The 72,089-nt window shown below is 40.6% G+C and overlaps 1 protein-coding gene across 3 annotated transcripts; it reads left to right on the top strand.

Annotated features, from left to right (window-relative positions):
* Positions 1-30,168: 30,168 nt before the first annotated feature.
* Positions 30,169-69,078, top strand: SYBU (syntabulin). Of its 3 annotated transcripts, none has more exons than XM_062503516.1 (7): positions 30,169-30,195; positions 30,379-30,562; positions 43,706-43,903; positions 62,960-63,059; positions 65,533-65,736; positions 66,714-66,863; positions 67,980-69,078. In XM_062503516.1, the coding sequence occupies exons 1-7, from the start codon at positions 30,169-30,171 to the stop codon at positions 69,076-69,078; spliced, it is 1,962 nt and encodes a 653-aa protein (XP_062359500.1). The 3 variants fall into 3 exon arrangements, with proteins under 3 accessions (XP_062359500.1, XP_062359491.1, XP_062359483.1); XM_062503507.1 differs by having other exon boundaries at positions 30,376-30,562; XM_062503499.1 differs by having other exon boundaries at positions 30,373-30,562.
* The last annotated feature ends 3,011 nt before the right edge of the window (positions 69,079-72,089 follow it).

Raw genomic sequence — 72,089 nt, 5'->3', positions numbered from 1 at the left:
TGGTCACCAGATACCCAGCGAGTCATTCCATCACTCTTTCTCCTCAGCAGGATGCAGGGAGAAGAAAGGATGAAAAGCTCATAAATTGAGCTAAGGATAGGGAGACCATTCACAAATTGCCATCATGGGCAAAAGAGACATGACTTCAGAGAAATTAATTTTATTTGTTGTCAGTTAACAACTGTAGGAAAGTGAGAAATAAAAACAAAATTAAAAACACCTTTCCCTCCACCGTCCCTTCTTCCCAGGCTCAGCTTCCCTCCTGACTCTATTACTTTCTCTGCCCCAAGTAAACCAGGAAGACGGGGCATGCAGGTTGGATTGAGTTCACAACTCAAAACTTTGTCTCTGCTGCTCCTTCCTCTCCATGTTTTTCCACTGCTCCAGCATGCAGTGCATCCTACAGGATACAGTCCTCCAGAAACTTCTCCAGTGTTGATCCTTCCCACAGAGAACAGTCCTTTGGGAACAAACTGCTCCAGTGTGGGCCCTCCACCAGAAAAACCTTTTCCTGCATGGATGCTCTCCCACAGGCCATAGATCCTGCGAGGAATCTGCTCCACTGTAGGGTTTCCATGTGCCACAGCTGCCCTCAGGGCACATCCCCCTCCTCTCGTGCGGGGTCCTCCACGAGCTGCAGGGGGACAAGGTGCAGAACCACAGTCTTTTCCAAGGGCTGCAAGGCAATCTGTGTTCCAACGCCTGGGGCTCCTTCCCCTCCTTCTTCCCTGATCTTGTTGTTTGCAGGACTGCTTTTCTCACTTCTGTCTCGAAACAGCTGTGCAGCACTTTTTAACCTTTCTTAAACTCATTATCACAGAGGCACTACCAGCAAAGCTTAAAGGACTCAGCTCTTCCAGTGGCTGTTTTGGAGCTTTCTGGAACTGGCTCTGTCTGACATAGGGGAAGCTTTTGGTATCTTCTCACAGAAGCCACCCCTTCAGCCCCCCTGCTCCCAAAGCCTTGGCACATAAACATACATACCACTGCTAATAACATCTGGCTTAGGGATTTATTTTCAAATGCCTTATTCACTGAATTCTCAGGCAAAATTGCTGCCTATTTGTCCTGGTTATAATCCAGCACAGGGCTTTGAATAGTAGCAGATTTTCTCTTACAAGAAAAAACTACCTTTATTATTATTATTATAATTATTATTATTCCTTTAAGTCATCATAAGATGTTTGCTTCAGTGAGCTCTGTGATCTGTGCACATTTTGTATTTTATAAAAATAGGCTGCCCTCTTTTTCCCATTGCTGCATGGAGGCTCTCTGAAGATGAGACTGGCATAATAAGGTCAGCACTGCTGGGTAGTGTAACAAACTTGTCAGTAAATGTTAGTATCAAAAACAGTATCTCAGAAACCTTTTCTTTCTTCTTCTCACTTCTTAAGACATGCAGTTTCATGTGTCACCACTTGGTATTTTCAGCAAAAAAAGTACACACAGATTAAAAAAGAAATATAATTAAAACATTTCATTTAAAGCCAGGAAAAGATTCAGAATCTAGTCATTAGAAGAAACAAATATAGGCAGCTCTACATATTTAATTTCCTGTGCATATTAGCAATAACGTATTTTAGGGCAAATTTCTGACATATTTATGACCATTACATCTAGGAACTATGGGTTAAATCATTGACCATATGTAAATCCTCTTTTTGATGCTTCATTGGAATATTCACCATTACAGAAAAATACTATGCAAATCAGATTACATTTTCCTGCCTTAGGGATTCCAATCCTTCTGCCCATTGGCCATGCCAACATTCTCTATATAGCCATAGTAGGAAATCCCAGAAAAAAGTAATAAAAATAGTAAAATAATGAAAACCTTACAGCACACAGAGACAGAAAAGAGATTAATTTGCAGGGGAAAGAAACTATTAAGGTGCCAATAAAAGGACAAAATCTGGAACAAATATGGAGATGAACTAGTCACACTTCCATATATTCTAAGTATAAGCATCATATTCAAAATTATAAGCAAAGAGAAATATTTGGTTCCGGCTGTGGGGTTTTGCATCATGTTCAGCCCTTGGTGCTTGCAAACTTGAGTCTCAGGCATGTGTTATGTGAAATGTGGTGCCTGCATACAAATTTACTGCACTAACCATGGAACAGAATGTATTAAATTCTTTGTGGTATGTCAGCTCAACTGTCCGTGGTAACACTGAGCTCACGTTGTCTGCACCCCAGAGGTTGTGGTGAGCATGACAGTAAGTCAGGGCTATAAAGCATTGATAAGAGGTGCTCCATAGTATACATTCACACTACTAGTTATCTGGGTACTGTTTGGCTTGGAGAAAAGTGGAGAAATCTGGTGCATGCATAGAGCAGGATCAGTCTGCTGGCAAGGAGCCACACAGATGTACCCACCAATAACTGGGTTCCAAACCACTGGAGGTTTTTAAAATATTGTTTAAAAATACCTCTTCCCCGTTGATATTTTCAGGTAATTTAATTTGAACCCATTTCTGCTTTCCTCTTTGATGAAAAAACAACAGACTTCTCCAAGTGATCACAGAGGTGGTTGTGGGTAATGTACTGTCTTTCACTGAGCAGCTGGAAAATTTACAGCTGAGCTTCCTGAGTGGAGAGTGAAAAGAAGGAATCTAAAAGCATGTAATATCACCTAATTCTTTATTCAATAAGTGCAGTATTTATTCCACAGTCCCTTCAACAAGTAGATTTATGGCTTTTACATTTGTGGCAGCTTAGCATTCTGACACAAAATTTGCCTTTGTTTATTCAGTCTCGTCTAGCAGTACAGGATTGCTCTGTAATCTCTGTATTTCCAGATGGTTTAGGGAAAAAGCAAGGTTCTGTTTGGAGTCAGCACAGAAATATTCCTGAGGCAAGAGGTTGCATAGCAATAGGAATAGTGCATGCCCAATACTGAATCGTCATCCCTGCTGTTCTGTTACTATGGAGATGGCATGGCTGCTCCACAGCTTACTCTGCTGTCTCCACAGCTGCAACAGGAGCTTTGGTGGGGTGCATGGGCACTGCTCCTCATGCCTGCTCTGTCCTTCACAAACACTACAGGACAAACAGATTATTGTTCAGTTTGTGCTTAGATCACGCTTGTTAAACCACCACATTACTGCTGTGTTTAAGAATATCTGTGTCACTGCATCCTAGGACCGTGCGAAGCTCAGGGGGAAAAAAAACACATTCTTTAAACACATGCACCTCTAAAAATAATACTGTGAATTATCTCATCTCTGCCCAAAAGCCTACAGACAGGATATCTTATCCGCCCATTTTTTGAGAACTGCATATACACATGGAATTTAACATTGGAGTGTGAAAACATTATAATTAATATACAAGCAAATGTACATTTATTGAGTATTTTATATTCTAGGGCTATAGTGGGGAAGAAAGGGAGGGGAGTCAAGGAGCTGATGGCTCCAGGTATGGAAAAAACACATATGGCAAGGAGCCATCTCTCTTGTTGTGCCAAAAACATTTTAGTTAAAACATTGAACAGAAAAGCAGGTCATAGGATTATTTCATTTTATGCACGGAACTTGACAGGCTGTACTTGCTCAGAAGTACATCTGCCTTTTTGAAGTCCATTTTGTATTTCAAGATTGGAGAAGCAGCTACCACCCTATGTATAAAAAGCAAATTTAATGTGCATGTGAAAACTTCAATAATATCAAGTACTGCTTTAAACACACATAATCAAGACCATTTATTCTTAATCAGGACTACTATATATTCAGTTTTTTACACTGAAAAAACCCCACTTTTTCTTTCCACCATACTATCTTGCTGCATGGATTTTGAAGAATTGCCCTTTTGTTTTAAGTTTTGCCTGAATAATACTTGAGTTCAGATGAAAAGGGTCAAACTGCTCTGCATACGCTATATGACAGCAATGAGCTCTGATCTTTCATCAAGAGCCAAAACACAGCAAGCAGGAAAACCAGGAGATTTTCTCATTGATGTTCTCCACAGCCAGAGGTGCGTGTGCAATAAAGGCAGAACTCTTTGAGAAAACATCAGTCCTTCTACCTATCTGCTAAGCAACAGAGCAGGACCAGAATCATTCAAGAAGCTTGAGAAGGACAATGTCATCAGCTTGCATGTTATTTTGTTGGCTCTGTTGAACTGTGTCATTTGCAATCGCAACCACTGCCATTTGCTATATAGACTCAACCCTTTAAACAACATAATATGTAAATAATACTTTGCTTATACCTTTTAATTTCTGCAATTCACGCCATCTACCCTGGAGCATAAGTTTTATGAAGCGTACTCTGATTCATCAAAGTGAAATACTCAGGTTATGCCCCAGATAAAATTTACCTAATGTAACACTGAGTGGACCTCAGTGTTTATATGATACAATTCGCTATGCTATGTATCTTCTGCTGTTTCAAAGCCCTCTCTACGTTACATTCAGAGGGGTGCAAACAGAAGATATTCCATTCAGGATGCCCAAGGGTGAGTCCATTTCCCGTTATCATCAATCATGCTCCTTGCATAAGCGCGGTTCCCGTAAGACCGGAGTCTGGTTTTGACCCCGTTAGGACTGAAGGCCGTCGCCCTCCCGCATCCCTCGGAGCAGCTCGGCCGCGGCAGTGCCGGGCCGCAGGCAGGGCGCGCTGCGCTCCGCCGGGCGCTGTCCGCGGTGCTGCAGACGGAGCCCGGGCACGGCCGCGCTCCCCGCAGCCACCGCGGACGGAGACAAACACTCGGGGCAGTCTCTCCAGCGCTGATTAAAGAGAAGGAAGGAAGGAAGGAAGGAAAAAAAAAAAAATCAACCGGAAAAAAAAAAACTAACTCAGACAGAACATTAATTCTTGTATAAACATCTTTGTATGATATTGCCTCACATGGGGTGGACTAGATGATCTTTCAAGGCCCTTTACAAACCAAACCATTCTATGATTCTACTAATATTAAAGCAGATTAAAGCAGTGCTAATCCCTTTCTGATTTCTAAAACAGACCCCTTTATGATATCAATGTCACTAGAATAAACCAGCTTTCTCCAGCATAAGTGAAGACACACACTGCAGTGATTTTTTCCTAGTGATTTTTTCCTAGTGATTTTTCAAAATCTGCTGTAGGTTTAAACTAAATAATCGTATTTATGTCGTGAAAAGGTTCTTGTGATCAAGTGTCAGCAATTAGCCCGTTTTAACGGTGCACTTAAGGAGATTCCATGCTCTTTCTTGAAACAGGACAACATTGAACTGCAGAAGAAACCTGTATTTCAGGTGATATTGTTTTTCCTCTGGAATTAATAAAGTACTTCAAAGAGATCAGAGAAAGATAAGATCAAACACCTGAGTCAAGGAAGCACTTAAGACAGCAGCTACTTCCACAGGGGGGTTGTGAGTCGTTTATATGGGTACCCCACGAGTTTCAAGAAGAGACTTATTAGGAAGATAAATGGGATATGAAAAGCTGTTCTCTGGCTGGCAAGTGGCCAGTAAAGAAGGACATGAATGAGATTCACATAAAAAAGGGTAATAAAGCAGTCACACATATAAACAGTGCAGAAAAGCACTCCTGAGACAAAGAAAACAAGATGGAAATCCTCCAAAACAGAAAGGGCTACCTAGACTGCAGACATGGTAAATCCCCAGGGAACTGGAATAGATAAGAGTGTCTCTAGAGAGTCCAATAGCAATGAAGTCCACTGCTATCCTATGATTTAACTGTTACTTTTCAAACCTTTTTAGCCTCCATTTCTTACGAGTTTGTGAATATTTACTAAAGAGTGAAAAACAAAAGCTGAATGTAAATGTAATCAAATTGCTTTCTACTTACAATACTCAAAGCATGGGAGTAGATTCATTAAAAGTATGGATATTTTTCCCCAGTCCCAGCTGTGACACTTGCCATGGGACAGATGGCACTGTCCAAACCAGAATCCACTGATTTATGCCTCATAGAACTAAATTATTCAAATACTATAATGGACTTAATGAAAAAAAGGGGAAAAAAATGTTTCTAATTTTACATTGTATTTTCCTTGCTTCAGATCATCTCCTTACAGCTGTTTTTACATTTTTCATTTTAAACAATTTATGTTTTTTCACAAAAGGACTATAGTACTCTAGAAAAGGACTGACATGTCTGATTCACACTGTCTTTGAGACAGCCTCAATGGAGCTGATAGAAGCATGTTAAGAAATGGATAAAATTATTCAACAATCAAATCTTCTTTTCATTGCTTGAACATGCATGCACAAGAATTTCTTGGAAGGGCAACAAACACTACCATGCACTACCATGGCCAAGGCTTTTATATCCTTCAGCTTCATTTATTCATGCCCTGAACGGCTGCTGTTTTCTGTCCACACTCACTCTGAAAGGGTGCAGCACTGTGGGTCTGATTTTATTAACAGGATATTTTTTGCTAGAAGCTCTTTGTCACATCAAATCATTGCTCTGCAACGTAGCAGGAGCAGCATAAGTAGCAGGTTTTCCATTAGCATTCTGCCTAGAACAAAGGTGCAGTTCAGCAAATAAGGACTTGGTGCACGTCTCTTTGTTTTCTGTTTGAAAAGGGCACAACAGCCACATGCCAAGTGTATTTAAACAGCTTTATTTTTTGGATCCAGATCAAAAAGGAAAATATATTTTACCAGTGTGTCCAAGACAGGGTTCTCTAAGAAGAGCACAGCTGCTGGTGTGCTATCTCATCTCTTCTCAAAAGGCAAGCCTTTTCTTGTTTAAATTATGAAGGAGATTTATCGTTCCTATTGTACTGACACTGCTGGTCCAAGCTCTGCTTACTTTCCTGAATCAGATCAACAGGACTTGTTCCAGGATGAAGCACTAAAACGATTAGGAGAATAATGGGGAGGGAACTAATTTTGGAAATTCTTCATGTTCATAGCTCAAAATAATACAGCCATCAAGAAATCAGCATGTTTCATCTCAAAAAGTAACACATAAATCTTAATCTCTTACAATAATCCTTAAAATATTCTTTTTGATACTTTTTAGCCTTTAGAGATAATTTAATACTAGCTGATTTTAATAGTCTTTACAGGCAGCTTTTTAGATGAGTGAAAAGCAGCCCAGATATATTGTACAATCCAGCATAACTCTGTTTGTCTGATAGACAAACAATAGTTATTAATTTGATTGCAAATCCCTGAGATATATATATAAGGTATTACTACTATTTAGCCTTATAATTTTTCATAAAGTCAAAATTTTACTGGAAAAGATATGAATATTAAGATATTAAAAAAATGGGTGTAAATTTTGCTGAGTTTTGAAGCATGTAAAGAAAATATTTCTTTACCAAGAGGGTACTCAGAAACTGGAACAGGCTTCCTAGAGAGGTTGTGATACCTGGCACTGTTCAAGAGGCATTTGGACAATGCCTTTAATATGCTTAATGATTCTTGTAGATCCCCTTCAACTGAACAAGTTTAGTCTGGTCTAGTCTGGTTTATTTGATATAAAATTGTTTTTATCCTTTTCTTTTTATAAAATCTTGATATTTAACATCAAAGTATTAAACTCAAAGTATCTCAGGAGGTCAAAATACGTAAGTGAAAGCATCAGCTGTGCTCTACTCATGAGGCCCAACTTTGCCTAACTGCCCAGGCAGATGGTTCTCCTTTGGAGGTGTGGACTCACAAGCAGTACCACATCATTTTGTGTTTGGGTCCAAGCTCTTCAGGTGCTCAGCGTGCATTTCAGAAGAGTAGCATGAGGTGCACAATCTTCTCTCTGACTTGATCTGTTGAGAGTATAAACTGAAGCTCATTACTGTTACTTTTTTCCTTGATGTTTAGTAAATGTGCTGCAGGGTGGAAAGGAACAGCAATGAATTTTTATGGGAAGAGCCTATGATCTTGAATAAAATGTAGGCAACGCCACCACAGACAGCTGCCCTAGTTTTTGCTATCATAAGCTTGCATACATGAATAGCCAGGTTTCCTTTTCTGTGCTATCTTCATAGGAAAATGAAAGCTGGAATATCCATTTATATTTTAAGTTCCCTATGCCAAGGATGGCCACAGCCATGTGCTTCACAGAGCCACACTCACATTCTGCTGCACTCCTACTGAAGTCAGCATAAATAAAGTACATGACATTGAATGCCAGCTTTTACTCCAAAATACTAAATGAGACACATTCTGTCATTTAAAATTTCCTGGAATTATCTGACTCATATAAGGAGTTCATATGAAGCTTCTGTAAAAACAAGTTTTTGGTTCTGGATGCTATAAGGAATGGATGCCTTGATATAGCTAACATCTGTGAAATAAAATATTCTCTCAATTCTTTATTTTCATTTTTGTCACAAAGTCACACATATATGTTGCTGTTCAGAAGACCTAAGGAGAGGTCCTCTGTATATTCTTTTTACTTACATTGAAATTGTACAAAATAAGTTTATTCCATCTGTATTTGATAGACAGAACTTGTGATTCTCAGAATCAGATCAGAAAAAAATCGCTTCTAGCAATAACTACACTAGGTATTAAGAAGGGAAAGGTGTTCCATCTGATCTGCCATGCTTATTTGCTTTAAATTCCCCTAATAATTCACAGTAATTTTCTCTTTCACAGTCAACAGTCCACAGGGAAGGCTGTGATACTGTTTATCTCCACCATCAATTCCACGCTTGGAGTTCAAGTGCACAGGATAAGAAACTGTACAGCATTTTTTTCCACAGTAATTTTCCATTTGCCTTCTTATCTCCTAAAAAGTGTGAAATAATTTAAGAAAGCTTACCCTTTGTGGATTGAAAGCCTCTTCTCCATTCGTTTGAGAGAAGCAGCCAATTCCAACGCCAGGTGCTGGAAAGCTATGGCTGGTTGATGTGCTCGTTCACCTTACATCATCTTCTGCATGGAAGGGCTTATGATAAATTGAATAATCTGGGATATAGTGAATCACTGGTTATATTTATCAAATTTTATAAATATCAGAATATTTTTATACACTCAAGAACATTATTAGATTTTAAATCTCTATAGATATTAAATAAATAAAGCAGTGTGCATAAGTGTATAAGCATAAAATATCCTCACTCTTCAGAAAGGTTAAATATAATACAGAGATTCTAAAGTATCTTAATTTATTCAAGGAAAATGCAAGCAAAATATTCCATACAAGAAGGCAACTGAAACAAGTGTTCAAATTTATCAATTGAATTACAGGCTGAACTTTTCTAGTCTGGCAGAAGGGTGATGTAATTCAAATAATTTTGACTTTGCATCTATAGCATAAAGAAGCATAGAGCTCATCACTTTAGCTCAATTAATGCAATTTAGCTTGCTACATTACAGAAGATTTGTGTCTGACTCCTTTCTTTTATTAGGAGCATTCAAGGACCAGTTTTACTATATGGATTATTTGCTTCATCACCTGTGAAGAAGGAACATGACAGTAATTTTGTACAGCTGTGCACACACACAGGTTTGACAGTAAGAAGTTTCTACTCTGATTTTCAGCCCGTGCTGACTGTAGAATAGAACACCACATCAGGCTGTGAAATTATAACTTTCCATTGCACCTAGAGCAACTTTAGAAAACATGCTCAGAACTGAGCCATAGTGATTTCATTGGATTCAGTGTTTTTTGATTTTACAAATAAATACAGCTTTAGGTTTCAGGCTTATGGAGCTGTTAAGAAATTCACTAATTTTTGATCTCTCCATAGCAAATACATTAGCCTGTAATAAAAACTTGTTATAAGGGTTGCAAAACAAGTGAGAGAGACATATTTGACTTTACACATTTGTCTTTATTGAAGGTTCTATATTGCAAAAATAAAGTAATCACGTTATTCACATAAACTGTGTAAGGGAACAGAGGTGGAATTTATTATGAACTTAATTAAATTGCTTTGTATAATGACAAAGAAGATCACTGGCAACATAATATATCCTCTTGGACCAAAGGTGGTTAAAGAGATAATTCACCTAATGATAATGGGCTTCAAGATTACAAATGCCGGTTATTTGCTTTAGAGCTTGCTATTTCTCATGGAATTACCATACTAAAATTATCACTTTTATGAAAAAATAATTATAATTGCTTTTGTCTAAGATATGCTGAAAATATGCCAAGCTAAGCAATTAATAAATATCATGTGTCATTTGTGTATGCTATGGATTAAGAAACTGGCAAAAGAAACTTTTTCCTTACATTTGTGTTTATGAAGATTTTGAGTATTCAGAAAAAAATGCAGAAAAAATGAACCAATAAACATTAGCATAGAAGAGGTAAATTGACTCAAATTCCACTAACAACACATTAGGAGACTCTGAGTGCCCTGGTGAAAAGTTGTCACATAATGGGACAAATTTGTTCCATTCGCTACTCACAGAAAGAATTTGACCCTTAGTTTTTAATCTTCAAGACAACAAATAGCTTGGAAAATAATTTTGGAAAATAGCGCTGAGTTGTTCATACAGGCAACTATTTTCTGTCTCTAAATAATATTTTGCAGCTAATTGAATGGCTACAGGAAATAGGCTAGGAGACCTCCACCTGAGCATTATCAGATGTTGTCCTTTCCTTGGCTGTGGCTCCACTCCTCAGCTGAGGTAAAGGAGGTACTACCACATACAAAATAATGCTCCATCTCCAAATAGGCAATTAGCCAAGAAGCTCTCCAGGGTGGTGTCAGTAACACACTTGTGTGAGAGAATCTAAATTTGAAGCATAGACAAAGAAGCAGGAGACATCATATTTTTATATTCATAAGTTCATTTTCTGTACTTCCACTGCCCCTTCCCCCATTCATGCAGGCAAATACAAAGGGCAACCAGCCTCTTCTATTAGATACTGAAGAAGCATTCAATCAGACACATGGGTATGAAACACTACTTCTCTCATCAGATTCTCTCTTTCTAAACTAAATAATTTAAAACATATTGGATCCCAATCTACCTTGGATTTTTATATAAATACTAATAATAATTGATTAGCAATTGCAAATGATGTTCATATATAACCACTATCTAATTGTTAGCAGAGCATCCACTACTCCTAGTTCATATTCAGCAAAACCTTGAATCTGTGCTTCCCTCAAAAAGAAATAAATTCTTTTATGTGCATTGCAAAGGTTGTATGCTCATGTTGCCTAAAAGAAGAGCAGCAGAATGGCAAACTAGTTTTAAATTCTTTAAAATAATTTATAAAATGAAAGAATTCAGCATTCTGATACAATAAATATAAAATGAGATTTTACTATAGATCTGCAGAATACTAAGATTTGGAAGATAACTTATTATTAAATCTCAATAAAAAACAGAATTGAAATTATCATTCATTATATTGTTTCCGAGCCTAAATAATAATTGTTAATTCAAGTTATATAAGCTACAGTGGTGCTATGCTGACTGGGTCACTCAAATAGTGGCACTTCGGTGAATTAGTATAAAAATTGAGTCTGGAAACTTCTGTAATACCATTACATTCTGTGAAATTGAATGTGTCACTGCATTTTTTCCTGGCCTACTTTTCTGTGGTATTTCTGGAAGATGTTAGTGCATTTGGTTTGAATGCAGACGTGGAATTCAGAAGGGAAGTATAAAAGATCTGATTCTTATGTTTTAAAAAACTCAAAATAGAATCTGATAGTTATGTTTCTATTAATTCAATTATATCACTACAATTTTTACTTAAATTTCATTTGGGTTGAAAGTAGATTCTCTGTCTAAAAACTGAATGTTTTGGCAAATGAACATTAAATATTGCAGGAATTTTGCAGCATTCTAGATTATCAAGATAATTGATATTATCTATATTTTGTTCTTCATATAAAAGTAATTATTACATTCATTTTAATCAGCAAAAAAATTTCTAGCACAATTCATAGGATATTTCAGAGTTTATTAAAAGAACAAAAAGTGTTTTTACCCACTAAAAGCCATCAGTTCAAACAGGTTGGATCGCTGATGAAGCCCACAAAGCAGATATGGGTGCCAAGGTCCTTATGCAGAGGTTCACTGCCACTGACTTTGTCCCTTGAGACCCCTCTGTGATTCACAGGGTGGACAGTTGCACCTGTCTGCCTAATACTGGAGTAAGTAAATCTTTTAGGGACTTTCTCTTCCCCTGCACAATTGCCAAAAAAGTCATATGTCTAAAACCCTAAAAATAGCTGGCAAACAAAAAGAATACTGATAAATGAGTTCCAACCAATTTTTGTTCTTATTCAGATAGTAGTAATTTCTCTAAGAGTAGAAATAGATGCATTAGGGGAAAAAATTCTTCTTTCCCATTGTTCATACAGCACAAGGGGTGTGATTTTATGTCAAATTCATGTCTATGGAGACATTGGTGCATGACTATTGTTACTCTGAGTGGAAGACGGATTTAATGATTCCGAAAAAAGTTGTTGAAATGAGTTGGGTGTCAGACTCTTCTCCCCAGTAACAAGTGGCAGGATGAGAGGAAATGGCCTCAAGTTGCACCAGGGGAGACTTAGATCAAATATCAGGAAAACTTTCTGTCGCGGCTGGCCGGGGGTTGGTCGGGCCCTGGCTGCCGCCTGACTTCCCAGAGAGCGAGGTCCCACAGGGAACAGCCTGTCCTGGAGTCTAGGCAGTCTCAGCCAAAAAGGTACCAATATGCAAGCAAGGCCTGGATTTCAGGCGATCAGCTCTTTTAGTGATTTCAGCTCTAAGTGATTTCAGCTTAGCTTGCAAGGTACCTCGGCTAACGCTGGGATGCGAGACCGGGAAGCGCTGTGTAGAGATTCCACAGAGTTCTTTATTGTCTTCTTCTGCATAGGGTGTCCAGTGACAGTGGCATTCCTGTTAAAGTAGGGGTTTTTATAGGGAAAGCATGGCTTGGCAGAAGAATCAGTGGTTTGAGGCTGAGGAAATATGTTCAATAGTTTTACAAGGAGATAAAGTGGGGGTCTGAAGTGAGGAGAAGGGTCTCTTGGCCTGGTCACTCTGACTAAGAAATTCTTATCTAGGAGATAGCTCTCCAAAGTGGCTTTGTGAGGGGTCCTGCTCCCTCCACAACTTTCTTCATGAAAAGGGTGGCAAAGCATTGCAACAGGCTGCCTGAGGAAGTGGTGGAGTCACCATCCCTGAAAATGTTCAAAAAGCATGTGAATATGGCACTTGAGGACATAGTTTAAAGGGGAAAATGGTAGCAGTGCTGGGTTGGTGATTGGACTTGGTGATCCAAGATGTCTTTTACCAGCCTTGGAGATTCCATGATTCTTTGGTTCTAATATCCCCGACTGGCAACTGGCACCAATCCTGTAACCCGTAAATTGTCACTAGGGTGTCGCCGTGTGTCAGCTCATGTGTGAATGTTGGCCTTCGGCTCTGGCTGTGTATTGAAGTGTGCATTGAGTTTGTTATCAACGTGAAGCTGTTTTTGTGCACCTTCATGAAATACCTGCTGATCAAAGATAGCAAATCTCTGATAAACTACTGCCTTGCATTTGGCTTATTCTGATTGTTATGAGAAAATGGCTATCAAAATCTTGAAAATCACTCATATTTTCATCATCATTCAGAAATATATTTTCTTTCAGATACAATCTTTTATTCATTTACTCTTATGAATTTATACATCTCTAAGTATAAACATCCTTACCAAAATACCTTAAACGCATGAAAAACATTTAACTTCCATTTATTTGAGACATTTTTACAATATAGAATGTCAACATTTTCACAAAACGACCTGATACTAAGAGCCCTGCCTTTATTTTCATAACATCTTACATTCATACGCATCAAGTGAAATTTAAGACTAATGAAATTATTGCATTTTAGGACTACATCTGCAACTGAAATAGGTGGTTACCTGGTTAGAAAATGTTCTTTCTTTCCCTGTTTTGCATACTTGGAAGAAATTATTCAAGTTAGCCATGAAAACAATTTTGACAGTACACGGATTTTGTTTTACTGCTCCCCTCCTTCCAGAACTACAGCTAAAAGCCCTGTACTGTGTTCCCTGGGATACATTGTGCTTAGTGACTGGAAGTGTTGGATGCACTTTTCAGGAAGGCACAGGGGAGGTGGACGTCCTTGTACCCACCGGAGTGACTTTCCTTCAGCACCAGCACTGTGGCTTCACCACATATTGTAGGTGGATGGTCTGGGTCTGTGTCCAAGTATGTGAGATTGCAAATGCAGGATTTCATTTCCCAAATGATAAATACAGCCCCTCTTCAATCCTGCAAATAGGCTCGTGGTACCTACAGGAAATAGAAAAATAATTTTGTTTCTTTCATCCACTTCATTTCCACTTTAATTTTCCATTGAAAATGTAGGTGCAGTCTGTCATCTGCATCCCCAAAAGACCTGGCACTTTCCAAGGCTGTTTTGCCACTCTTGAGCAGCCAGGAGAGGGTGCAGGAGAACAGTCTGCAAAGAACTCTCTCGGTAGTTTCCTTCCTCAAAAGGCAAACCAAAGTCCATTGATGTTCTTATGTTTTCTGTTATCTCATCTCTTTAATTCATTCCCTTACTAATTATAAGCTTGTTGGTATACACTCTATCCCTTTCAAATGACATATTATAAGTGCAGACAAATAACACCCATATCTTTTCAGGTCTGGAATTTTGTTCAGACAAATTGTTATTTTAAAAAAATTTCATTAACATCCTCTAATGTTGAATCTGAATTTATGTCTCACCTATGTATCAGTTTAAAGGTTATGTATAAAGTCATAGAACCACAGAATGATAGAATCATTTGGTTTGGAAAATCTATCATCATTTGGATAGATGATCTTTAAAGATGTCCCTACCATGGGCAGGGACACTGTCCACTAGACCAGATTGCTCTTTGGATTGTGGATGCCCCATCCAGCCTGGCCCTGAACACATACATGGATGGGGCATCCACAGCTTCTCTGTGCAAGCTCTTCAGTACCACCCTCACAGTAAAGACCTTTTTCCTTTAGTCCAATCCAAACCTACTCTCTTTTAGTTTAGAACTGTGGCCATCCAGCAGGCTCCTTATCCATCAAATAGTTTGCCCAAGTTGAAAATAAACAAACTTATTATTTTTCTTAGCCTGCAGCCTAGAATTAGGAAACAGAAGTCTCCTGGAAGGGAAGTATACAGATAAAATAGTGCACTATCTCACCTTTCAAATCAGAATGTTTCTGATATTTTTAGATGCGTGTACACTAGTACGTGGTGTTCCTGCTCTTATAAATGTTAATATGATCCCCTAATCCCATAAATGGACAAACAGCAGTAATAATTAAAGAATAAAAACAAGAAAGATGGCATTGCATTCAGGCAGACAAAAGATCCAGGCTAATAACAATTTATGACAAGCATAGAGAGTCTGTAAGATCCCTTCTCCCATGCTTTATTTGCAGAAGCTTCCACATTTACAATCATGTGTGTCCTTCAGCCTTAATAGCAGAAACACCTTTATGTGATATCCATGAAAGCAAATAAAAGAATTATTTGCCATATTGTTAATGCTAACTGCATTTTCTGGAATTAATAATTTACCCTATCACTTGTGGAAAACTGTTTTCTGAAGTTCATCTGACTTTTTTTGTTGTTGTTGTTGGTTTGGTTTTGCTTTTGAAATTATCCTTGTTTATTTTTAAATGCATGTGAGTTTTCAAATGTAGGAACTTTGGTCACCTGGTCTCCATCAAGTTGGTAGAACAAATTCCTAACTGGAGACAATGACTATAAATCGTTGGTTCAGTCACAAAAGGGAAGAAAAGAGACAGCAAGGCTACTTCTTTAGTCTACAGCTCTGGGAATGAACAATTACAACCTTCCTAAGGCACCTTTTCTACCCATCATGTCTGAGTCTACAGGACTTGCAAACATCCTTCCCCCAGAATGCCCTGCCTGGCAGTGCTGCAACTTGCTTGCAGGAGCATCCAGTGAATGTGCCAGCAGCATCCGGGGACTATCTCATTTTTTCTGTTCTAGAGGTATGGAATAATTAAATAACTTCATTGTATTTATTTTGATGATTATTTTATTTTTTAAGAAGCACATATATAAAGCTTATTCCTAGATAAATATATTTATTATATTATACATAAGGCATGCAAATATATATATAAAGGTTTATGTCATTTGTTCTCATCTTCGACATGTTCACTTTCTGGAAAAAAAATCCACCAGTTGTCATTTTAAAATGTAGTGAGATGAATATAGCTATTAAGCTGTCACATTTTAGTGAAAATAAGCAGTTGAGCCAACACTTCAATAAAATTCATTCTAAAAGGGCTATCAGATAACAGATTTTAACTTCAAGACAAAATTATTTCTCTCATACAAGAGAAAAACAAAAGCTATGTAATGGACATTTGGAAGACTTCAGTCATAAGAGAATAACTTGAACTGTTAGTCTACCATTCAGTGAGTATGAATACATCATTTGCCAAGTTTCATTTCACTAAAAAGATCACTTGCCAATCAAGTGCTTACCACTGGTGAGAACTGTGCTAGATTTCAGTTTTGAAAAGGGATGCAAGAGGTTAAGAAGAATGAAGCAGCATCCCAAGGAATCAAATGTATGTGCCAGGAACCAGTCCCTGGCACCAGGGCTGGCTGGCACAGACACAACCTGTTAGAAACTCCCAGGCAGCAAGGATCTCTGCTGCAGTCCGGAGGGCATCTAGGGTGAAGAGTCTGAAGAGGCAGGTTTTATTCTGGTATTATCCACTGACATTCAGCTGACAGCCACCCATGGTGACAGTCTCACCTCAGTTCCTCTCCCCTCCCAGTCTGAACCAAATTGAGCATTTTTCTACAAACTATCCACAAGCATATGGCAGAGAAGGAGATGACTAAGAGTCAATGTGGATTAGTCAAGAATAAATTATGTCGAGCCAATATAAATTCCTTTTTGACAGGGTCACATGCATGTGGGTAAGAGAGAAACAGCTGAAGTCATATATTTTGATTTTAGTACTTGTGACACTGTACTGACAGTGCATTCTCAAAGCAAACTAGGGACATGTGATAAAGGTGGAACTATCTTTTACTAGATGTAAAACCAGTTGCAAAATAATACCAGGAGGACAGTGATCAATGCTTCATTGCAAAAATGGCAACGTGTACTTCAGTAGGGTCTGCAGGGATCTGTCCTGGGTCTGGCAAACATTTCCCTTAGTGGCCCACATAATGAAATAAGGACTATATTGTTAATGTGCTGACAACTCCAAACTGAATGGGACTGTCAGAGCTTTGAAGAATGGTTAGAATTCATAATCATCCTAACAAGTTATATCATCTGAGTATAATAAGATGATTGTTTTAAGCAGAATAAATGAAAATAAATTAAGGAATCATGCGCTGAACAGAATAAGGAAGAACTGAGATAAGCAGGGGGAAATATTCATGTGCATAAAAAGTTGCTAAAAACAGTGCAGTCTGTCTTCATGGCTGCGGAGTACAGGACAAGAAGTAATGACTTTAATACTTTAGCACAGAAAGTTCAAATACCAAGTAAAGATAACTAAGACTGGAAGAGTAATATAGTTGGGGAGATTATGGAAACCATTGCTGGAGACTTCTAAGAGCAAGTTAGACATGTATCTGCCAGAATCAATACAAGTACAGATGAAATTCTTTCTTCTAGAATAGTGTCTATTACCATATAGAGAATATATTTATTATTTGATATCTTCAACAGAGGAGGAAACCAAACCACAGACAGCCTGATGATAGGAAGAAACTTGATGCGTTAACATTCAGCAACAAAAAATCTGAGCCTTACCAGATAAGCACATGCCTGAGCTTCTGCTCAGCCTGGGGGATGCACATGCACACCACTGCCTGTGTGGAATCAAGGCTTCTCTCATGTTGCTCCAACACTCCCATAAGAAGCAACAGAATAAGATGTCATTTTACCACTTAGCACATTTCAAATGCATTTATTATTATTACAAAGACAATTAAATTTGCCAAGATCCAGAACCTGTAGGACGATGATAAAAAAATTCTGTTATTTGAAACATTAAACCAACTCCCATGCAAACTTCCTAATTACTCAAACTTCCTAATTACCATTTAACTTCTTCACTCCATAGGACAGAATTCAGGTTTATTTAGTATTGCCATTATTTTAAATATTGAATGAGGTTGCACTCCTGATCTAAAAGCATTTTCTGAGTGGGAACAATTCCAAATATGACTTTATACTGTTCGTATTATTTTCTAGTCCTATTTGGAACTGAATAGTGACTTCTAATAGGAAGCTGGAAAAAACCCACAATGTCTTCAATAAAAGCAGACGTAAGTGATCATTTAGAAAAATTAGAAAAGGCATTCTCTCATCTAAGGACTGTGAAAAAGTCAGGAGTATGAACAGCGTTTGTGACATATTACTATACAAAACCAGTAGGAGATGTAATTACTCTCCCTATTTCTACAGAACATGAGATTCTAATTGAATCACCTCTGCTGATCTTAGTTGCCTGTCATTGAATGTTTCCACCTTACAAAGCACAAAAAAATGTACTAACTTCTGAAATCCTGACATGTTCTTATCTTAGATTAAAACAAGCTTCAGACCTTTGAACTAATATTTCTTACATATTGAAGTAGAAGATGGAAGGAGAAACTGTACAGTACTTGAGAGAAGATGAATTAGGGAACCTTGAAAATGTGCTGAATGATTTGCTGAATGATACAAAAAATATAGCCTAATGCAGTAATTTTGCTGAGATTAGACTGTGTAGGATTAGTGACATGTAGATAATTTTGATTTGTGATAGACTGTGAAAAGGAAGTTTTGTGAGGTCCAAGGGAAAGGTGCTTTCCAATACATATTAGGGGCAACAAATAAACCAATATACAAACTTTTGAAAAACATAAATACAAAACCAAGAAGTACCTGTATTTCTGTTGAAGCATTGCTAAACCTTTTTGTGAAGATTCCCAGTTGGCAAAAACAAGGAATTATTTAAAATGTTGAACTCAGCTATGAAGTCAAAACTGCTGTCAGTGTATTCTGGCAACCTGTAAAGATAAAATACCCCCTCATTATGAAGCCCTGTATTCTCCAGCCACACCCAGTTTCATCTGCTGCAGTGGAGACTGGAGTTTCTCTGCAGGCCAAGGTCAGGTCACCGTTACAGACTGCTTGCAAAAGGATTGGAGTATCTGATCAGAAATTGCATCAGGTCCTTGAGACAGGAGCATGAGATCCCACACCTAGCAACAGCATACAAAACTTGGTATATTTGGGCAAGAGTACACCACAAGTTCTTGCGTTTGGCACAAGTCCCTCACCTGATGTTTTAAGTAGATATAACCTTACCACTTCAGTGGTATCCACCAAAATCCATTTATAAACTCTAAAGTTGCTGTGTACCAGGCATGAACTGAACACTAATCCCCTATGCTGCTTTGTTGCAAAGAGCAGATGTTACACCATAACTTCTGTTAAAAGAAGAGTCTGTATGTAAACAGGATCAGAGGGGCCAACCCATAATTAAACTGTAATGAAAACTAAATTCTTAAATAACAGAGTTTCTAATATTCCTAAATAGTATTAGAAAGTAGTTCTGATACTCATACTCAAATCCATTTCTTCCTTATTAAAAACCAAGTCTTTAAAACTCATTTCTGTACTGGATATTTGTATAAACAGTTTATGGTTTAATGGCCTTTTTTTTGCCCGATGATTTCTAGCTTTATTCATGGGTGTACCACTTAAAAACAGTGGTGACACGAATATGCAAGCCCTCTCTTTCTACTTGGTATTACTTTTAATGTGAAACTAACATAATTGTTTGGCACAGCTTGTGGTATTTGCTTACAGTAGGTTTCAGCAGGCTATATTTCATTTTGTCACAAGTTCTCTTTTGAGTCCAGGCTCAAAGTATGTTTCTTTTAACTCTACTGATACCATAAAAAGCAACACTGGGTGTTATTTAAATATTGTTTATGAAGACTTTACGTTATCTTGCAGCGGTTTTAGTACTGATCTGAGGGCAGATCCTGCAGACTTGCCATGAGCAGAATGGCAGTCCTCCTTGCATCAAAGTCCTGCATTTGTGGAACTGTGCATTGATATGGGTTAAATCTGCCTTCCATGAAAACTCAAGACTAATGCTTTGAGTGGGTTGAGTGGATGCTCTTGACTGCTTAAATTCAGTCCAAACCCACAGTAAACAGTCATGATAGTCTCTCATAACGTCTTACAAAATATCTGCATTAAAAAGAAAATGACAAGAAAAAATAAGAGGTGTATGGAATAATAAATTAAATCTACCATTTACAATACTTACATGCATTCTATGTTCTTTTCAAAGAAAAAATTAATGGTTTTGAAAGTCTGAATCTACATTGGTACTCCCTAAAGAATTTGAAAGGCCCACTGACCACTTGACATCTAGATTAAGAGAGCAGAGTACAAGGAAATCAGGAAAACTAATGTGTAGAATAGGTAATTTTTAACAACATATGTTTTTATTAACAAGGATTTTGAATGTTTCTATCACCAGTGAGTGTGCAGTAACTGTATTAATTCAAGTTCCTCTTAGTATTTACAGCAATTCCTCAGTAGGTGATTTCAAAGCTTAGACCTTACTTTTGGTAGGAGCTACAGGACAGAACATAACATTTCAGCTGTGTTGGTAATTATGAGTATTCAGGGACTGTGGGTTTGAATAATATTTCAGAAATATTTGAGCCTTATCTTTCCTGAACTAAAGCTTGCCCAACACCATTCTGTGCTGCAGCAGGGAAAGCTGAAATCCATTGGTGCCAGGTGGCACTGTACCCAGGGCAGCTCCCAGGGGGAATGGGATATGAAATCAGCTCCGACGGGATTCCTTCCTGTCCCTACACTTACACAGATGCCCCTGCACTCGAATTCTAGGAGACATTTGTTGCAATTAGCAATTAAATTGAGCTGAGGGATGGGTGTCAGACATGTGCAGCTGGGGATCACTGGCTGGGCGCCTCCAGCCAGTTTGGAACAGCAGAGAGAGCCAACACATCCCTCAGCAGGAGCTCTGCCTCCACTCTGGCTGCAGCCAAAGGGCCTCGTCCAAAGAGAAGGGCACTGCCTGCAAAACGCAGCTGAGTCTCAAGAAATAGGTAATAGATGCAGTCTTGCACTGTTACCCATAATTCATGGCTCAAACTGCATTCAGTTCTTTCACGTTAATAACCACATTATAAATCAAAAGTATATTTGAAACGGTCAACACTACATTATCAGAAGGAAATATTTTCATGTTTATCTTGTCTTCTTTTAGAGAAAAATTAAATAAAATCACAAACTTAGAGTGTAAATCAAATTATTAAAACAGATGCAAGATTAAAATTCTCATTTCTTCTTCTTGACATATATAAACATCAATTATCTTCAGCAGCCCTACAAACATGCATCTTTTTTCTAAAGTGAGGCACTCTTATTTATGCCCTTCATGTATTCAATGTTCTCAGAAATTTCACAAGGCTTTGAATCAAAGCAGTCTCACTGTTATTTATTGACAGGTGTGGAAAATGTGATATTGCCATTGTCTAAAGTAGATGCCTAGATTTAAAAACAAACAAACAACAACAACAACAAAAAAAACACACAAAAAAAAACAACAAAAAAACCCAAACAAAAACAAAACAAAAAAAAGTTTGACATTTGCCTTTTAATTGCCCCAGATGGCACACATGTTATGTGGGCAGTTGTTATCAAGCAGAAATTACCTGTCAGGAACCGTACACAGGTTAGTGTAGTTTGTGAACTACAAACACACTACTCCAAAACCCTTACACCAGTGATTTTGAATCCATTTAATAATCATTCCATTTGACTACTTAAAGAATTTTTAGCCCAAGTGGCATGCTGATAAACATTCTGATGTTGAAGTCATTAAGCTTAACCATTTACTCCTATTAATATTAACATCTACTGTTTATGTGAAGTAGTATTTCAGGGCCCTGTTCAAGATCACATTGAAATAGATACGGAAAAATAGATTAAAAGGCTTTTTCCCTGTTCACAATTCAATCTCCAAGCCTTCTTAGAGAGTGTCTATGTGGACAGCACTGCTGGGTAAATGTCTATTGAAGAATGTCAGTAAAGACAGAAAGGAACAAGGACAGGATGAGGAGAGTAACGGTGTTATGCTCCTTGGCTTATAGTCATCAATACTATGAAGTTGACAGAAGCAAGACTAGGCTCTAAGAATGAGATCAAAATAGAAATACTATGACATCAGTTGAAAAAATAAAAAACTCCATATTTCTGATTCCTCTTCTGAGCAATTCAAGTTTTCATCAACTAGTTTACAGATGAATACATATATCTAAATTCCTATTTGTTCAATACTGAACCTCAGTACTGAAAAATTCATGCATATCCCAAATCTTACTATTAAAGAAACCCCAGAAGGACTAACAGAGTGCTTAATAAGAAGATTAGGATAAAGGACTTTGCAAGATTCTTAGTTTTTAAAGTCTATTTGGTGGTGGTGGAAGGGGGGAAGTGTTGTTCATATTTTTGCCTTTCAAAAGGACCAAGAAAAAAACTTCTTTGACCATTCTTCTGCAGTTACCTTTGAAATATGGTTAAATTCAATTTAGTTATCCTGAGCTCAAATTACAATGCTCTGCTAATACAGTTTCTGCTCTCCCCTGAAGCTGGACAGCTACTGACATTGACAATTATGTACAGTTTATGCTGGTTTTCTTACTTCAGTTGATTTTGAAATGGATTTGTGCTTCATGTATGGAGCACAGGAAATCATATTATTATTTGAGCAGAAATGCCTCAGATCACATGTGCACCCTTGACATCCTTTCCCCATAGCTGTGTGTTTGCCTCCCAGGGACTTAGAACTGATTGTCACCTCCTGTATCACATCTCACTCGGCCATAGCTGCTGCAGTGCTTTCTGGCTCATACTGAGGAGCCTGTGGGGACATTCTAGATGCCATCTCCTTCAACACCATCATGGGATCTCATTTTGCCTTTCGCTCCTTGGTAGGTGTTTTTATAAACTGACAAAAATTGTACTGGTTCCAATTATTACATTTTGGCAGAAGCATGGGGTAACTGGCAAGGCATTACTTTGATTCAAAGGAGAGAGCTCTTAAGAACCATGTTAGACACCAGGTCAGTGAGAGTTCATACTCTTAAAGAGATGTCTTCAACTAATTTTGAGCTCACCTTAAGAACTCTGCAAGAGTGTGCTTCAGTTCCTGGGAAACTTTCTGATATACACATATGCATCCTTTTCCTTTCCCACAGTGAGTAGGCTTCAGAGTCAGACTCTTGTCTACCTGCATGCTAAGAACTGAATAAAGGTAGATCAGAAATAATTTTTTTTACTCATCAAAACATAGAAATCTAGTTAGGTCTGCAAGTTAAATGAGCAGACACTTCTCAGACAGCTGTTTTGGGGTCATAAAAACCCTTGTTTCCAGATAGAACTAAAAATATCCAAGTTGCACTTCAGATTCCCAATCAAATGCTTTTTCTCTCCACTCTGTGATGCAAGTGCTATGTACTATAAGCCTTTCTATGTCTCATAATTTCACGCATAAGGTACTGAGGAAAGTAAAGCAAGATACTGAAATAATTTCCTTGATAACCCTAGGAGATGCAGCACTCAGAAATAATTAACTGCTGAATACCACCACTACTTACTTCCTCACTTATTCTTATTTAATATAAAAAATTTCTCTCAGATCCACCATGTCTGCATCCTCCAGTTTAAATAATGCTTGGCTGATACCACCGATCCAAGATAAAAGTGAACAATCACCCCAAAACAGAAAAGCTTTCAAAATGAGGTAAGAGTCATTGTGTGTGTCTGCCTCTCATCAATCTCTTTCCCCTGAGCATTAAGGTTTTAGAAATATCATACCAAAACCTAAACCAATTAAGGATGGAGACTACACCAGGACTCATCTACCAGAAATAGCTGCACACCATCATCTTTTTCAGGACCTCACCAAAGCTGCACCCCAAGCTCTACTGCAAATCTGTATAGAATTTACAGGATATAAAAAGCCATTTGTTGCAGTAGGATACCATTATTGAGCTTAGATGGTTGGATTTTAGGAATCATAGCAAGGCCACTCCTAATCTTTTACAGTGGACCATGTAGTAATCTTAGAGATTATCAAAATATGTGTCCTGCTATGTACAACCATTTTATGAATCAGAAAAATTGGACTCATATAGCAATACCAGATTTTATTGTTACAGCTCAGGCACAGTTAATTCAAGTTCTTCTTAGTATTTACAGCAATTCCTTAGTAGGTGGTTTCAAAGCTTAGGCCTTACTTTTGGTAGGAGCTACAGAACAGAACATAACCTTTCAGCTGTGCTGGTAATTATGAGTATTCAGGGACTGGGGGTTTGCATCATATTTCAGAAAATTTCTGTGCCACTTAGACCGCACATCTACAAACTAACAGACTTTGGTGGGAGTGCATGTTACAATAAGTAATGGTAATAATTTCTAGATAGATTCTTGAATGGGTTTACACTATTTCAAAAGCAGATCAAATCTGCACTTTAACCCAAATTTCATACATTTACCAAACTGTTTGGATGCAGAGCTGAGTCATGAGTTTTGGCAGAGCTCTGGGGCCCCTGAGGAGAGAAGCTTAAATCCAGGCAGTTGCTGGCCACAGATCCTTCCTTGCACCTCTATCTCCAGTGTGGGCACAGACACAGATGTGCCTGCTTGCCATGACTCTGCCTCTCTATATCTCATGATTTCACACAGTAACTTCAGATGCCTGAAGTCAGCCCAAGTCCTTTCTACATATATAGACTGCTTCACAAACATCTGAGAGTGCACAATACTTTAGGTTGCTTTCTGGCTTGCATTTCACTGAGTAATACTGACAGAGATCTGTCTAGTACAAACAGATCACACGACTCTTATCAGAAGTCAGATTAAATAAATGTCTTGCAGAAAGTAGTATTTCCCTTGAACTCTTTCCCAATACCACTGAACACACTGTTCCAGCAGACATCTTACACTTTGTACACAGGCAAGATCCCTCCCCTATTTCAGCTAAATATTTCACTTCTTCTGAATTAGCTTTCTTAACCACAGTCTTAGTCTAAGAACTCATATTGAGATATTGGCTACTAAGGTCTCAAAGTATTTTTCTCAAATTTGCTTTCCAAAACAGTTTCCCCTCCTGTTGGCAGAGCTTTATTATTTGTCCCAGATGTATTTTCTTTGAATTTGGCTGTAAGATTTAAAATATTACTATTCATTCCAATGAGCCTTTCTTCCAGGATATGCTTCCTATAAAGATGTCCTGATACCTATTACTTATATTTTAACCTGTAAATTGTGTTGTCAGAGATCCAAATTAATTATTCTATCATTTTGCCCTAGACCAACATGAAGCAATCCTTCCCTTTTTCTTTTTTTATGTCTTATAATGATATTCATAGTCTTCTCATCTTTCTCTCATTGTCTAGTATTTCTGAAAGAAGATGAGAGAATTTATCCAGGTAATTCTCTGCTGACTTCTAATGTAAAGTATTGCTATGAAAATGGTTAGCTCCAGCTGGTCTTCTTTTTTAGCATTTGTGAAGCGTTTGAGTGAGATCTGCTGATATTATATAAATAGAAAAACAGGTTTCACACATTTGATAAGCAAACTTGTCTCAGTTGGCAAAGTACAGATGCTTTCTAAGTCACCAACAGAAGCATTATCAGCTATGTGCCTGCATTAATGAAATCATATAGTCTTGGGATTACAGGGCTCAGCTCTGCCCTCTGCCTCATTTATCATTGACCTCATAGGGTGATGTAATTCAAACCCAAAACATGGTCTATGACCAGTACAGGTATTGCCTGCACTTTGTCAACCTGTGAAAGCCCAGTGCCAAAACATATAAGAAAAACTTAGATCCATGAAACTAAATCTAGAGAGATTCAGACACCAAAATGCTCCAAACCAAAGTAACTTTGTGGGAAAGCCACCTAGCTCTAATGAAATTAAGATCACAAAATATGTCTTTGGTTTCCATCCCAAATATCCACAAGAATTTTCAGTATTCTAAAAATTTAAAACAGTCCTGGTCTGAACAGTGAACCAGCCTGGTTTTGGACCAGCTTTCTTTGGGTGATAATCTGAGTATGGAAGCATTCACTTCTCCACAAAGTCAAATTTGCAAGTATACACAACTACCAAATGATGACAGCATAAAAATAGCAAAGGTGTGTGAGGTGACTGTTGAGTAAGAATTCACTTAAGGCAGGAATTCTTGTTCAGCCTTTTAATTATTTGAACTATTACACACACACACACACACACACACACACACACACACACACACAAATCCCACTCCATTTGCCAACTGGGCTAACTACTGTCTCTGACTTCCTACAAGTCCTGCTTGCTTCCATTCTGAAGAACTGGTCAAAAACAAAAGGGAGGAGCTGAAGCCTTCTTGCTGAAGCTGAGCTACTACACAGAAAATGAAAATTAATGGAAACAGAAAGAACCATTAAAGGCTATACCACAGAGGTCACAGTTGAGACTTGGTCTCTGCTGGCAGCATGAATAAACCACTTCTGTGGAATGGTGCAAAGGTACTCTTGTACATACTGCTGAGCTCTAGGTGATTCTTTCCTGGGTATGTAATGGTTTTTGCTTATTCTTCTGAAGTGCCCAGTTCTGAACTGAGGTATTTAGGTACTTAATTAGAATAATGAGACTTCTACTGTACTGCTTTCCCACTGTTATTCTGGCAGCTCATGACCAAAACTACTACTCTGCAAGAAAGCAAAATGGAAAACAGCATTTGTGGATGTCTCAAAAACAATGTGCCATCAGATGGAACAAATAAACTTAGAAAAACAAATTTCAGAGAAAGATTTGCAAAAACATCAGGTGCAGCTTTTCTCTCAGCAGTTCAGATGTGGAAATGTCAATGCAACTAGTTCCTTGTGACTGTGCTGATGGACACAGCTAACTGCTGCCAGCAAAACTCTGCTGAATTGGAATCCCATTCCCCCTTCCACTGAGAAAATTCAGAGGCAACAGCAAAACGTACTCTGTGATCCTCTGTATTTCACCACATCTCTCCCCCACAACTTACTTCTGGAAGAGCACTCTACCAGAATGAAGAACTTGGTAGCAAAGCCTGGAATAAAAACCGCTTCATACACCTTGTTCCCCACTCAGGAAAGCATAAGGTCTAACCCCAGGGCCTGGCGCAGTGCCCAGCTTCCCCTGGCAGCTCCTGCAGTCCAGGAGCTTCTGCTGAATCTGCAGCCCTCTGCAGCTTCCCAGAGAGCTGTTATTTTTCAGGAGGGAGTAAAGCAGGGAAAGACTTAGAAGACACTGTGTTCTGTAGGTTTTCTGAGGCCATTATGAATGCATAACATTTTTTCTTTCCAGCAAACACAGATTTCCTCAGTTACACTCTGGTTATAAAATTAGTTTTATAGGTAGTGCAGAGATCCTGCTGGTTTGTAAAAGACATATGAGAGGAGTAAGAGTGATATCACATGTTCATATCAAATACGTGTTCCTCCCAGTACTGATGATTAACTAGTGTGAAGTAAAAATATTTTAATAAGTGACTTAAAAGTGAATTAATTCATCAATTACTGAAAAGCGACTTAATTCCTCAATATTTATAAGATATACATGACTGTAAGAGGAAAAAATGTTTGCTTGAAAGTTAATGATTGTTTTATGATTTATGATAAGGGTATTAATCTCTACTCCAAGAGGAGAGAAGATCAAAGGGAATCACATCTCATTATGAATCCTGAGACAGCCTGAAGACTTCACTTCTCATATCTTGTTTCTTAGCAAGGCAAAAATTTGAGCTTGAAATGGAAGAAGATAAAACAGGTTCCGACAATTGAATCAGCAGCAGCTCTGGAGCTGAGTTACTATGGCAATGGCAGTGCTGCTGCACAGCTCCGTACTCTTAATGGTGGTACAACAGCTTTGCCAATGTACGTGGGAAATTTCCACCCCACATGTGCCACGGGTGTCTTGCAGGAGAAACCCACGGTCTGAGGTGCCCTGACCACTACTGAATGGAAGAGCAAATTTGTGTGATTAAAATACGTGATTTGCAATTTTCCATGGAAACAATCTTAGAGCAGTAGGGAAAGGTCCAGAATTCTTCCTGATCTTTTCTGGCAGGAAAGTAGCTGCCAGTGCTTAGAAGATATTCTAAAAGCACAGAATTTTTATTACAGGAATTTTAGAGGGTTTTTTTCAGTGTAACCATCTCACATCTCTGAATTATAGATGCGTTGTCACTGCCAAGGAAGGATGGTATCATCTTTTTGGCAGAGCATAGCTTGGAGCTCTACATAAGTAATGGATCCAATTCTGAAGCCAGGTTAATAAATTAGTAATTATGACTCTGGATACACAACAATCAGTGCGTCAGCACTCACCAGTGTCCTCTTTCCTCTTTGAGGTCTAGATGAATGCATCACCTTTCCTGTTACTGATGCTACACTCTCTGGACCACACATTAAAGGCACATTTGCTCTCCATTATTTTTGAGACAGTATTTAATGTTTACAGTCTAATAGCAAACAGAGGTTCCCAACAGAAATTGGGGCCTATTATAGGTGTCATGTGAAAATTAACTATATACCAGCTGAAACCAGGACAGCATACATAAATGTAAAGGGAATCTTTGCACAAAAATATGACTGCTGAAAGTAAAATTTCTGCAAGCTCGTTAAGTCCTATAACCAGATATATATGTGGAACCTCAAATGAATTTCATATTGAGAATTTCATCATCCTTTTTGTGGAAGAGCAGTCCTTTTCACCCATAGTGTGCATATGCTTAAAGCCCAGATTGTAGCCCTGCTAATGGTTGTTTTAAGTAGACCCTCTCTGGGGAACAGATGAACAAGGTTACCACATGTGCATTAGTCAATAGGAGGGTCAACGACAATTACCACAATGAATGGTAAGAGAGAAAATACTACTATTAAATATACTGTGCTATGTATCATCTGAGAATCGAGTACGTTTTCATGTTAGAATCAAGTAAGTTTTTGTCTGCCTACATGTTCCATAAATGCATGTTACTGGAAAAAAAACCCCAGAAATCATTTACATTAGTTAGAATTGATATACTGTGAAGGTGGTGAGACACTGGAACAGGTTGCTTAGGGAGGTTGTTGACACTCCAGCCGTGACAGTGCTCAAGACCAGCTTGGATAAGGGCTTGAGCAACCCGGTGTAGTGAGAAGTGTCCCTGCCCACGGCCGGGGAGGTCTAGGTAATGTTTAAGGTCCCTCCCAAACGCTGAACATTCCGTGATTCTATGATGAAGAAGCAGAGAAATCTGACGGTGCATTTTGCTAAGCGTATGGCTGGCTATACATCCACCCCGGCATCCCCTGCCCTCCGCCCGTTTCCTCATGCCCACGGTCTTTTCCGAAAGTCGCGGCCAGCCCGCTCGGACGGGGCTGTCCCCGGCCTTGGTGCCGAGGGCCGCGCCCCAGCTCCAGCTCCAGCTCCAGCCCCACCTCCATCTCCAGCCCCAGCTCCAGCTCCATCCCCAGCCCCAGCTCCAGCTCCAGCTCCAGCTCCAGCTCCACCTCCATCCCCAGCCCCAGCCCCAGCCCCAGCTCCAGCCCCAGCTCCACCTCCATCTCCAGCCCCAGCTCCATCCCCAGCCCCAGCCCCAGCTCCAGCTCCAGCTCCATCCCCAGCCCCAGCTCCAGCTCCACCTCCATCCCCAGCCACAGCCCCAGCTCCAGCCCCAGCCCCAGCCCCAGCTCCACCTCCATCTCCAGCCCCAGCTCCAGCTCCATCCCCAGCCCCAGCCCCAGCTCCAGCTCCACCTCCATCCCCAGCCACAGCCCCAGCTCCATCCCCAGCCCCAGCTCCATCCCCAGCCCCAGCCCCAGCCCCAGCTCCATCCCCAGCCCCAGCTCCATCCCCAGCCCCAGCCCCAGCTCCAGCCCCAGCCCCAGCTCCATCCCCAGCCCCAGCCCCCGCTCCAGCCCCAGCCCCAGCTCCAGCCCCGCACCTGCCCGGAGCCCGGAGCCCGGAGCCGGGGGCGGGCGGCGCGGGCGCTGCGGCGGCACCACGTGTCGGGGCGGGGAGCGGCGGCGGGGCCGAGCCGGGCAACACCACCCCCAGCGCCGCAGCGACAGCCACGGGCACGGGCACAGCTACGGGCACGGGCACGGCGGCAGCGCAGCCCCATTCAGCGCAGCGCTCTCTCCCATGCCAGGTGCCCATTCCCGGCCGTGCGGTGACTGAGGAGCGATGGGGCCTCTGCGGGAGAGCAGCAAGGTGAGCAGCCGGGGATGGACGGGGCGGCGGGGAGCGAGGAAAAGCGAGGACAGGCAAATCGCATCCTGCCCCCGCCCTGGGGGGGGGCGGAGGGGCAGGGATTTGCCTGCCCCTGCCTCGATGATGGAAGGAGGAGGGCACATCCGAGAGGTTCCTGACGGGGTGTCCCTTGCCCAGCAGGAGCAGAGGACGCAGCTGGAAAAGGAGGTATCCCGCAGCCGCATCCCCCGCTTGGTCCTTCGGCCGCAGCAGAAGGTGTCTCCCGCTTCCGAATCGCCCTTTTCGGAAGAGGAAAGCCGGGAATTCAACCCCCCCAGTTCCTCCGCGGGCTCAGGCAGGACTGTCAGCAGCAACAGCTTCTGCTCAGGTACCGCGGAGACATCGCCCCGGGCTCGGGGTCTCTGGGAACACGGTGTGCCCCACACGGCCACCCCCGAGGCTTCGCTGTCATCCCCGTGTGCCGGGCTCACATCGAGCTCGCATGAGCAATGCGTTTTACCGATGAAGAAGGGCAACCATTGATTTTTCCAGGGAAATCTAGTATCTGTTCTTTTAATATGTGTCCGTAAGTGACACCAGATGTTTCCATTTCGAGTTCTGCTATCCACTGCTAAAAAAGTTGGCGGTTTTATTGCGGCAGAAGCGTTGCTTTAAAGAGAAAGATTTGCCTTAACAGCCGCAGCGTGGTATTTAGGCATTTTGAAAAGCCCCTTAAATCATAAGTCAGTAAAACAGGGGAGTTGCTATTAAAGGTATCAGAGTGCAATTCCTTTTGGTTTTTTAGCAGTGATCTCCGTGAACTGGAGCAGAATATGTAGGTGAAGTCTTCACTGTCAGATTGAAATAGGTTTTGTTTATTTCAGAACTCTGTCTTCTGCTGATGAGTGTGTCGCCAGACATGAGTTGGGCGTGATGGCTTCTCTACAGAGAGAGCAGTGGATAGGTGTTTGATCAGAAGTAAATTATTGCTCTCCAACTGTAGACCAAAAGGAGTCATTTGCTCTTCAAAATATTACACAAGGGACCTTGAAAACAGATTTTGTGTGCATGTGTGTGTCAAATATTTGCCCTGTGTAGAGTTTAACCCAATTTAAAAGCCTCAACTGAGAGTGAAAGACTCAGATGCCTACTAGTGGTGAGTAATTTTTTAATTCAGTGAAACTGTTCACTATAAATTACATTAATGCACTTGCATAACAAAATTGAGGGTCACATTATGAACACCTTGGACTCTATATGCCTGTGGTAATTTAAAAGGTATTTTTGGTGTGGAGAAATTTGTTTTCAATGGTCAGTTTTTTGGAAAGCATAACATTTTCAGAGGTGGAATTGGAAGTGCTTGTTTAGTGGTTCGACTCAATGACCTTAGAGGTCTTTACAACTGAAATGTTTCTATGATTCCGAGATTCTCTATTTTAAAATCTGAATTATAAGAAGCTTTTTTGCAATAGTTAGTATCAGAGCAACTTCTTAAGCTTCCTTTTTTTTTAGTTCATAAAGTATTTTCAATTACCAGAGGAAATAGGAATGCTCTTATTTATCTTGGTCTTCACTACAGTGGATTATATTATTGTTATTACTTTTTTAACTCCTCTCATGAAAAATGGTGTATTGAACACAGTGTACAAGTTTTCTTAGATGAGAAACACAATATCCATGTTTGAGTCTAGCTTTGCCAGATTTTGCTATTCAGGCTCAGTGGAATGATCTATTTGGTTATTGTTCAATGAACAATACAGAGCGTTAAACAAACATCATAGGATCGTAAGAGTGCTGGAGTCTTTTTCCCATGCCTTTTTAGTCCCTCCACCTTACCTGCTTGACTTTGCCTATTCCAAGGAAATAAAATCTTTTTAAGCTTTCTAGAAATATGTTGTTTTTATGATCTCTCCCAAATGGCTGGTTTCCATCTTGATTTTTTTTCCTTCTGTGTTGACAAGCCTTTCATCTTGATCACTGACATTTTTTTTTTTTCATCTTTTGGGTTTGTACCCTGCTCTTCAGATCTACTCAACAAATATCTGCCACTGTCATATACCCTTGCTGTCCCACTGCACTGCATAGGCTGTCTTGAGTCCCAGCAGCACCTTGTTTTTCTTCTGGGTGTGTCTGATCTCGTGGCTTGGCAGTTTTAAGGAAGCTTTCACAGAGGTATTGCAGCGTGCAATGCTGATCTCTTACCTTGCATCTTAAGCACAACTGCCCATCTCATTTATTGTATTCATCCTTTATTATTTCATGCATGCTGCATTGATTTAGTTTAATTTTTTTCTCCATGTAGACCTTTGTGTTTCTAAAGCTGCCTGCAGCACCCATACGGGTACACACTGCATGGTTTTCTGCTCTGAGTCTTCAGACTTTACACAGCCGTGGGTCAACCAAGGCACTGTCCTCAATCCCAGGCCCTGGTCCAGTTGTTGCTAGGTTTGAGGGATTTTTCACTGGGATGCAGGTATGGCAACAGTCACTGACTTGATTTCCTCATTCTCTGACATCTCTTTTCTGTCTTCCACTTACGATCCTTCTTTATCCTCATTTGTCTGATTTAGAGTGAAATCCCCCAGGGGCAGCAGGTGGCTGCTGATTCCTGTTTCTGGGGAAGGGATGGTGAACAGATGTGTGGAGAGGTGAGTGGAGGGTTCACAGCCCCTAACCTGCCTCTCCTGGTGTTTCTTCTTAATTGAGAAGGAGCATTTGCAAAAAGAGTATTTAAAATTTACAAGTAGTACGTTTGGAAGACGAGAGCAGATGGGATCACTAATGTAGCAGTGTGAGAAAGTTCATGAACATTTGGATAAATGTCTCTTTCATAATTTCTTTTGAGCATTAAACTCCAAAATGCTTTTGATAAGCAGCAGATATTATGAATTGATCCCTGTAATAATTCCTTTCCTCTTTATTCTTCTCTTGTCAAGTTGTTCTCTACCTTTCTTCCATTATTCTTGACAAGTAGTTATGATCCATACATTCTTTTTGCCCCAATAGAAATTATTTTTTCCCTTCATCCATTAAATATGTTTTTTTTGCTCTATTCCGTAGAGCTTCTGATGTTGTCCATTTTTCCTGTGTGTTTACACTGGTCTCTATGCCTAAGTGAAGGTTTGGTGTTCCTTCTCCCTAAATGAGGGTAAATCTTGCAGGTATTATTAACGTTGGTTTTGGCAGTGTTTAGGCAATTAATATGGCAGTGCTGTGAGCATGGTGGTAACAGCAAAAAATATCTCTTGGCAACAGAAAAGAGACAGCTTTTGTAATGCTTAGTTTCTTTTGAAGAAGTTGTTAGTTCTGGCTGTGATAGGTTTAAATTTGCACGATCGGCTCCCTCTTTTGTCTTGTTTGAGTGAATCAGAGCCTCACTTGATCATGTTGGTCAATTATTTGCAGATGACTTTTTGTCAGTTTTGCTTTGTAAATCTGTATGAAACACAGTGAGAGTGTTTGTCATATCTGTCATATTTCTGACAAAATGCATTTTTAATATTCTTTGGCTCTGCCAAGTGAATGTGGATGCTGTCTGGATGTTGTGTAGGCAAGCTGAGCTTTTGTGTCTGCATTCACCGTGCACAGCCCTTTCTTGAAACCTTAGAGCATCTGGGATCCTGGTTGTCATTTGATATGGGAGCACTTCTCTTCTTTGGCTTGGATGTTGGCCGCAGAACTCATACTATGTCAAAATATGGAAAAACACTCTCACAGCATCTTTGTGTGGTTCAACTGCTGCTGAGCATTTGCCTGTGTCATGCGTGTTTCTCTCCTAAGTGCACTTTCCTTGTCAGTTGGGCAGAGAACGTGATCCAGGGCATCTCAAACGAGCCTCCTGCTGACGGATCCGTGGAGGAGAAGCTGCTGGGCCTTTGGCCATTGCAGTTGGTGTTTGCTTTGTAAAAAATATGATGATTTGGGTGGAGCGCTATCCTTGATTTTGGTGTACATGTCCTTGGTTTGAAGTCAGCCTGTGCTAAGCTCACCAAGCTTTTCTTTTAAAAAGGAATTTAGTCTGGGATATGCTTCATTTTCTGCTTTAGGGTTTTGAATAGCTCAGCTTTTAAATTTATCTGTATGAAATGACTTGTTACATAATACCTTTACAACAATGCCCAAATTCTCTTTAGCCTTTTCCAGGATGCCAGCTGCCAAAATTTCAACAGGGAATGCAGTGATGCTTTGGTAACCAAGATGTAGCTTTGCAGGAAGCACTTGTACATTTAGTAATTAATTCAGCAAAGGAATTTTTGAGCCACAGGAGTTGGTTAATGGCCGTATCAAACAGTTCTTTTTTTCTTGGGCTTACCTGTAAATCACCTTTTTAAGTAGACTGAATAGTCCTACGAGCTATTGAAAACCAGTAGCATCTCTGTACATCAATGACTGTGGCTCACTCCAACACAGTCTTCAAAAATAGGAATTGAAGCTTCCTTCTTGCTTGTTCTTTAAAATTTCAAAGTCTGGTTCAACACTTATTCAAGTTCAATCCTTGTTTCATAGCTCGCTCTTTTCTGGGGTAAAGATTTTATTTAAATCTTGTCCTTTGCATGTGTGGCACTATGACTGTGCACGTGTACAGCAGCTGTCCTGTAAGCCTGGGGTGTGGGTGCTGCAGTAGGAATCTCAGCGTTGCCATTCCTTGCTCGCTTGCTCCTGTGCACACTCCCCTTATCACAGAGATTATTTGCCAATTGGCCCAGCTAGGGGTGGATGCTGAGGCTGAGTTCACAGTGGGTGTCCAAAAGGGCATGTAGGCTTTAGGCAGGCTTATTAAGTCCATGTGAATGCACAACCCATTTTGCTTGTCACAGACAAGAAGAAGAGGTTGTACGACCCCTACTGAAGAAAAAAGCTGTACCTTCTTGCACTCCAGTAAATAATTTCTCTGTTAGAGCATTGAAGCAGATTGCATTATAAAGCAGCTAGCCTTGGAGACTACATTAAATAAGTATGTTCACTAAAATATATATTCCTCAATAGAAATAGACACAGAAAACTAAATTTTTTAGTATTTTAACAAGTCAACAGATTTAGGCCAGATAGTTTAAATTACTGAAAGTAATTGTTCTTATTATTTGTTTGCATATATGTATATATTACTATGGAAACAGTGAGCTCTCTCATTCTTGTTTCTTGTTATATGAAAAATTATTTTGTTTAAATAGTTCCTTACTGGTTTATGTGTTTGATTTTCACTCCGAGTTAATGATTCAAAGAAACATGATTAGAGGTCCTCAAGTATGTGATAATGAAAGTTAGATTCTCTTTCCCGCAGTTCTTTATGCTATGCTTTTCTGCAGTCATTTGGCCTTTTTTCCCAGACTTCTGGAGGTCTTTTCTAGCACTTTTGCTTGCAGCACTTTGTAAGGCAGTTCAGTGATGACTGTGATGTTAATTTACAAAAACATTGAAACAAAATCTGCTTTCAAAAATACACATATGGCCTTTTTTCATGAGGGTGACACTGGTGACATGTTTCCTTTTCTCACTGATGCTTCCCTAGAGAATTTACTGCTGGACCAGCTTACATGCAATAATTTATTATTGCTTCATATTGTGAGCCACCAGTTCTGTTTCTGTGGCACAGAGATCTGTTCCAAACCTGGAAATAAGAAAAGTCCCTAGGTGCTAAAGAGCAAAGTCTACTCATTCCCCAGTTTTTGACCTTCCCTTTCAACTTCAGTATTTATTCCCCCTGACTAAGTAACAGTCCTTTTGTTCCTCTTGCCACACAACAACATCTGGAAGCCAAAATATTTGACCTTTTGGATGTTTCTTATCACCTTTTTATGAGTCTGTCAGTACTGTGAACCTTTAAAACCCGACCCAGACCTCCTGGGGTCAGTAGGACAGTTCCCATTCTCTCTGGAACATTCTGCATGGTGTCCTGAGAACAGTCACCCTTTCCACTGCACCTCAGCCTTTCTGCTGCCCTTTTAATTGTAGCTTGTTGTGTACTATGAGCTGAATTCTAAACAATATCCAGTATTTTCTTCACAAGTGCATAATCCAATACTTTTTTCTTTACAGTGCTTTACATGCAGCTTTCTATTGAGTTGAATATTGTCATGCACTCTGAAGAAAATCACAACTTGTAGCAGGAAAGAAACTTTAATCAGAAGTCTTGGATTTACTTTGTGTTAAAAGACAATCTTGATGTTTTAAGAGAAATTCAATATTACATATTTTAGCCCTATATATATAGGATAAGTATATATCTATGAAATTTTCAAACAGTGTTTTGAAGTGTTATGTGACTGGATTCTGTGGTTCTGCTAAGTGCCACTCTGGGCTTGAGGACAGTTAAAAGCTAAAAGAAAAATATGCATAAAAGAACAATGGATAGAATATATGTTATTTCCTTCCATGAGAAGGTGAGCAGGGCAACCTTATGAGGTGACGTTGAAGCTGTGAGGGTCACATTTATATACTGTAAGCCATGGAAGCAGAGCTATGTGAGGCCAAATGAGTATAACATGTTGCACCATTTGAGGATTTTTTTTTGTGGTCCGTTGAAGATTTTTATTTCCAAAAATGGTACCTTCAAAACTGGAAAGAATATTTCTAATTTCTTTCTTTGCTGCATAATGGAATAAACCACATAAAACACCACAGAAACCCATCTGTATATACACATATATTTCACCTAATGTTAATATTAAATGCATAGTATTTCTTGTACTGGATGTTGTCAATGGTTTCCCACCAGAGGTAGCAGCAGTGGTTCCACCTCCAGCTGTTGTCCTCAGAAAAGATTAATGGGGTCTACTGAATTGCTTAAACACATACCAAACAGAAAAGACTCTATCTTTAGATTCTTTCCCGTCCTTACATTTAGTAAGACTTTTTCTATAAAATATTCAAATCTATTTTTCAGTCCTTTATCGACTTAAACCCCTTGTCCAGATGTTTTCTGTGATGTGATAATGAAACTCAGGGAGCTGTGCTATTCCTGACCCCAGTTCTCCTAGTAACAGTACTATTTTTATTGGTATTTTTATTAGCAAGCCATTATGCTTCTCTTCTATAATACACCATTAGTGGGGCCATAAATGTAATGACAAAGCCAGTAAGATACAATTATACAGTACTTTTTCATATGTTTTGACAGAGCTCATGTCAGTACTTTTTGTTAGTGAAATGTTCAAGTAGAAGGAATATTAGTAGATTTGCTGCCAAAATCAATTAAAATTAGCTACTTTAGTATGACTTAGCAATTGTACATGCAGACATCAAGAGCAGATACCTTTAAAGACATGTTTATGTGAAATCCTGCATTGCAAGAGATGCTCAAGCTTAGGAGCAGGTCAGTCCATCTTTTTTCACCTTCCTCTGTCCTCTTCTACGTAACCTCATCCTGCCAGCATTCCTGCCATGCTGTGACTGAGCAGAGAGAGCCTCTTACCAAAGTCACTGAGCAGCTCTCATACTAAATTTTCAGCTGTTCCTGGTCAGCCTGTGGGTGTATCAGAAAACAGCTCGAAGGGGCTGGTGAGCAGCAGGTGTAAAAGTTGCCTGTACATTGATGATCCTCAGCAGCCCGTTGAAGATGTTCAGTCACAATTTTACTGGGCTAGGTTTTATGACCATTACATAAACATGGCAGTCAGAAGTTCTAGCTTGAAAGATGGACTGTGAATAGCAGGTGTTTTCCAGATGTAGAATATCTGAAAAAAGAAAAGCATGTAGGTTGTAGGGACCTATGGAGATCGTTTCATGCAGCCTCTTTTTTGAAGCCAGACTGTTCCTAGCACATCCCAGCAGCCATGTATTTGTCTCTCAGAGTCTAGAAACGCTTCAAGGACAAGAGTTTGCATAGCCTCTGTAGGTGACCTCAGGGGTGCTGGGGCTTCTAGCCAGCCTTTGTTCACCAGCAAAATGGAGCATAGTTAATTCAAGTTTTGCCTGCAGAAACACCAAGATTAAATATGGAAATTATTTGCATGGCAGGATTTTGCATAAGTAGGCCCCTTTTTTTTTTCCTGACACTGCTGTAGCTGTCCTTGTGCTTCAGCTCTGCTTTACTATGTTTAACTTTTGGTAAGACTTGCCTAACAAATATGTCATATTCTAAGAAATTTCCTTAACTAGCAAGCCAAACAGATCTTCAAATTAGCTAAGAAATTACTTTTAAATTGATCAGAAGGACCAAAACTAGTAGCATTTTTAGGATTCTACCTTTAGTGAATTTAATAAGTATTTTTTCTACAGTCTGTATGATTTTGTAAGTGACAAATTGTTACTAGTAAATTATTAAACTTACAGAGTACATACAATCACATACTGGAATGGCCTCAGTAAAAATGAAAGGTTTTAGTAGAATCGGGAGCTAAGGAGAATATTCCCACTTCTTACCTTAGGCTGTGCTCCCTCAGTGGTTGCTGGAAGGGTGAGGGAGCCTCACCTTTAAATGAGGTAGGATTTATGCCTGTTGAGACCCTCATAGTGTGAGTGTGAATATGCTCCTACCTCTGCTTTTCTGTCTATGTGCACTACTAATTTTATGCTACTGTGTTTCATCTGCTGCTTTTGCTGTGTTTCCCAGTTGTTCCAGAATGGCACTGGGAATCTCCCATTAGCAGTTTACTCTGCCTGCGCAATGAGCCCTTACTGGTTCAGCTGCCCAGGTCAGAGCTGTGGTTGTGTAGTCCTGGGAGAGAGCTGAGATCCTGCAGGCAGTGACTCAAAGTGCTGGGATGACTTAGCCTCAATGGGGCTGTCATTCTGATTCACCCTCCAGAGTAGCCTCTTTCTCTGAGTTTAATACAGAAAGAGACTTAGAGGTGGAAGGTCGGTGTTATATTCCCTTTGGTGACTGTCAGCAGCTTTCATAACTGCACAAACACCAGTCTGCTACAAGGCTAGCTATGAAGAAAAGGCCAAAACATTTCAAAAACTGAGGGTCAGAAAAGGTAAGGCAGACAGACTGGGAGACTACCCTGAAAAATTACCCTTTGTGGTACCCTCACTCACAATCACCAGCTTGCAGTGCATCTTCCTGGTAAAGCTGGGGCTACCCAGACTAACAGATCCTGGGATGAATGGAAACGTTACCATCAGGTAAAAGTCAGGAAATTGTTTTTGTCTTGGTACACTGGACATTTAAAATTTCACTAAAGTCACATGTTTAATTCTGGAATCCACATTTCATGGTGGAAATTCAGACTATGTACAGCCTGAGCGCTGGTCAAGGGGCCCTTAGGAGGAGACAAGTGTTGGATGGTGAAATAGGGATCAGGCAGGAACTGAACCATTCAGTGTCACAGGATTGCCTAACTCGATCTGGCAGCTAGGAGTGAAAGTAAAAAGTCAGTGCTTCTTCAGTGAGAGCATCATTAGTTATTTAGATGTATTATATAAGAGGTTGTGTATTCAAAGTTTCTTGAAGCCTTTAGGAAAAATCAGTATTCTTTTAAAGAAGGTTCTTAAGGTAGATTCTAGTGAACCTTCTAAGATAGCTGTGCTGAGAAAAACATCATATCTTAACATATGGCCTAAAAGTCTACAGGAACACTATTTTTTGTCAATTGTTCAGATTATTATTATCTTTAATACTGTTGCTTATGTTTTGACTTTGCTATTTAAAGCTTTGTCAGGGCAAGTGAATGTCAGAGTGCTCTTGAGCAGCTTTCCTGGTGATTTGTTTGAGGAGACACTATCCCGTGCTTGGCTTTGAAACTTGGCAGGAATGTCTGATCTGGGCTTGAGGGCTTGGACAGAGAATTTCAAGTGATGAAATACAGCTGATGTTCAAAGGAAAAGTCTCCTCCCAGAATGCTCCTAGGAGGCCCCTGTGAAATAAAAAGACACTATGAAAGAAAGCAATGGAAGTTGTTTGTTATAAATTCATTGTGATTTTACCTCTTGTTCAAGTAAATTCGGGCAAGATCAGAAGTACAGGCTTTCACAGTGTGTTTCACCAGCTTTTCTCTCTTTTGTCTTCCATCATGATGCTGCTGTGCCTGAGAAGGTAAATCAGGTCTGCCTCTGTTTCTGAGGTGTCTAGGTGTGAAGTCCTTACTGGGGCAAAACTCCTGCTGAGTTACAGAGTTGAATCCTTAAGTGACCATATCAGAAAGTAAATCCCATTGTGGGCTCATCTGCTCCTGTTACATTTTTTGAGAGAGATGCCTTATCCTGGCCCATTTCTGGGCAGGTGGAGATCTTCACTTCCTTCCTTCTGAGTTTACAGCAGGGTTTAGGAGGAGCTTGCATGTCTGGGGAGATAGTGAGCACCCGTGCTGCAGTCACATTCTGCTTGCAGGTGAGGAGCAGAGGGGTCACTGCAGCAGTGAGCAGGGAGGGTGGTCAGGCTGCCTGGAGATGGAGAGGGAACCAGCTCCACCTCAGGGTCCACAGGGAAGTCTGCTGCTCTCCTCTAGAGAGTTCACCTACATATTAAATACAAATAGCCTGTTAAGGTTTCAATAGCAGGAAAGAGGAAGGTGAGTGCAGGCAATTTGGCTGGCACTAAGGAGGTAAAGAGCATTTCACTCTTCACCAGGACTTTTACTTGTGCCAGGAGAGCGAGTTGTGGGTCAGGTGGATCCCACAATGTACAGCAGAGCTTTGCTTTCCTTGATGGTGAGCACCAGTGTTTCATAGGCAGCTCTTTCATTCTGTGTAGCAAATATTTTGATTATTCAAAAGGCTGATGCAGAAAAACCTTTCTCTGCAGCTTGCCCTAGTTCTGGAAAACTTATAATTTTGTTCGTGTTTATGGATAATAGTAGTAGAAGGATTGTAAGTTTTGCATTGCTTAAAAAATAAACTATCAGAGGAGAGGTAATACAATAAAATAATTCATTTTTTGTAGCTGGAGTGGGAGTGCTGACCTGGTCACTGTTGTATATAAAGGTTAAAAAAGGTATGAGTACAGAAAAGCTATTCTTCTTTGTGCCAGTCTCATTTTTTCTTTTTCTTAAAATGCCCTGTTGCACTGAAAGCTGAAGTTCTTAACAGTAAAACAAGGATATGTGGATATGACATAATCTGATGGTACAGTGTCACCAGTGTGATATCACAGATATGTTGGGGAGTGGTAAATAAAACATTTTTATGCTATTTTAGCATGTATTCTTCAGCCACCTTTTTCCTAATTGTAGGAATTTTGCACATTTGGGGTTTTTAATGCCCTAATTTTTAACACTTTAGTTTGGTTGTTTCACTGTGTAAAGTTTTATCAGCTCCTGTGGTTCTTCCATGTTCTTCCCAGTCTTTGGGAGTTACTTCTACATAAATTGTCCCATATAAAACAGATCTGTGAGGTCTGCAGCACCTATGCAGGTATTGCAGTAACTGCATTGGTGGAGAGGTAGTTTCTTGTGGGTTTGGGTGGGAGGTTTTGGGAGGGGAGTTTGCTTGGCTTTTAGGTTTTTTTTTGCTTTAAAGGGTTTTTTGTTTGGGGATTTTTTTGTTGTTTTTGTCCTAATAAAGTTTGGAAACTAATGCCACATACAGAAACATCTAAGTGGAAAAGTCGTAATTAAAAACAAACTGTACAAGCTGTCACTTGTTTCTGAATACATTTGATTATAAATATTTGTGTGCTTCTAAAGAGAGGATGCTTTGGACATAGCTAAAGCAACTGTTTAAATGCAATTCAGGAGCTCACTCAGTGATGTTGATCCACTGTCCTGCAGGTAATGTTCACTCAGCCTGCAGAAGAGACTCCAAATGTTGGAGAAAGGGAAACACATACTGATCTGGGAGGAAATTGCCACCTTTTCTCTTATTTATGTTGAATTATATTGTGATGTTGATAGGACTGGAAAGGATAAAAGGTAAACTAAAGCAGCAGTCCTGCCCTTAGTCAGGACGAATGCAGGGACAAGCTGAAAAGCTTATTGTCAGTTTTCTTTTTTCTGTTATTTTACTAGGAGCTAATTCTGAGTTGCAGAAGGCAGCAGCAAGATGACAAAAAGAGATGCTTTTTGGCTTAATTGGGATGATTTGAAAGAATTAAGTATGATTAAACTGGATTAGGTGCTTTGCACTGTTACTGCCCTTTGTGCCCTGGGAGGTGTTTCTGGCAGTAGACTGGGTTGCCCCTTGGCTTGGCATCATGCCTGGCACTTGGCAGAGGCCTGGGATGCAGCACCTCAGGCTGCTGGCTGCTCCCGCAGCCTAATGCATGCAGCTTGCTCTGGACAGTCAGCACCTGCGGGTACCTGGCTGGGGACTGAAGGCAGGACATGGAGAAATGAGAAGCAGAACATTGGAACAGATGAGTGAGGGCAGAACAACTGCCCAGGCATGAAGGAAAACGGGATCACATGAAAGGATGAAGTTTTTCTACTGTATTGAGGGAGCAATAGCTAGGCAAAAGCAAAAGCTGTACTTTCCTGTGGAGGGGAGGTGGCAGTAAGGTGTTACATAGATTTGGGTGTCTCTTCTGCCTCATAAACGTGCAGTCACACACTGACTTTTAAATCAATATGCCCACGCAAAGCTCAGTGCAAAATGATCCTTGACCTACATTATGAACAGGGTGGAAGAAGTAAGTGCAAAATGGTCATGCAAATATTATATGGCTCAGTTGCAGGTACTCCTTTGGGTTTCATGTTAGCTAAAGATAATGCATCAGAAGAATGTAATGGCATAATTCAGATGGCAGCTTTCATTTTGTCCTGAGAAAGAGCAATTCAATTTCTCCAGGAGAGTCAGAGTAGTGTTTTTGGTTTTGTTGTGTATCAATTAAACCACCATGACTTTTACTGGAACTGCAATTGCTCCAGATTACATAGAACATGATTAGTGAAGTTGGGGTTTGATGTGTGGATTTAATTCAAAATCAGACTGCTTTGCATTCAGTTGTTAAGGGCTGGCATGTTTGTATCACTGGGGGTCAGGAGCCTGTGTCTGTTCCCAGGGTGGCTGTTGATGCCCTGGAGTGCTGGTGTGCCCTCAGAGGAATTCAGCTTTAAACAAAAGCAAGTCTGTGCATCACCCACTCTTTTCAAAACCAGGTACCTCACAGCCACTTGTCAAGAATGGAAGAGTTCTATGATCATGGTTGCTTTTAAAGGACAGACAGTTTTGAGGAACCTGTATTAATTCCAGCTACATTAAATTCCTGACTTTGTGCATGTGGGCTGTAGGTTGTTGTCTTGTTGTTCAGATATGGGAACATTCTTGAAGGAGAGCATGTGGCCTGTGCTTGCTCTGCAGCCAGTGTGCGCTACACAACATTTGTGTCTTGTGTGTATCTTCATGCTCCAATATTCCCTAACCTTGCTAAAGGAATTCATCTTAGATCAGAATTTTCATTATGTAGCCCCTGATCTTGTATTTTGTCAGATTGAGTAAAACAAGTAAAACTTGCCCTTTTAGCTTGCCATAAGGTATTCAAGATTTCTTCACAAAATGGGTGAAGCAAATAGCTGAGTTCTCACCAGGTTTCAGAGCCAAGGTTGTACATATCACTTACTGTAAAGAGTTGTAGTTCAAACACTCTTGCTTTTATTCTGCTAACTTTCATGTACTTATTAGTTAGAAATGTTGATGTTTTCCCTTTTCTCTTCAGATGACACTGGCTGTCCTAGTAGCCAGTCAGTATCTCCAGTTAAGACTCCTTCTGATGCTGGAAACAGTCCAATCAGTTTTTGCGCTGGTAGTGATGGAGACTTCTCCAGGAAGAAATTCAGTCCGGGGTCAATGAGTGAAGGGAATACGCAGCAGGCTCGATATAAGAAGGAGACAAAGACGAGCCTTGTAAAGCCTGGTGAGTATAATTCCTTTCATTTCCTTAATTACACTTTCTAATTGACTGGTATATTTACAGGTGTCTACATACATACTGTGATACCACTAATGCTGATAATAAATAAAATAGTTGGCTTGTTTCTGTAGAGCCACCCGAAAGATATGAAAACACTGTTTTTACTGTCTTTTTTTTATGGAAATAAAATCAACAGACATCTTCACTTTCTTTTATGCGGCTTGATGGTGATGTCAGCTGAAATGGATTTTATTCTCTTTCATAGTAATTGCACACATATTTCACTGCCCAAAGATAAATGATTCTTAATAAAAGAAAAAAGTCCTTTGATGTCCTAAATTTATTGTTGGATACTGCCTAAGCTTTGTGCTGGCAGGCTCTGATAGCTCTGGGGGTACAAGATGTCAGACAAAGGCAAGAGGACAGGCAGCCTGTGAGTGTGGGAGCTGGGCAGATTTGGACCTGTACTGGAATGGCAGAATCAAGAATGTATCTCCCAGTGCCTTGGGCTAATGGAGCCCCTCAGACCACCAGCTAAATCAGCACCTGCTTGTTGCACATCCAAATCTAAATGCATGTGTAATACATGTGAACCAATGCGCCATTGGTTCCTGTAATTTTAGTGAGTAGATATAAAATATTTTATATCATTGATTCATGTACAGGCAACTCTTGATTACAAATGGCAAGGATATTTGTGCTGCTATTTAATTAATTATGGAGACAGTTGGCCCTGTACATAGCGAGCTTCAGAGCTGACACGGTTTATGAGCTCAGGTACCTCCTTGCTATATTGTTTACAGAATCATTTTACCTCTGGAAGCAGCTGAGATACGTCCATGAAAAGCCAGCTCAGATTTGCCAGCACCATGTTTAATCCAGAACAGTGGAAAATCTTTTGCAAAATCTCTTCACTGACTTGGTCATTGGAAGGGTTGATTAAAACGGATTTACTACTATCCCTGCAAGTTCTTTGGCTCATTTCATAGCACCATGTTTTTTGAGTGTTCCCAGTCTCCCAGTGCTGTGCATAGTGGGTGATAGGTGATATTGTTTACAAGGTTTATAATGAATGTGGTGTATGACAGTCAAATCCGCAGCTGCGGCTACCGAAACCATTTTGTTTGTGAATGTCACTTAGCAAAATGTGAATAATGAATACAAAAGTTTTTTTCTAATGAAGAGTCCTATACTCATGGAGAAGATTTTTTAATAAATTAACCTTTTTTTTATAAATTAACTCATTGTTTTTGGTTTTATACTTAAACTGTCTTATAATGTGGAGTTATTAGCCTTTTGCAATATTCACCAACCAGGTCTGTTTCACAGAGTACTTCTAAGTTCCTCCTGCCAAATATCTCACACTTTTTTAGGGAAAAGCTATTCAATATTATGTCATACTGTGAGAGCTGACAAAAGTGAGGGACACATGAGACATGGATGCCAGGGGACAGGTTTGGTTCAATTTCCTCAGTGTTGGCCACAGGGGTTAATGTGATTTTCTTCCATTGCTCTCTCATTCCATGGCTTCAGGTGGACCAAGTCTCTTCCCCATGAAGAGACGTGAATTCCGCACGTGAATTTCTGATGACTCAGTTGAGAGGATGTAGCCATTGTGCAAAGAGGAGGCATCACCATGTAGCAAAACAGAGAGTAACAGGATCAGTAGAAGGGAAGTAAGATATAGAGGAGAGTAACAGCAACAAGTCCTTATGACATATATAAAAGAAATTGTGTGCAATTTTCTCTTTATCAGAAGCCCTTCTTGATTTATAGAGATTGTCTACTTCATATTAATCTGAAATGGCTTGTGACAATGACCACATAGCAAGAATCAAATAAGAGAGACAATAATTCAGTCTACCACTATTTTTTAGCATATCGTGCACTACATTTTTTTACACAAATACATCAGTCACCGTGCACCTTCAAAATTCCTGTCATTTTGCTGAAATCTGTCTGTTTCCAGTATTGTTTTCTTGGAACATGCTGAATCTCAGAAGAAACACACAAATATTTAGATAATTCAGGAAATGTCAGAAAGGGATAGCACTGAGAATGAACCCTGAGTTGGTTTTGGGCTGTTCCCAAGCTCTGATACTTCTCTGCTTCTCTAGCAGCATCACTTCATTTTTCTTTTCTGTGCTTTGGAATACAAAATACACATAGCCTTTTTTTCCCTCAGACAGCCTAAGGCCCTGTTATGTGAGTCTAAGCCATGTTCACCTCTTGAGGTATTAACAAAATAGATTTGGCTATCATTCATATTTTATGTAGTTTGCATAGAGAACCATACATAATCCTGGAATGTTCTTGCTAAACCTATAAAATATTTATAATCACAGAGCAATTATTCATTTGAGAGACATGAAAATGTTTTTTGTTGTGCATTAAATCCAATTCACAGCAGTGTAGAAGTGAATTTGGCTTAAAACCTGTGCCTGCTTTCCCAGGGAAGGATGGTGAGAACAGAAGCATTACAGAAGATAACAGAACACCCACTCTCAGAGATAGCTACAGGCCTTTTAATTTCTGGATTTTAGAAGTTGGTCCTTCTTTTAGTTGTGATTCATTTATATAATATTAAAAGCAATACAAAATATGCTGCAGAAAATGCCCTCACAAAAAGCCACAAAAATACTTAATTAACATTGGTCTTAGCTTTGTATGAAGATGTGGTGCTGAATCCACAGTTTTTGTAATGCAGTAAACATGACCATAAACACTTCTACATGCTGACATTCTTGTGTAGTCCTCCTAGAAAGATCCCCCGTGAATCCCTGTGGTCCATGTCCACATCGTGTTGAGAACTGGGGGAATTGTTTTGCTTCCTTTAACAGTCTTTCTCATATTTTTTTTTTTTTACTTCCATTAGAACACTTAGTGAAAGGATTCAAAGTCCGCTTCTTTCAAAGACATGGATAAACAGGAGAATCTTTAGCAGTTGTGTCATCTTTCAAAAGTCTTGCATGTTTAAACTAATACAGACATGTATTTAAATCTCTGTAAGCAGCAGAATTTGAGAAGGGCATCTGGTCAGCTGTGTTCAGCATTTCTGTAAAGTTCTGGTCTTCTTGCTTTGGTGTTACAGGCATACTTGGGGCAGTTCACTGAATGTTTGCTGTCAGACCTTTTTCCTAGAGCCTGTGTAATTGCTGAAGTTTCACATGAAATTACTAAAATCTAAGAAAAAAAAAATAAGCCTGTCCCAGACCTTTTAGCATCTTCAGGATCCTGCAGAATAGTGGTGTAAACACCATTGCACAAAAGGAGCCTTAGGTGAGCCCCAGTTAGGGTCAGCTCCCAAGCCTGGCTGTCCGTCATGGACATTTTGATAAAATAATAAACATTCCAGGTAGCAGAGGACTGTGCAAAAAGGGTTTGTTTTTTTTCACTGCTAATAAAACATCTGGCCATTTATTACTGAATCTGGCTAAAATAGCAATATGTTTGGATTTCAGTGTCATTGAACTGCTATGGATTATGTTCCAAGAAGGGTCATCACTGGGAGTTTGGACATTAAAACTTCCTTCTGTTCAGATTAATGGGAAAAATCTCAGAGGCTTCCATCACACAGAGCACCTACATTTGTTGGATCATAGGCAATGAGCACAAATTGGAAATGAAATTCCATCTGGACACAAGAAAACACTTTTTTTTTTGTTTGTGGTCAGACACTGGCACATGTTGCCTGGAGAAGCTGTGGAATCTCCATCCATGGTTATAGTCAAACTCAACTGGATATGGTCCTAGTCAGCCTGTTCCAGCTAGATTTGATTGAGTGGAGAACTGGGCTGGGGGGCTTGAAAATATCCCTTTTACCTCTCAGCAATTCTGTAATCCTGTGTTGCTGGACTTTTTTTGTCCTTTAAATGGTGCATCAGCCAGATCTGTAGTTAAGTAGTTGCAAGGCACAATTTGTGTTTTTCCTGCCCTTTCTTGGCCGCTTCAGTTCATAAAAACAAAGGTCTAGTGAAGAAAAAAAAAGTATCTTTTAACAATCACCATTCAACTAAAAATGTTATTTAGCAAACAGTAAATACGAGGCAGAGTACATAATGTTGTACTCAATGTGCATTTCCTACTTTTTCCTGGTGAATTTATTAAGTCACCATAAATGAGCCTTGGGATATAGGGTGTCCCAGTCTGAACAGATTAATCTTTGAAGGCTTTAGGACTATTAGGAGATTTAGGAGGGGCAGGTGGAACAGAATGTATTGCCCTTACTTGGTTGTGAGTATTCAATAGGTGCAGGTGCTTGTCATTGTCAGTGTTGGAACTGATAGTGATCAAAAAGGAGGCAAGGAAAATTACCCTAGAGAACTGGAAATATTAAGACTAGAACTTAAATAAGCCAAACAGATCAGAGAAGAAATGCAAGTGTTAGCTCCAAAATATGTTTTATGTGTTAACAATGTCTATCTGCTAAAACATAATGCTTTTCCTGGAGTTCTGGGACTTTTTATTCTTTTTTTTTAATTGTCTGGTGTGTGAGGCTTAGATTTCCAGGACACTGAATTCCCAGGAACTTATTTCTGGGAATCTCATGTGAGAGCAAGGAGTAGTGACTATTTATCCTTTCATATAAAATTAGCAGAGAAATTAATCCATATTGCTACTTTACTTCCTTATCTGTCTCTATTCTAAAGGCAGCCACTTTGGTTATTTTAAAAACAAAACATAAAGGTTTTGATTTAGGTTATATTCCTGATGTCTGGTTGTATTATTTTACAGGTCTTTTGTCAACTCATTCCCTCTTTTCAGTCTGACAGTGTGGGAATAGCCATGTGTGACTCTGATGTGTGTGTGTGTATGTTCTTCACTTGAAAAACGTGAGTTGGTGTGTAAGTTCTGTAAGAGGCTTGTCTTACAGGTAGTTCTGGAAATTGATTTCACTGTCAAGAATTTCCTTCTGACTGCATCAGTTGTCAATGCTATCTTGGAAAGTTTGATAAAACATTAGAAAGGCATGTTTGACTGGCACATTTATCTAAGAACATTGTATCTGGTATTTGCATGGCTTTTTTTTATTCTCTGTATAAAATTTCTGCAGGCAGTTGGAAAATAATAGATCTGTTGTCCCTGTTGTTCAGGAGCAGCAGTACAGAATATGAAAACCAAGTTACAGAATGTGCTAGCTTGAACAATTCCTGTGGCACACAAAGAAATTAATGAATCTTTTTAACTACTGGCTAGGACATCTACCTATTATGCAAAAGCACTTCTTAAAATGCTGATGGTGTACTCTGTATTCTAAAACAAAGTCATACTTTGTTTGGTTGTTTGAAAAAAAAAAAAATCCAAACCAAAACCAATGGGAAACCTGTATTTGGAGATAGCAAAGTGCCTTGACTGATCCTTAAAACAAATTGGCATTCTTCATTCCATCCCACAAAGGTAAGAGCAATGAGGAGACTGTTGTCTGTCTTTTTGCTGTAGCTTATTTAACGGCACCTCATAACCCACATTCCAAGACTGCCCCTTTTCTTAGGGGAGGGATAGTTAAGGATGTGTCTAAGAACATTTAACCCTGTTACAAATGCAGTATTTAATCAGTGAACACCATGTTCCCATCCTGCAAACAGTGATAACCATGCCTGAGTGGTAAAACTGGGAAATTCATGCTTCCATTGCTAGGAATGTTCAATTACTTAGATATGTGGCTAGTGTCACGTGCATAAGAATGTTGAAATTAGGAAATGAGCTACACCAGGTTCCGTGTACTTTAAATAATTGGTCATAGAACAAAAACAGGTTCTGAAGATTGACCAAGTGAATTGAGTAAATATCAAATGATGGAACATCTTGCCTATGACTGACCATTAGTTTTTCCCTTAAATTACTTGAATTAATAGCAAGGAATCTCTTGATCTGATAATGTGTATTGATAAGTGTGGAGCATAGATTCTCTAACAGGTGCAGGGGAGGTGAATCTCTTGATCTGATAATATTTATTGATAAGTGTGGAGCATAGATTCTCTAACAGGTGCAGAGGAGGTTGCAAGTGAAAAGAGGAAGAGCAAAGGCCCAGGTTCCCTGAGTAACTTAAACCAGATGAGGAGGGCTTTAACTTGAGCATTATATCTTTAAGCCACTTGATATTTGGCAAAGAGCAGATACAGTGGTCAATTACTCGTGCTTCTAAAAGGCTTTTGATCTGTTTTTTAAAGCATCACCTTGGCAATAAAAAAGAAGGAAAAATCTTTCTCAGATGTAAGCACATGCTTTAAATGCTTCACTTCTATCCCTCACCTGATAGCAGCCATTTTAAACATCCTAACATTCAAATCCAACCATATGAAACATTTGTTTCCTGTAGAGTTTCAGTCACACTCTTCTCCCTTTCTATTATGTGAATTTCATAAATTAATTTGGGACACAACAGTTTCTGAGAGCTTTTCTAATACAGAATCTGACAAATACAGTTGTGGCAGTTTTTGACCCCATTTGTTTTCCTCAGTTACTATTGCTTTTCTTCTTTCTCTTCACCTTTCATTTTGCACCCACACAAAATAGCTACTGCTGATTTTCTAAATATAAAAATGTTTCTGGGTAATAATTCTGTACATGCTGAATCCTCCTGCTTATTTTACTGCTTTAATGTCATGTGTGTTGCTATGGAGCTGTGCAGATTTGCTTGCCTCACCTGCCAGCACAGGGAGTTATTAAGGCCTCGGTTCCACAGGTCCCAGAGGAGCAGGGTGTGCTCTGGGAGGGATGCACATGCACATCTCACCCTCCTGGAGTGGGGACAGTGTCTGGGTTCCAGCCCATGCCATCTCCAGAGCTTGTGTTCCAGAGCTGAGCCCAGAGGGACATCACCCTGCAGAGGTTTGGTGGTTGTAGCAGTCAGTAAGGTCTGGAAGGTGGCCAGCTTGTGAGGTTTGGGGGATGGTGGTGGGGGTGATACTGCTGAGGGTCTGGCATTTGCAAAGTCCAGCCTCCCCCTCGTACTCCGGGATATCTGGATTCTTATGACCCCTTTGAATATTTCCATCTAGTTCTAGACTCAGCACAGCCAGTAGATCCCTTTGGTTGGAGCTCCTCTGTCTGGCATAAATCCCCACCTTTTGTGATTCAGAAGAAGTGAAATTTGAATCTAATGGTCTCCTTAGACAACCTTCAGTAGTAGATGGGGTCTGACTCTTTCTCTGGTCCCAGTGACTGGTTCCATTGCTCAAGGGACACAAAACAATTTTAACAGGTGAACCTGCCACTTCCCTTCTAGGGGTTACAGGAGCTATTTTGGAGGTGAGGGACATGTGAATTCATGGTCTTCATCCAAGATGAATAGAACAGAGATGGCCCCTAATTTATCTGACCTCAATTCCCAATTTGTAGTGTAGGGATTAATTATTTTTGCCTGCATGAGAGCACTGAGGTTCTATTTTGTTTTAAAGGAGGTAGAACGAATTAATCCACTGCATCTGGTGTGTGATCTTTCCGACCAAATATTAAAGCATTTACTTTAGGATTCACTGGTTTTGTTGACTGAGAATGGGACTGAGGTTGACTCAGACATAGGAGACTTCCACATTCAGTCAGATAAATCCTACCTGCATCTCCTGTGTCATCAGGCCTCTGACACCTCTGCTGTTGGCTCTTACTGAAGTCAACCACAGTCTCTGTGGCTTTTCTTTCTCTTTTTTTGGCTTCTTTCTTTGTTTAATGAAAAAGGAAATTCTTAGACATTCACTTGTGGAAGAAAGTTTGTGCTTAAAAAGCACACATGGACCTTCAAGTAGCTCTAATTAGATGCATTTTTCTGTTCAGTCCTGATAAGCCTAGGCACTCTCCATTTGTCCACTTTGTGAGGACCGCTGCCCAATCTGCCTAGCATTGCAAAGGGAGATTCTGAATCCCATTTTATGCTATAGTTTCACAGAAATTAAATATTTTTAGGACTAACTGAAGTCTTAAAGCTAACTAAATCACACTGAAGTGAAATAAGTGCTCTGTAATGTCTGAAAAATAATACTGGAATATAACCAGAATATAAATATTTTTAAGAAAAGATGCTTAGAAAGTTAGGTAAAATTATTAGCATAGCAGTAGGTTTTAAGTTTAGATTTATATGTGTTTTAGATTTAAACTTTTAATTTAAACACATTTGGAAGAATATGCTCAAATACCCGACCATTTCTTATCAACATGAATAAGCAAAACAGAAGCTAAAAGTAGTGCTTCAACTTCAAAGCATTTCATAGTATTTAACACAAAGCTACAAATTCCTGTTAAAGTGACATAGGAAAACCATCTTTTCTGTGTCACAAATTTTATAGTCCATGCCCTTCTAAAAATTATTTTGGATGTTGGTTAGTAGAGACATCAGCAATTAGTGGGTAGGACGTGGCCTCTCAGGACATATATTCTTTGTTCAGAAGACTCTTAGGCTTAACATCTTAGCAAGTGCCCAGATGTCACAGCAAAAATAGAGGATCCAAAAAAGTAGCTAATAAGTTGTAAAGGAGAAATTGGCAAGTAAAAGCTGAGAGCCTGAGTCCCACCTGTTCTGCATGGTGACCTGACCAGCTCTGGGCTGGTGGCAAAGACCACCTGCAATTCAGGGCCTTAGGCAAAAGTCTGCAGTTACATACCTCCTTTACAGAAAATAAAATAAATAAATAACAGGATGTCCTTGTTGCTTAGTTCAGTAAATTAAAAAGAAACTTAGTTTTAGATCTCTGTGTGTGCCTTTTGGGGGATGGACTTTAGCATGAAGGAGTGCCCTAATACAGGCAGGCTGGGGGATGCAGGGTGTCTGCTCCCAGGGAAACTGCTCCACTTTAATTTAGTTACTCTTTTACTGGGGGTTGGGAGCTGAGTTCCCAGCAGGCACACTTTTGTCTCTCTCTCTGGCCCATTAATTGCGCTGCTGCTGCTCCAGACCCACAGAAAGTGGGACAGCCACATTTACAGGGAGATGGTGGCCAAGGATGCCTGCGGCCTCGAGCTTAACCCTGCGCTTGATCCACAAGAGAGGCACTGCTCTGACTGCAAATCAGGGGATGTGGGATCTATGGGGTATGGGGCTTCTGCCTGGGATGCTGCACAGGAGGAGATCCCTGCCACACAATACATAATTTAGACCCAAATGCCTTTTGATAGAAATGAAGGTCTCCTGGGGCTCGGGGGATGTGCTCCTGCATGAGGAAAAGACAGCTCAGGGGCTGGCATAAGAAGGGTCCTGGGCTTAGAGGGAGGTATTGAGGACGGCAGTAGCTGTGATCATTAGTAAAAACAATAAAATTCTTTTTGTATATTCAAGCAGGTTTGTTTGGGTTTTTTTTCTTCTCTGCTAATCCAGAGTGGAATTTGAGCCAGAAAGGAGAAACTGATGCTATACACACTGCGCACTCTTAAGTATTTGTTTTAAAGTGAGTGTGGGGTCAACATAGAACATCTGAAATTTGTTGATTTACTGCAGTGAGTTTTCTGTGCCTTGTGTTTGCTTTCTGTGGGTTTCAACCCACTTCACAGAAGGAAATACTGTGCATATGAAAGAGTCTATTATGGATCTTCCCTTAGGATTTTTTTTCTCCTCTGCTTTTAAAATACAATCTGTATTATTTATGCCAGTGTTTAAAATAGCTTCCTAACTTTCCCTGGTTAAAGTATTCTGAACCTATTCCAGCTACGTTTTACTATGCACAACTCCCACTCACCATGAATTTTTACTTCAAGTAATTTTTCAGGAAATAACATGCATCACAGCCAGAACCCTGTGTTGCTGTTACATAGTTTTCTTTACAGTTTTCCAGATGTATTCCTCCTCCCATGATAAACTGTGATGTCAGTATACATTTTTATCTTAGAATAAACAAATTGCATTCCCTTAATCTCCCTTCATAAACAGTGCCCTGTAATGCTGTTATCATTATTGTTGACCTTTTTTGGAATTTCTCCAGGTTATTAATGCCTTTTTAATGAGAATCATGGGATTTAAAGTGTTTTCTGAGCAGTGTTTACTCAGGAGTTGATAGATTATTTCCTTTTCTATTTTTCTTTTCATCCCCTATTGCTTTTTTGCCTGACATCTTACTATGTTCAAAGCAGAGCTATGAAAGCAGTTGATTTGGGGGCTGCTGCCAAATCAAAACATTAAAGAAAATCTTTGTTTCAAACTGAACAAAGGCCATAATCAATCTAAAATATTTTGAATTTGGGGGGGTTTATTTTTATGTTTTAACCCATTTTTAAAAGAAGAAAAGTGTTTGTTGGTCTTCATAATTAAAGCATCATTTTAAACAGAAAGTAGAAGAATCTAGTTTTCCATTTTTTTCTGGCCATGTTTGACTTCAAATCATAAATATTTTCAGGGGTTGTTTTTTTGTTGTTTGTTGGGGTTTTTTGTGGGTTTTTTGGTTTGTTTTTTGTGGCTTTTTTTTGTTTGTTTTTTGGTGGGGCTTTTTGTTTGTTTATGTTGGTTTGTTTGGGTTTTTTTGGTACCCAAATTGCTACCTGAAAGATTTGTTTCCCTCAGATTCATTACTTCAAATACTTCTGAGCTGTATTGAGTGGATAAGTCTGTATATTCCTTGTGTTATATATCTGTATTTATGCATAGGAATGGAAAGCTAAGGGAATGTCTTTATTTTAGCCATGCAAATCTCACTTATTTGGTTTCACTGTTGTAGAAAGACATTGTTGAGTGGGCTCAGAAGTGGAAGGTCAAGCATAAACAACTTACCAGATCTTTGCAGGCAGTGGTGTCATTTTAAACATTTGACCTATTTAAGCAGTGGTATTTTACTTGCTTTTATGTACCTAGGTATCTAAATCCTGATGAAGCCGTGCTTAAGATGTCTTCACTTTGTTTTGGTTCTCCCTTGAAGTTAAGAATTCTGAGCTTGGGAAGAGCCTAGGAGAAAGGAAAAATGCACGTCCAATCCCTGTTCCAGTATAGAAACCACAATACTCATAAAATAAAACCCAGCAGCCAGAACAACTAGATAGAAGTAGCCCAACTCTGCTAAAACTTCAGATTGCAGAGAATAATTTTCTCAGCTGTGTTGTGTGCAGGGTGGAGTCTCCTGATGGAGGTGGGAGCTGTGGGAAATTCAGGCCTGTATGGATTTCACCCGCGTAGCAGGGTTTAATGAAGATAGGCATCCCAAAGCAGGTGGTTTTAGGGAGGAGCTGGAGAAGGGCATGACAAGCTGCAAGGATGGGACCTCATCTCTTCACCAAGTTCTTATTGCTGGATGCTGTGTTCCTGGGGGTGGGTTGGGGGGAATATGTGCAGTGTCTTCTCAGGACAAAGCTAAGCCTGGCCCTGAGAACCCCAGGTGGAGCCTTCCTTTCCCCAGTAAAGCAGACAGCATAACAGAGCTGTCATTGGGCTTGTTTTGTGTGGATTCTGATCTATGTGATGTAGTGTGAAACACCCACACAGGTCTTTCGAATGAGGCACCAAACTGTTCATCGCCTTTTAGGCTGACCTGCTTCTAGGCATGCACAGAAACAAGTTTGGCAGAGCTGAGAAGCTTTGCTGAGTGAGACTGGTGGGAGGTGGTTCCCGTTTGAGATGGCAGTTAGGGAAAGCACTAGTTCCAAAATTCCCATAACTCTCCCCTGGAGCTGGAGTCCTGCTTTGTACATTCAGCCTCCAGCCACTGCAAGGCGGACATCACTTCTCCAAGGAATCTGAAATGTACTGCCTTTAATGTGGCATTAAAAAAAATAGCAAGCCTGCTTTATAATACTGTATTTTTATACACCATTACATAAAATGTATTTAAAATAAATGAAAATTCTGCCAGGTTTGTTTCATCTTTTATTAGTATTACATTTTCTTGCTTCCATGCTGAGGCATTTCATCACAGGTCTGTGTTCCACCTTTCTTGGATTCTGTAAATAACAGGAAGCTGTTGGCTTTTGAAATCTGGGCAGGCTGTGTCTGTTGCTAGAGCTGGTGGAGTACAGCTTACCACAAACCTGCAAGGATTAAAAAGCTGAAAAGCACAGACTTCTTGTCTGTCATTTTTGCCTCTTAACAGTAAGAGTGAAAAAAAGCAGCAAATGATGGCAGTCATAACTTGAAATGCAAGTTAGACCTACCTTGGATTTGTTACTGCAGAAAATATAGTTTATGCAACCAATTGGGTAAGGTTTTGCTGTTCTTTTCAATAGATGGCACTTGAACTTGATTAGTTTTTTGCAATAATTTCAACATGTGTGTTACAGTAAATATTTGATTAGTGTATGACAAATTTTACTTTTCATCCTGGGATGGTAGGGTTGCTTTATCAGTTACCTCCCAGATATATTTCTCCTTCCAGCATTTTTCCTTTGCTTGTTGAAAACATGTCAAACTGATTTTAAATGTTTTATGCACATTATAATGAAAAGCATGTGTCTTATATTGAGGGTGACTATGCAAAAGCCTTCACTTGAATCAGGTTTTGCCTGCAGTTTCATGCACTTGCACATACTCTTTGTCCATGGGTCCGTGCAGCTTCTTGCTGTGCCACAGACAGCTTCTCTTCTCCTTGCACACGGGAACCAGATTTAGGAGATGTGTCTGAAAGCCCTTTGTTAAACTGCCACCAATATGAAGGGAGGGCTGGGATCTTTTCCCAGTCTGTGATGAAGTTTGCTGCCTCTCTGTGTACTCCTGTTATTCCTGCCAAAGATGACATTTTCCAGTTCCTAAAAATACTTCTGACCAGCCTATCCATTTCCCTTCAAACAGACCAAATAGTTCTGCCCAGTACATTAAAACATCCCCTGAGGTGATACTGCATGGTTGCTTATAAAAAATACTTGTCCATAGGTGGATTAAAGATATAATTTATAAAACTGTCAAATGCAAGTTAGCATTGTGTTATACAACTCTCAGTGTATTATTTGAATCTCCAGTCTGAATGTTTGTATTGAGGTTGGTGTAGGAAAGTAGCATCCTTCTGTCTCTGATAACAAAGAGCCTTTTTGTTTGAACATGAAGATAAGTTCCCCAGACTGTTCCCTTCTGCTCCATGAGCATATGTTCCTCCTGACAAAGGTCACTTCAGGCTGAGAAGAGTGAAATTATGGGAGTCTTTTTTGAGGTGCTGTTAGAATGGTTCAAACTCCATATAGAATCACGAAAAAATAATTAGGTCAGGCTGCCTTCTGTATGAAAAATATCCTTAAAAATACATAAAGCAGCAAAAAAAAAAAAATCAACTTGTAATGCTCTTTGTCTATTCCAACATCCACTTTTGGATTCTCTACAAATCAGTGAATTAGAAACAATTAAGAAAAACACAAGCCCAGATCATATTGATATGCAGAATATGCATGATGGCTCTCAGCCAATGTCAGTAATTATTTTGTAGTGACTGTGTTTTGAGAGAAGAGCTTGATTGATTGTGGTTTCACAGAATACATAAGTCACGTTATGTATTCATGTTGAAATCTGTAATGCTTATAATTTGCATTAGTGTGGTTCAGATTACTACTAAAACTATAGTACTTAGAAAACTGCTTAATAAGATTAATTATTTGATAACAATCCTTCTTTCAATGTAAAAATAATAAGCAAGAAAAAAAAGTGAAAACCAAGATAATTAAACATTTGTAAAATTGCATTTAGATCCAAACACAGGGAAGCAGGATCTGTGTTGCAGTCCTTCCCAAGTGTCTGTCTGATTTTGAGCTGGAAATCGTCTTGCCCAACACATTTGAACAACTTATGGAGACCCACACCCAAGTTTTGCTCCACATCCCCTCTGACCGTGTCTCTGCCAGCTGTCCAAGTTTGCAGGTGTTACTGGGCCAAGCACTCAGCTGAAATGTGACCACATGTGACCAATGTCTGCTGTGGGAGTGCTGTCGAGCAGCTGGGTGGATGTCCACCCAGGAGTGGGGAGTGATGGCTTCACTCATTGGCCAGTGCAGTGGGATAGGGAAGGGGTGCCTGTTGGTACCCTTAGGACTGAGGATGCCAGGCATTGCTGTACCCAGTTTCTTGCCATTATTCATGGAGCACAACTCACAAAATGTGAGTTCGATGACTAAACCTCATATAGGACCAGAGGGGTAATTAGGTACTAAAATCCAAGATTCGAGAAGGAGTGCCCATCTCCCATGTAGTCCTGGGTGTGCCCACGTGTGCCTTGGATCACTGTGAACCTCCACACCAGAGCCAGACCATGTCTGTGAGTTCAGGCTTCCAGCAGGTTTCATTCCTCTGAAATACGGGCACTGCTAGTGCTACCAGTCTGCCCTGTGTCACATGTGAGTAGTTAGAGCTTGAGGAAAAGGTCTGACTCCAGTGCCCTCTTTAGAACAAAGGAGCTCAAATCTACACTTCTCCTAAGAAGTTCCCGAACAAATGCAACCTACTGGGCATCCTTAGCTGTGACACATGCAGAGGCAGAGCATGTGGGAGCAGCTTCTGTCACCCAAAGATTACTGCAGTCCACATGGAGGAGAGCTCTGACCTGTTCCTTGCTCTCTCTGCTTTTACACAGTTACTGTTCAGTGTGAAATATAATAGTTAAGTCCAAAATAAAAGTCTCCCGTACAATAGTCCTAAATCAAATAATAAGTCAAAAGCCAGGGACTGGAACCAAAACCCACTGTCATCTATGGGCTTGACACTTTGAATTCAGCACATTTCCCACTAGGAGACTTTGCCTTCAAAATGGGTCGTTTTTAAGGGTATTATCTGAAGAAGAGCCTGAAATGTTAAAGCAAGATTTCATTGCTTCTTTGCAGCTTTTTTTAATTTATTTTTTTTTTACATTTGTATGTGAGCAGTGTGGTTTTCTTTCCTAGATTGTTTGTCTATCTTGCAGGAACAACCCCATATTAAACAGAAAAATAAAAACAGCATTAGTGCTTTCTGAAAATACATTGCTTTTGCTGTTAAATATTGGAGCTAGAGATGCAGCTGTGAGTTAAAGCTCTCAAGATAAATTGAAGCAAATCTCTTAAAAATACAGCTCCTTTCATTAGTGGGCATTACAACTGAATTCTCTCTACTTTTCCAGCAGCTTCTAATGACTTTGCAGGATATTTTTTCAGACAGTCAGGCCCAAGCTCTACCCTTGGGATCTCTAAATCAAGCTATCTAGAGAGACACTTATTCCTCAAGGAGCTGCACCGAAGTAGTTAATATGTGTGCATATTTTGGGCACTTTGCTGTATAACAGAGTGCTTTTGAAGGCAAGAAAGCTCAGCAAATTTAAGTGCTTTACATGTTGAGGACAAGCTGTTTCTGTCAGCACTGTTTTACTTACAGCTCTGTTTCACTGGCTATATGCAAAACCTACTTCAAGACTGATACATACAAAGAGGTCATGTTTATGGAGTCAGAAGATAGCTAAGCTCTGTGGTTTATATACCAGGTAGTGCAGCGTACCCGATCTGTTGTAGCTGTAACAGGTGTGAGAGCAGCGTGTGTGACACAGGCACTGTTCTGCTGTTGTCCTTGCGCTTTGCCTGAGGCAGTGCAGGGGCAGAGTTCCAGGTGAGGCTTGTCCACACCCGGGATGTGCCCGTGGTGGCTGCCCTGCCCGCTGGGATAAACACGCGCTAGTGCCAGCTGGAGGCGTTCCGGCCCTCGCACCTTCTCCCGCTCCTCCATCCCTCCCTCCCCCAAATCTGTCATTGCATCATATGCAGGATGAAGCCCTGCCCTTGAGACATTCCTGAGAGTGTCCCAGTTGATTCCCGTGCAGCCACGGGAGGGTGTGAGCTCCCCGGGCTGCGGTGGCAGATGCGTCTGTCGGAGCGCGGCCACCCCGTGTGCCCCTGGCCGCACGGCTCGGCACGGGCAGCACAGCAGCTGGCACGGGCTCCCTCTCCTCCCTCGGTGCCAGCCGGGCCCGTGGCTGTCGCGATGCTGTCGGGGCAGCAAGGAGGCGAAAGGGCAGCATGGAGCGCGATGCTGCCTGCGGGGCGCTCTCGGCTCCGTGCCGCAGCCCACCGAGCGGTAAAGTGCAGGGACAGCACCGGGCTCTGCAGGATTTCACTCCTGCTCCTCAGATACCCATTCCCGGCAAGATGCAACCCTGGAAAATGTGACGGTCCTTCTTGGCCATCCTTGCGCCGCTCCTCCCGCTGCCGTCAGAGCGATGCCGAGCGGCGTGGGCGTGATGCTCGGAGCTGCCCGCGGGGAGAGACCACGGGACGGGACGGGACGGGACGGGACGGGACGGGACGGGACGGGACGGCCTGGCTCCCCTGCACGGACACCGGCCTGGCTCCACGGGCTGGGACACCGGCGGCTGCAGCGTGGAAAAATATGCCTGAGCGAAATCCAAATGATGTACTGCTGAAGCTGGTGACTCAACGTGTAGCATCTTTTGCAGGAAGGGGTTAGTAAGACAGTTCGTTTTATGAGGAAAGTCTCTGATTGGAGCTGAACAAGTGTTACGGCCAGTTAGGGCAAAGGAACGTGGGGTTGAGAAATGTCAGTCTTTTTCATAGTTAGCACTAAATTAATGGGCTGTCCTGGGGCTTACATGTGGGAGCTTTTGTCATTACACAGTCACAGTGACAAAAATAGTCAACAGGCATCCCTTGGAAGCTGTCAGCCTGGAGAATGGCATTAGTAAATGAGAAGCTGTGTTTAGCTCATGCCTGCACCGCTGCTAAACAAGGAGTTTCATGTTTTGTTAAGATATTTGTAAGACAGTAGTCACGCCTGTCCAGGAGACTATGTTGCAATGGGTATTTTATGGATAGATGCCATGTTATTTTGCTCAGAGATGTCTATCAAATTGGAGAAGATGTTTTTTAAGGTCTCCTAATGACACTACTGTCAAGCTCTGCTACACACAAAACTGGCTTAAACATCATTTATACACTTGGAACCATTGCTAGCAGTGACCCCTTTAACTTATAAAATGTTCTCAAGGATCCTATAAATAGCCACATGCCTAATTTTAAACATAAGTAGTCTCCTGTGCTAAGTGTTAAGCTTGTGTATAGCTGTTATTAGAACTGGGGCCAGAAAGGTTAGTTCATGCTTTGCAGACACAGTTCCTGATCTCAGATGCAGCTCAGTCTTTCAGAAAGCTCTGCTGATGGTGTTGTGTTTGCAGGCTCTGCTGGCTCTTATCAGCAGTGCCCAGCCCTGCAGCTCTTGGTGCTCCTGGCCAGGCAGGTCAGGGAGAGGCGAGTGTTAAGCCTTGCTACTCGGCAATGCTTTGGATAGCAAGATCTGATTATGATGTGATCTACTTACCCAGAGATGAAGCTTGGCTAGGGCTCCTGCTCTCTGTGCCACAGCCAGGAACTGCCTTGGGAAAGCTGCTGGTGTCTTGCAAGCGCAGGAATGTTTTGGGGAGCCAAACACCAGAGGTATGACATCTGTGTGACATGTTTACCTGTTTGGGTCTTGTTTAGGAAAGTAGTTTTTGGTGTAGTGTGATGCCAAGAGACTATTTGGAGTGTAGGTCAGTCTTGTAGATGGGGATCTTTTGTTTATCTGGAAAACTGTTGCATCTTTGAAAGTCATGTCCCATGATAATTTTGTTTCCCCATGGAGAGGTTCACTCTCATTTGCATTTGTAAACATGATACAAATACTCTGTGAAACCAAGTGGCTTTGCTGCTTTTCCTTCCCTTCCCTTGCAAATTTGCACACAGCTCTGATCTGGTTATGGCTGTGGTGTCTTGGGTCTGATTATCAGGGGTGTTGTATTGGGTATGGAGCTAGTTAGAGGTGCTAGAGCTGGATCCCTGGCATCTTTTGAAGAGTTCAGCTTTGTATCTGAGCACTTTGAAATTGGGCTGAGGAATATCCTGGGATGGGCTGATGCAGAGACACAGAGAAATGGAGGCTGGTCTCAGATGCCATGAGGTAGGGAAAGTATTGGGTTAAATCCAATCACACCTTGTCCTAAGGCCAGTTGCTAAGTGTTGCCATGTGGTGAGAATGGTTACTGGCTGTCTCTGCCTATGTAAGGCTCTGAAGCCAGGCTCTGACAAAGCCCTTTCCCAGTCTCAGGTGTTCAGGGGGAAAGATGCACACTTCACCCTCAGCTCTGTGAATAATTTAAGAGAGATTGAGGACTAGAAGTCTAGCTGCAACGGGGGAGAGGATGATGGCTGCAGCTGTGTCTCCCCTGTGTGGAAAAGACAGCAAAAATGGCAAGTCTGCAGCTGCTGGCTTGGGGGTGTCTATCCATGGGATGACACCCATAAACTACCAGGAGAGAAATGCTCCCCTTGGTCAGCTGCTTAAAGGATGTTGGAGAGTTATTTCCATCCCCTCAGCTAAGTCACCATTCATTATTGTAGCTCTACAGCATGAGACCTGGGTATGGCATAGGACATTTGCCATTGGATTGACAGAGTGGAAAAAAAAAAATTTCAGCCTTAGTGTGTTTTTTTTTTTTTCCAGAGGTTAAGACATTCTTAGTACATCTAATACTGATCTTAGCAAAATGAGAGCAGTTTTCCTTGTATATCCCAGAGCTTGTGAAATAAAAGCTATGATCCATAGAAAATCAGTAATCAGACAGATGACTTGGTACCTGAGAAGCACTTGGGGCCTACATGTGATTACTGGATTATTTTTAAGGTTATTAGAACTGCCTCACTATGCATATGCATGTAAATATATAGCTATACCATTAGCCTGTACTGGTTTATACCTATATATATATTTATGTTATCCCAGAAAACAAAACAGAAGTGGTGAGCAAGCAGTGTTTCTATGTGGTTTAAAGCTTGAGAAATATCCAGTTACAGTGGTGTGTTCCTAATCACTGTGCTCCTGAAGGAGCCACCTGAGCAGCCTCATTCATTTATTGATGGCTGTGAGAGCAAGCAGGTTGTCAGAACAAGTGTTCCTGTCTGAGACCTGAAATGGCTTCTGTAGTGTGAGGGTTTTGTGTCCAAATGTTTTTTCTGCTCTTGTTGAAGTGCCAGTTCTGAAGAAATATTGAAAATCTGGAACAAATCCAGCTCTTGTCCTCAGGGATGTTTGAAAATCCAAGCAACTTCTGAAATTCACCCAGAACAGACAAAGGAAGGATGCTTGTGATTCACTGTTATTTTGAAAACAATCTTTGAGCTATAATTTCCATCATGTTTTCACTCTTTCCTTTTCCTTTCCAGGCAGTGAAGCTGATTTTAGCTCTTCAAGCAGCACAGGCAGTATTTCAGCACCTGAAGTCCATATGTCAGCTGCTGGAAGCAAGAGATCTTTTTCTCGCAAGTAAGCAAAGAAAATTTGAATTGAATATTGCTAGTGCAAGGATAGACTACTGTGTAAGGTTTTGCATTTTCACACAATTGGGTTAACACAACACTCTTGGGTAGCACACTGGTGAGAACTGCAATATAAGAAAGAAAAAAAAATGCTGTATTCAGTGCACAATAATTGTTAGTATGCCAGATCAGTCAGCTGTTGTTTTTTTTGTTTTGTTTTGGTTTTTTGGGTTTTTTTTGTTTATTCATGGCAAGTATGGGAAATATCAGGTAAGGCAGAAAAGGTATTGGCTGGAGTGGAGTGAGAGCTGGGTATGTTAGTTAACAGCAATATTTCTAAACAGTTAACCTAAACCTTTTGGTCTTAACACTTTGTTTTATCTCTGCCATAAACTGTCAGCTCAGCTTACACCTTTTCAGATCATGATCTTGTTGTTATTGTAAGAAGTAGACAGTATTGCCTTTGATGTTGTTGTATTTTTTTTTCTAATACCCTTGCCCAGCCTATAGGCAATTTAAAAAAAAATATATCATAGTCATATGCCTAAGTGAACCTCTCATGAAAGATTTCTGTAAGTCTTCTCCCTGTTATATGTGATTTGAAAATTCAGACAGTTTGAGAATACAGGGGCATTGTTGGAATGGAGCAGTGCATGTTGTGTTCTGCCCACGTAATCCCTGCTGGTTACATTTTGTGGAGCAGGAAGAAGGAGTTCGATTTGACAGGACTGGTTTCCTGCCTGTTTTTTTGGTTGTTTTGTTTTTGGGTTTTTTTTTGTTTTTTTTTTTTTTTTTTTTTTTGTGGAAGAGCTGGCAGGCAGGCAGGCTGGGAGCAGCAGCAGGATACCCGAGTGCCTGAGTCACTCACTGAGGCGTCATGAAGGTCACGATGTGCCCTGGCATTCAGAGGTCGTCAGAGTGAGGCTTTGAGAGCACTTTCCTATCTGTACCATGAGACTTTTAGAAAAGTAAACACTACTGTAGTTCCCTCCAGATTATATCTAACTAGTAAAGTTACTGGTTGTGTGAAAAAATGGTACTAAGTATAATATGAAGTCCTAATATCACCTTAATTTCAGTAAGATTCTGTATCATTTCATATACTTCTGTGCATTTTAATATAACTTAAAACTAGAGCATAGTGACATCCTGCATTGGACAGAAGTCCTCTGTAATAAGGCTCCTTCAGGTGTGCTGCTATGTTAAGCACAGTCTCTGCAAGTTCTGCCACACACCTGAGTTGATGATACATACTATAAAGTGGAAAAAGATCTCTTCTTTGCAGTATGTTCTTTTTAACTGTTTGACTTTACTCGCTATGAAACGCTTCAGTGTTGTCACAAACCACAGTCCTGTACTTCATTGTAAAATAATTACAAAATCACCCAAACCGCAGCAGTGTGATGAAGGTTCACAGCAGCCACTCAACCATCTGTTCCTTATAAACTGTTCCATTTGCAGAGAAGGGAAAAAACCAAGTGAAACAATTTAAATAAGAGATGTTGCTTCATAGTTCTGTGGTATTTGATTTTTTTATATTCAAGCCTCCTCTTTTGCTGGCTGGGCTTGCCTTTTTCTGGTACTTTTTGTTTGAGTTTTTAAATTTTATTTTATTTTTGACCTGCCCTTTCATTACCATTTAGAAGAACAACTTCGATGGGAGAATGAAGATAGCAGTGTAGTAGTGCAGGATGACAAACCTAGTGAGCAGGAAAGGGACACATCCCAGGAAGCTGGCCTCAGCACTCCAGCCCCTGGGCAGCTCTCGGGCAGGGAGGATACCAGTTCCTTTCAAGCACACACAGATAACAGATTCTTTAATAAAGAATGGGAAAAGAAAGGTAAATATGTTTGAGAAAAACTGGCAGAGTAAAAGAAAAGACTGTGCTTTCCTTTGTCTCTTTTAATACTATTTCAGCCTGCTCTCCATGGGGTTCAAACGATATCAAAGTGAATGAATAGCTGACCATGGCAGATGAAGCACCCAGTATGCCAAAGGCAGAAAAGAACAGTGGCCCAAACAAAATCTGGTTTTGCTGCACACTGTGATCCCTCAGGCTGCTTGCCGAGGAGCATGAAAGCAGTCTTACAGAAATGCTCCATGCAGAGGCACCACTCTGCAGGCCTGGCCAGGGAAAGCTGGAGTGTGGTTCTTGTGGCATTAGTCCAGACCACAGGCCTCTCATTACTTACAGAGTCAAAGATTCAGGGAACATGGATGATCTGATGGAGTTACTGGGAACTGTGCTGTCCACAGACAGATGAAAAATGGCTGGGATTTCCTTAGAAACATAATTCAGACTGAGAGCCCCCTGCCAGTGAAAGAACATGAGTGGCTAATCATGCCAGAGCTTTATTTCTTTCCAGCCACTCACAGTTACCTCTCTGGCTTATTGTTTAGAGAACTCTGTGTGTAAAATAAGACAAAAAATGGGTTATGTGATGAGAATAATGCTTTTACCATTTTGGTTCTTCTCCAGTCGTGGTCCTTATGGTCGGAATAATGGATCCTTATCCTACAAGTCTGGAGCCAGTCCACCTGCTTCACATGGAAAGGACGCTTCATCAACACTGTGCAAAAACCATCTGAGTCCTGCTAACATCCATCAGAGTTACAGGGCTTCTTCAGCCAGCAGCAGCAACTCAGGCTCATACAAAGGAAGTGACAGCAGTCCAGTGATGAGGCAAGTCTGTGTTTCAGCCTCCTGGTGTTGGGTACATTGGCACCCTCTGTGCACCATAGCTTGGGATCAGGTGTAGGAGTTGCCATGCAGGTCATCTTTCTCCTCACCATCATTGTGATGCCCTGTAGAGGTGACTTAGCAATCAGCAAGGTTCTCCATACCATGTAAAAGCTTTGTTGTTTCAGCGCTGTAAAATCAAGTTTACTTTACAAAGTCCTCTGCAGTTGGTTTTCACTCCAAGGCAGGCTGTTTCATGCATTTTCATGCCATCAGTTCTCATGAGAGTTTACTGGTTCGTCTGTTGTAGGGCTCTTTTCACTTTGAAGAGAGTTGGGTGTGGTAGTGTAGGAAACATGATACACTTGGGCAAACATTCATTCACCCTGCCTAGCCTTAGGCACCTCCCTAAGGAGTGCAGTTTCCTTTACAGGAAAGAACACAGATACCTGCCAGAGCATGTGACACGTGTTGCACACAAGAAATGGTCACCATGCTGCTGCTGTTGCCCTCTCTCCCAGACAAGTTAGCAGCAATCATGTGGATGCACACCCAAAGCTAGACAGGATGACTATAGATTTCAGTGTGCTTAGCTTTGTAACTCCTGTGTGGAGCTGAACTCAGTCTTTGGGCTGCCTTGCCTGGCTGTCTGTAGATTGGTGCCCTTGCCCTGCCTGCTCTTGGGCACACCTCCCATTTGGGGCAAGGGGATGGCCAGGTATTTCAAAGTTAAAAGCCTCATTTGATGTAATGACACCGAAGCCAAGTACAATAAATAGTAAATTTTGCACTGTAGCTACAAATCAAGGTACAAGTACTCAAGTACTTTGATTTGCAAGGTGAAGTAACTCGTGTGGACACTGAGGAGCCCCAGATGAGTCAAGCTTTGCATTTATCAGTCAGTGGAATGTTTTTCATTCTGCCAGACTTAAGAACTGGAACAGTGATGTTATGTGATGGTTTGTTTTGGGTTTTTTCAGGCGATCAGGGAGATACAATTCTTGTGGTGACAATCACAGCATTAAGCCACAAAATCCAGAGCAGTATTTGACTCCTCTGCAGCAGAAAGAAGTGACAGTACGGCATTTGAAAACCAAGCTGAAGGAATCTGAAAGCAAACTTAAAGAAAGGTAAACCTCACATCAGAAATCAGTCAGAAAGATTTATTTGGGTACATTTAGGGGTGGGAATCCTGAGTGGTTTTACTCATTTCTTTACCAATAAAGTTTCCATTAAGAAATTTGAAATATGATTAGTCTTAGGTTATTTTCAGTATTTCAGTTTTCAGAGTATACTAAGGGGATGCAAAACAATGAGTTTATTTATAAATATAGCTGTCTCTTTTTCCTTTTTGGAACTTTCACAATAGAACACTTTAAAAGGACAACTTTTAGACCTTTTATATATAGAACAGTTTCTACCTGGCAGCATGTGTTACCTTAATGTCCTGTTCTACCTCTCTCAGTGAAGTAGGACTGCAAATGTCCCCCTCCTCCCCAGAAAAAGAGAGGTTCATACTGAAACCACTGTGCCAATTTGTGTTATTGTCACTTACGTACTGAATTCTTCACAATAGCCCTTTGTATGGCTGCTGAGCAAAGAAGTGACAACGTGCATTACACAGCAACAGATGTCTCTTTTACTAAAACTGCACGTTGAGAGCTGGCTCTCCAGCACAGACAACCCAAGGGCTGTTTGAATGGAGCCCAAGAGAGTTCCAGGTACCCTGCACTCTTCCTCTGCATCTGCAAGGCCTGGAGCTGACACAGGAGTCCTCTCTCCCGCACTTGCTCCCTGCTGGGGAAAGCCAGCCCTGTGCCTGCAGACTGAGCTCCCTGGCTGGCTGAGGCCAGCATTGGCTCTGGCAGTACATGACAAGCTGCTGGCGGGCACTGGGGATGCATCCCAGCAGCTGTTTCCCATTTCCACTAGGGCAAGGCAATAGGGGAGATTTTAAGCACTACACTGGTTAGACCTGACCTAGAGGTCACCACTTGTGCCTCAAATTGTCCAGGATCGTGGCACAGCCCACAGGGCTGCTGGTTTTGTGGGGAGGTCAGTGACTCTCATTAGCAATCAGCTGGCATATCTTGGCTCTCTCAGAGGTGGCCAAAAATGGCACCTGGAGAAATTTGCTTCCTTCTTGTAGAATCTCTGCAGCAGAGCCATGGCTGTGTGGTGGGCCATCATGTTGGCTTTAACTGAGCAGTCAGCAGAAGTGTTATATTATTTTTATTTTGCTACAGGGAAACAGAAATAGAAGAGCTTAAAGCTCAGCTGGGACGGATGAGGGAAGACTGGATTGAAGAAGAGTGCAATCGTGTGGAGGCAGAGCTGGCCTTAAAGGAAGCAAGAAGTGAAATTAAACAACTCAAGCAGGTCATTGAAAGCATGAAAAACAGCTTGGCAGAGAAAGACAAAAAAATTCAGAAATACTTCATAGACATAAACATTCAAAACAAGAAACTGGAAACTTTGCTGCAGAGCATGGAGATGGCTCAGAACCACTCTGTGAGGGATGAGCAGTGCCTGGAGTACATGAGCAACTCAGAGGGGAAGCTGTTAGCTTTGTGTGCCAACCTGCCAGACAGCCCCATCACAGAGGACCAAGGTCTGGAGGAGGTGGCAGACGGTGATCTGCTTCTTAGTGAGGACAGAGCTAACGGGACTGACTCATCTGGAGAGAGTTTGACCACCACAACCTCTGAGTTGAGTGATCCAGCTCCCTTCAGTGCTGCTGTAAATAAAGAGATGCTTGAAATCTTTCTGGATGGAAAACTAACTTACGGCCAGGAGGAAGAAAAAAGCAACATGACAGTGGAACAGGCCATCCAGACTGATGTGGTGCCATATAGCTTAGATGTGGAACAGCTCATTCAAAACATCTTCAGGGCTCAAGACACCTGTCCTCTAAGCCCACCTTCTTCACTGAAGGAATTGGGTGAATTTTCTCTTGGAAGCTTAAGTGATTCTGGTATCATAGTGGACTTAACTCCAAGTGATCCCAATTCTGCCATTCTTTTGTCTCCTATGGAGTCTCCATGCAGGAAGGTGGAGCACAGAGCCAATGAAAACCGTTTCATGAAAGAACTTGATTTTACAGAAACTCACGATGATGAAGCCTTTGAGTATGTTAATACAGGAATAAAGAGGAGATACTGGAGCAGCAGTCTCCTCGGGGATCTTCTGGCTGTAGCAGCCCCTGTTGTACCAACTATTGTGTGGGCTTTGAGTACTCAGAGAGGAGGAACAGATCCTATTTACAATATTGGAGCTTTGCTTCGTGGTTGCTGCCTGGTGGCCCTGCACTCTTTACGCCGAACATCCTTCGGTATCAAAACCTAAAGTGTACTCTGTCCCTGGGCACCAACTGGCTGAGAGAGAAAGAGAGATGAGATAGATCATAAAAGGTTACTATATATTCTGGCAGAGTCCACCATTTGCTTTTGACTATTTTATTTGCACTATAAATCAGTTCAGAAACATGTTCCTTGTTTCAAAATAGAAAAAAGAAATAAACTGAACCTTGTAATTCCACAAGATGTTTTTAACAGTACTGCTGCTTACAGAAATAGTCCTCCTGCTCAGAGGCACTATGTTCCTCCCCTGAGCTGGTGGCTTTCTGGTGCCAGCACATCTGCACAGTGAACATAACCAGGGAAATCAGGAATGCGGGCCTAGGGCTCTTTCATGTTCCACTGCTGAGCTAGGATTAAGCTCAGTCACACTCCCTGGATGGTTCACTGAGCAAATGTGCAAGCACTTTGCTCTGGTTCAAGGGTAGTGCAAGCTGCACGAGGGAACAAATGGCCAGTGAAAGGTGGGGTATTTCTCTAGACAGCACTAACCTTCCCTTAGGGTATCACACCTGTGCTCCAGAAAGCATGCTAGCGCTTTCCATTTGTTGTCCCAAGTGTCAGTTCAATTTAGAGGTAAAACCCGTATTCCCCAGGCAGCTTCCAGCACATCGTTTGTGCCTGTCTCATGTAGTGCTCTTAACTGTGCAATTGCTTGAGCATTTCACTGGTCTTGTGCTTATACAGGGACTGTAACCAAAAAAGTACATTGTTGGGAGTCCTAACACTTGTTACAACGATAAGTATAGGCGTGGATACACTTTGAGTCTTAATGTTGTTTTAAAGTCTTTATGTATTGGAACCCAATAGTCCTTTGAGCCCTTTGAAATACTATGTATAAATGTATTGTGTTTTAATTTGCTGTTTATTTAATTGCTTTATTGTAAATTACCTTTATAATCACAAGTTCAGTAAAGCATGATAGATATGTCAAACGTGTGAGTGTTTTACTGTAGAAAGGCGTAAAAAAAACACCCCATTCTAGCAGTGCTGTCAGATACAGGCTGAGCTAGGGTAGGTACTTATAGGGTACTGTCCCAGAACAGAATTAGACTAAGAAAATCTGAGTACAGTTCCAAGTACTCACCAGGCTCATTAAAGGCTCCAGCTGGGCTGCAGTTGCACACACAACCCACTTTGCTGCCTCACACTGCATTCACAGATGCAAGTGACCTAATCTTTAACCCAATGCAGTCATCTGGAAACCTGTAACTCCTCAGCAGTGCAATTCCAGAACAATACCAGTTTTTCTGGCATTTAACCCATCTGACAGTCATGTGGTCTCAGTGTGCAGTGCATACTGTGAGCATCAAAACGTGAACTCTCCACGTCCAAAACCTAAGGTCTGTGGATAGATCAGAGGACAACAGTACTACCCAACATGCAAAACAGTGGGGTTTGTATGGCTTTACCCAAGCTTTCAACCCCACCTCTGGCCATTAAAACCTCACTGGCCTCCTGTTTTCCCCTTCAGCAAAACAAGGATAGTATTTCCTTGTGTGACTCAGAGAAGAAGGAAACCAGGGAAGCCTGACAGTGCCATGTATTGCTCTGCAGCTTTTGGGAAGGAAGTTATAGGTAATCCACAAAGGAGTATAATTTGCCATGTGTGGGGAGCATTTGCAACACTCAAGAGGGTGATATTGATGCTTACAGAGGTGACTCTCACAACTTTCATGTCCCAGTGATGCCTGCATGATTAATTACTGTGTTTGCAGCAGAGATTCCAGAGGCTTCATTAAGCATTACATAAAGGAAGAGAACTCTAACAGATCATTTGAAGTAATATAATCCCCATCTAACAGAGACAGACATGAGAGCATCTTGCTTATGTTGCCATAACTTTGTCTTCCGTGCTCTCCTGCCTTCTTGGGTGCCTGCAGCCATCTGCCTTGCCTTGTGATACTGCTACAATATCACTTTCAAAAGCTTTTACATTACAGGGACACCAGGGCAAATAATACCAGGAGGTATTATTAATGTAAATTTTACACAACCATGGAATTTCATAGTTCCTGAGTATCTCTTCTTGGGACTGAAACACAGGAAATTTTCTTCCTACATCAAAATATGTCTGTGCAGGGCCAAGACAACAGTATTTTATACCTGATGTTACCAACTTCATTACAATGTTGGATTATTCTTTCACAGACATTATCGTCCAAGTGATCTTTGCTCTGAGTGACAGTGCAATGCACCATAATTTAGAGGAAAAAGGGATCTTCAGTTCTAGATACATTTACAGGTGACTACGTGGGGGGGTTTTGCAGCAAGAAGCAACAAAGCGGTAGAAACCTGCACTTATGTTTAAGATGCCAATAGGCTGATGTCATAACCAGAACAATGTCCAAGTTTCTTTCTGCCATTATGATTCTTCAGTCAGTTCAATTCTCATAAGGCATTTAACTACTATACTCAGCAAGAGGTGACAGCGTTCTGATCACATTCGTGAAAAAAGCCTTTGCTCTGATCTCTGTCCAAATTCAGTTTGCTTCTAAGCCTCTGCCTTTCCTCTTCCATACTGCAAGGACATAGACAGCTTAAGGTGCCCTTTGTTAGAACACACTAGAATTTCTGCAACTCAACAGTCCCAGACTTTGGTCTTTGTTCCATGATCCACAAAGGATATGCCAGTAACATACCAGCTTAGCTTTCTTCCCTCTAATATTACACTTAAGTCTTTGTCATCTCTCACCTGAATCTCATTGGTGCTGTACACAGCTAGGGAAGGACCATCAGCCTCCAAACAGTTCAATAAAAAATCCCATCCTTTTTATTTTTTTGAGTTTAGAAAATGCTCATACCCACACCTGTACGCCACTGGAAAGTCTTATTCTCAAAACTTTCAGGTGAGGAGAAAGACATGCAGCTCATACACTATGGGTAAAATAGGGGATACTTGATTTTAGGTTTATGGCATAGGAACCAAGTCAGCTCCTTCCTGGGCTGAAGGGATGCATGTTCATAATCCCATTACACATTTTTGTTCTAATCCAGGAA

This window comes from Cinclus cinclus, chromosome 1 (genome assembly GCF_963662255.1).
Source record: "Cinclus cinclus chromosome 1, bCinCin1.1, whole genome shotgun sequence".
In the NCBI taxonomy this organism is placed as follows: Eukaryota; Metazoa; Chordata; class Aves; order Passeriformes; family Cinclidae; genus Cinclus; species Cinclus cinclus.
Note: the sequence above shows the minus strand (reverse complement) of the source record. Positions and strands in the feature narration are given on the sequence as shown.

Excerpts from the sequence above, each read along its gene's own strand:
- SYBU (XM_062503499.1), top strand. The coding sequence starts at position 30,169 with ATGGGGCCTCTGCGGGAGAGCAGCAAG. Across the intron at positions 30,196-30,372 it reads CTCTGCGGGAGAGCAGCAAG|CAGGAGCAGAGGACGCAGCT; the intron begins GTGAGCAGCCGG and ends TCCCTTGCCCAG. Across the intron at positions 63,060-65,532 it reads AAGAGATCTTTTTCTCGCAA|TCGTGGTCCTTATGGTCGGA; the intron begins GTAAGCAAAGAA and ends GTTCTTCTCCAG.